At 38.7% G+C, this 71406-nt stretch overlaps 3 protein-coding genes, 1 long non-coding RNA gene and 1 pseudogene across 4 annotated transcripts; all 5 read right to left on the bottom strand.

The window, feature by feature from the left end:
* Positions 1-1516: 1516 nt before the first annotated feature.
* On the bottom strand, positions 1517-3322 carry LOC140923940 (MTOR-associated protein MEAK7-like). Its single transcript, XM_073373957.1, has 2 exons — positions 2980-3322; positions 1517-2035 (listed from the first exon to the last, which is right to left on the bottom strand). The coding sequence occupies exons 1-2, from the start codon at positions 3320-3322 to the stop codon at positions 1695-1697; spliced, it is 684 nt and encodes a 227-aa protein (XP_073230058.1). The 3' UTR covers positions 1517-1694.
* On the bottom strand, positions 3074-9806 carry LOC140925244 (E-selectin-like). The gene is made up of 4 exons (XM_073375236.1): positions 9310-9806; positions 6073-6195; positions 3689-3892; positions 3074-3213 (listed from the first exon to the last, which is right to left on the bottom strand). The coding sequence occupies exons 1-3, from the start codon at positions 9584-9586 to the stop codon at positions 3729-3731; spliced, it is 564 nt and encodes a 187-aa protein (XP_073231337.1). The 5' UTR covers positions 9587-9806; the 3' UTR covers positions 3074-3213; positions 3689-3728.
* A 2396-nt stretch (positions 9807-12202) lies between these two features.
* On the bottom strand, positions 12203-14666 carry LOC140925248 (uncharacterized). Its single transcript, XR_012164382.1, has 3 exons — positions 14556-14666; positions 14338-14454; positions 12203-12724 (listed from the first exon to the last, which is right to left on the bottom strand). It is a non-coding gene; the product is annotated as an uncharacterized lncRNA (long non-coding RNA).
* Positions 14667-17878: 3212 nt separating this feature from the next.
* LOC140923939 (uncharacterized) lies at positions 17879-34253 on the bottom strand. The gene is made up of 7 exons (XM_073373956.1): positions 34172-34253; positions 33532-33887; positions 33007-33171; positions 21549-21650; positions 21032-21151; positions 19923-20022; positions 17879-18102 (listed from the first exon to the last, which is right to left on the bottom strand). Exons 1-7 carry the CDS (start codon positions 34251-34253, stop codon positions 17879-17881), a joined length of 1149 nt encoding a protein of 382 aa, XP_073230057.1.
* Positions 34254-51191: 16938 nt separating this feature from the next.
* LOC140925246 (discoidin domain-containing receptor 2-like) lies at positions 51192-52031 on the bottom strand (annotated as a pseudogene).
* Positions 52032-71406: the final 19375 nt, after the last annotated feature.

Raw genomic sequence — 71406 nt, 5'->3', positions numbered from 1 at the left:
AAACGGTGATGAATTCACCCGTCCTGCGGACAGTGACCAAAAACGTGACCAAACAAAAGAGTAAAGCCTTAGAAATGTATTTCCGAAAAGCCGAACATAAGAAACTTCTATCTAGATTTTTACTCTTAGCAACTCCTAAATGGTTCATTTGCCGCAAAACGAAACGCAACGTTAATGTCTGTGACTCACTTCCATACCCTACTGAGTTTTTAACCTCAAACTCAAACAAAAAAAAATGGCGGACGGGCGTAGGCTGACGTCACAACTAAAATTTCTGACATTGATAAATCTTCATTTTCATTTTTTGCATGGGACTCCGCTGCGCGCGCTTAAATTGTAGTAGTAGCTTCTTCGCAAAAAGATATCAAAAGGACAATTTTGGCCTTAAGTGATCATTTTGCACCAAGAGACTTTGGTGAGTTTCAAAACTAGCCCCTTATTAGCCGGGAAGAGTTATAATAATGGCTATCAGAAGCAGTTAGACTGCAAAAAAGCCTTTTAATGTATAACTCTCTCCAGGAGACCAGTGAAAATTAGCGCCACCTTTTATGTCCCAGTATTATCCGCAATAGGTGATGCGCAGTGTAACAAGGGAATTACCTTAAGACTTGTGTCTTTTCAGTCTATTTGTTTTCAGCTATTAATATGTGATATGAAAGAAGTGTTTTCTACTGTTTTCAGGTCCTCAAATGTGATAAAACCTTTCCCTGACGGTTGAATGGATGAAAAAGGGGGGGGGGGGGGAGGGGCGGTTAGAAAGTTAGAAGATGTTTGTAGCCCTCTCCTCGCGTACGTCATTCTATCTCACGAGGGTCGGTATTCGTTGTTTCCCATATGTTTTAACTCGGTAAATTTCATAAATTAGGTTGCTGTAAATGGTATATTTTTTCATGTAAACGCCCTAAGCGTTAATTTATGGCATGCAGGACGAAGTGGGTGTTTTCGTGACAACTTTCTTCCCTGTGCCCTTTCTATTACACTTGTCCTTTCGATTCCCTTGACTCGAAAAAAAAAACCTTCCCCCACCCAATTAAAAACGACCACAGTGCGCCCTATTTATCCCGATACTTGCCCTTTTCATTGTTAGTTTCGTTCTATTCTAATTATTCATCTCACTCCTTTTTCTATCCTTTTCCTCCTTCGTGTCTGTCACTTCCACACATTGTCATGATAATAACCGTTTTTAGTCACAAAAGAATGATATTGTTAGGGAAAAGAAACCGAAATTGTTATGGCTAAAATACAAAGCAAACCATTCGATTAGAGGAAAGTTTCATGTTAGGGAAAGTATGGTTTACTCAGAAAAATTTTGTAAGCAGCATCATGGGACTGTACGTGTTTAGCAGAAATCAGGGCAAAGCATGAAGGAGTTGGAATTGTCCTGGCTTAAGAAAGTGGAAAGTTCAGTGATGGCTGATATCCTGAATAGGAGCAACTTTTACTTTACTTTCTCTCCGCAAAGTGGCATAACGGTCAGGAAATGTGTACTGTCTTATATTAAAAGCAAGGGGAGGAAATTCCTTACAAACCATCTTTGAGTTATTTATATATCATGAGGCAAATTTTTCTTACCTTACTTTTCCTGACCTAATTGTTTCAGACAACAACCAACTTTATTTTATAGGCTAATTTCAGGAAATTATTATTATATATTTACTGAAACGGTAGAGCCGATCTATTTATTATCTGGATATTTAGATTGTTTCGTAAAATGTTTCTATTTCGTCTGGTTGGAAGTGGTATGTTCCTGCCATGAATGTTTGGGCGAAAGTGCTGCCGTAGCTGTATCCTCTCGGTGGGCTGTAAGTATAGCCAAGGTTGCTGTAAGAATTGGTATTGGATGAGGCGTAGTTGGACAAGCGAATGTCATATCCTCCTCCGAATGTAGGGCCATATAAGGAGTAAAAATATAAGGAACGTACTCTGCTTAAACTGCGTTTCCCTGTCTGAGGCAGTTTAACAGGTGCCCATCCTGGCTTGTTTACCAGTGAAAATAAAAAGGCTTTGGAGTCGTTCTGATACCTATCGCCGGAAGCTAGTAAAGAGAAAGGAACTGAAAACTGTTGTCATTTGCGACTTTCAGAATTCTGATATACCACATATACTACATTAGTTAATCCTCTTTACGCCGCAACGGCTACAGCATGCGATGAGGTAAAAACAAAACAAAAAAACAGAGGGTCATGTAGGATTATGAACTTCTGACTACATGTACTCTATAGAGCAATCGAAGACATTTAGAAATCCCATGTAAAAAGTTTCCATCAAAAGTTATAGCGCAGACTAAGATAAAAATTAATTTTCGGAACACTTAGTTTGTCGTATATCTCTTTCTTCTTTCCTGTGTGGTTCCCGAGGCGATTTATGTTTTTTTTATCCTTGAGATGGTTTGTTCTCTCACAGAGATCGGAAAGGAAGAGATCGGAAAGAATTAACTTTAAAAGCGAATGGTATCTTGCCAAATCGAAGTAATTAGCCCACTCGGCAGACGATCAATTTTTTTTTGTTTTTGGGACAAATGTCGTTTGAAGCATTTTTGAGGCAAACGCGTGGAGAGGGGTCACTGCTTCTAACTACCCAGTTTACAGTGATGAGTTAAAAAGACTTATAAGAGCAGTTGTTATGTTACCATTGTTCTTTATTTCGAAGCCTCGATACAATTACCATTGCATTTGCTCCATTTAACTTGTACACTCTGAAATTTGGGAAAAATGTTCTCTAAAAATGCCTATTCAGCATTTATCTCTCCATATTAAAGTGTATTTAACACTGAAAAATGCGCGGTTACCCCTACTTTTCTTTTTGGATTTCAATAGCCCTTGGTATGACATCTTCCCATTGTTGGGCACCGTCCTAAAGGCAGATTGATTCACTCCATTGCTCACTATCCGGCTGAACCTAAAGCCTCCTGTCAAGTGGAATGCTTTCGACGGCAGGGCTGTTACTAAAATCGCCAATTGAATTACATTGTTTACTTACCCCACGAAACACTAGCGTATCCTCCAAAAATATATCTTCCGACCCTTATTATTGTTACACTCGGTCCCTTGCCGTCACATCGCGAGTGAAACGTACTTGCAGCCCAGCCGTCCACTGATGAACGCCAGCAGCGCCTCCAGCGAAAATAAACGCTTCTTATCACCGGTGAAAGCCAGTTGTTTAACGAGGTTAAGTGGTTTCGGTTGTTTCCCACAATAACGCAGCCTTGCAAACCTAGAAAAATAGTCGACTTCCATAATCTGACAAAAGAACTATGGTCGGGCAAAACTGTTTCAAATTCGGCGCCAATTGAGCTGATTGTTTTTCGGACAGTTAATAACATTGCAACTGACCGTCAGCCAAGATCGATAACACTTATTTTTATTTTTATACCATTTTAAATTAATACTGTAACCGTTTATTCTATTTTCACTTGACTTCTCTAACCCCTAATGAATACTAGTTTTGTCTCTCTTGGTCGCTAATAAATTGAACAACATGACGCCACAATGACAGCAGATAACGTCATTATGCCAGTTTTTAATTTTGGAAAAAAATTAAATTTCTGGAAATGATTATTCTGTGTTATTTTTGCATATATTTTTTTTTTCATGAGCGGTTTCGAAGTTTTAAAGAGGGGGCCTCTGAAGCCGCCCCCCGGTAGCAAGAAGCAAAAATAACCCAGGTCTGAATAGGGTTAACTGCTCACCTCAAATCACCCGGCACTCAGACATAGTGATAGTTCATATTTAACATCTAGGATCTTGTAAGACATGACCTTTACCATTAGGACTACAGGTTCGTCCATCTCCTTTATATCCAGGTTTGCAGGTACATGTGTAGGACCCAACGGTATTGCGACATATTGCATTGATATGACAGATATCAGAGTTACTTGAACACTCGTTCAGATCTAAAGAGAATTGAAACACAACAGACTGAAAATGATTAATAAAAGTAGATACGGGAAAGGCTCAGAAATGCAAGGATGGTAGTGTCTTCACTATTTTTTCCCTTCAAGACCCTCTACAAAAAAAAAAGCAATGAAAAGATCTGAATTTGATATCACTGTATTTTATCTGCTTTTTGACACTTTTTGATGTGATCGGTATATACAAATTACGCATTTTGCTAATCGTTTCGAAGCCTTGCGAATTGTGAGACCATCTCTTTGCTTTTTGACAATGGCGTATTGTCATGAGGCACGGTATACAGTGCGTTTCTTAATGACGTTCAGTGTTAGAATAGATGTCTAGCTCTTCTTATCATCACAGGTTCGTCCGTTTCCGGTATATCCAGCTTTGCACGTGCATGTGTATGAGCCAACAGTATTTTAGCAAACGGCATTGACGTTGCAGTCATCAGAATCAGAAGTAAATTCGTCCTCGTCTAAACATATTAAAACACTTTCTAATTCTCAAATGGTTGATTAGAATTTAATTCATTACTATCATAGCAATTGTAAAATCATCTTCTTCTTCATCTTAAAATATGGAATTTTTGTCGTTAGCATCAGCACATCGGTAAAATCCCGACAAGCAGATGCCTCTAAAGGCGAGAGAAGAAATACAGGAAGAAGAGAGACTCTCTTCTCCCTCTCATAGTTCACTAGGCATTTTCTCTCACTTTTTCTTCCCTCTGCTAGTAGAGAGTCTCAATGGGGTGGTGGCTTTTACGGTTTTTGGCTAAAATTTTGGTTCTTTTACGGTTACAGGTTAAGTTTTTTCAGTTACGGTTAACAAAACGTTAAAAATTATTTTCTTTTGTTTGAAAGAGTTAAATATTAATAAACCTGTATTTTTTGTAGCTTCAAAGCAAAGTAAAGGTCTTAGGATCATCTCGGGATAAAATGAAGTTATTCTTTTGAAAAATTTTAACATTTGCTAGATCATACTATTTATAAAGTATTCCATTTCTACTATTATTTTACGCATAGACACGTCAATAGTCAATTTAAAAATAACTTTTGTGAAAAAGCAAAGGCAGACACGCGAACGCCCAACTCAAGGCAGGGGGGACATTCATTTATAACAGCATAAATGGCCGTTTTCACACTAGAGACGGATTATTTAAAGTGAGATGGGTTAATTTGGAATGAACAATCCGCCTGACTTTATCCATCAGTTTTGACGGACAGTTTGAATATGAATTATCCGTTTCAGATAGCCTGTGTACATCCGCCCCCTCCCCTCGGAAAAAATTCGAAGAAGCGGTGTCTGTGGGGGAGGGGGCCACTGTGCACAGACGGATAATCCATTTATAGATCTAGTTTTAAAACGGCCAATGTTTTTAATGATAGCGAAGGACTGTACAGAAAGACTGTCTGCCGTTGCCTTGTCCATAGGCCTCATTATTCCGCGCGGCTAATACGTTTCGGGTCACGTGGTCAGAGCAGGTGCGAGTTTTGTTCTCAGATACGCTCCCGAAATGCCTTTACCGAGATTGCGTGGGTGGACGCCGAACAGGGACTAGGCATGACAATGTCTACCTTAGCGTCAGAGAAAAACAGGGCATTATTACAGAGAATTGTTGTTTATCGGCAACGTGTTTTACAAACAGTGACATCACTAGTATTTCGAGGGCACGACCTCCTGTGCAGTCCTGAAAATCGCAAATTTTAATCTCCAGCAAGAAGCCAGATTTTCGCTATGGAAAAAATTGATTCCCCGAGAGAGCGGTGGAAATGGTGTCTAGGTCTAGGTCACAACTAAAAGGCGCTTGGCCTAACGTGCGTACGGAGTCAAAGTAGCCGGAAAATAAATAACCAGAATTAAATAACGCAACCATAAGTGAGTCTAGCACCTTCCTAAAATCAACAAATCTAGGGAACAATTTCCTCTCCGGTTAACTCTTTTTTACCCTATTTACGGCTAATGGTTAAAATTTTTCAATTTTTACGGCTATTGACTAAATTTTTGGCCGTTTTACGCCTTTCAATTAACCCCATTAAGACCCTCCCAGTAGAGAAATTAGGCGTTGATGAAAAACTACGTCAGATTGAACGTATTCTAAAACAACAGTTAGTGGAATCGAATAATGGTTAAGGCGTTTAGTGGTAGAATATTAGAGGTTTCAATCTATGTCTCCTCTTACCAACACAGGTTCGTCCGTCTCCTGTATATCCAGCTTTGCACGTGCAGGTATATGAGGACGCGGTATTTTGACAAACAGCATTGATACCGCAGTCATAGGAATCAGAATCACATTCATCCAAGTCTAAATATTCAAAAAAACCATCGAATTCATTAAAGGTAGATTAAAATATGATTGACTACTATTAGAGATTGCAAAATCAGTCTCCGTTAACAAATTTCTTTCTTTGAATGGGCGGAAGCTATAAAATATGAGCAACTGCAAATCATTAAATCAACTACTGTAACAGTAAACGGATCGAGTTAAATTTTGTTAATTACACTTAAGAATAAACATGAGCGAAAAAAAGTTTAACACAACGTTTGCCATGACATCATTATCAAGTGACAAAGATAAAAACTAACAACTGACATAATATATGCGGTTTAAAGTTCCAAAATAAAGAACATAAGTGACAAGTTTGCACGTACAAATGAAAAAATGCGAAAATATGTTAATTAAGGATGTTTTCACGCTTAGCGTGCGTATATCGAGTTATGGATGCACTTGGGAAGTTTGGAGAGCACGAAAGATGCTTAAAAGTTGCTCGAGGCGTAGCCTTCTAGCTTCTTGTGTGCTCTCCAAACTTCCCAAATGCATCCATCGAAATACGCACAGCTAAAAGCATGAGGAAATTCTTTTACAACATAAATGACGACAATGCTTGCTTTTTGATCAACTGCAAAATTCTCCATAACGCGCAACACAAAAACAAACGCTTCTATTGGCTGGTTACAAACACGCCACAATCATGTAGTTTGAATGAAAATTCTTTCTGTAAAACTGAGAAGGAAAATTTGCTTATTTATTCTTTAACGATCACTGGAAACTAAGCAGAATTAAAGATAAAAAAGTCAAAGTCCACCTAAAGTTAATACTCATGGTCACATGTTCGTATGTTATAAGAAGTCGTGGAGTATGGTTTGGATTTGCTGAAAAGATGTATATGTTTTGCGCGGCGAGATCCAAAAAACTTGTTTTTTCAGCGAAGACGACTGTCATCCCATACTTTAAACTTATATTCATTTACGAACAATGGCTAGTCAATACAGCTTCTTGAGAAGACCTGGCAGCAGTTGTGTTTGTGAGTAATAAATGTATGTCTTCTTGTGTAATTTGTCTTGTTGTTGCAAGAGAAATTTTCCTGCTTCAGTCAGATTGTTCGGCTATAACAAAAGTGCATAATTTTTCCCTATTGAGCTTAGTTTATAACTAACTTGTTTTGTAAAGAATTAAAAAACGTTAAAAACGGAGGACACTATACAAATTGGATATTTTCCGACAAAGACGAATTTGTGGTATCTTTCCAGCTGAATGTCAGCCCTTACGGCAGACTTTTCAACGACTCAGGCTCGACCAATTTGCCGGAAACATCTTCACCTCTTTTGCTGGTGGTTTGAGTGGCTAGAAGCTAAATTTCAAAAAAATCTAGAACGTTTTTTACTATTGCCGTCGATGTTTGAACACAACTTATTAAGAGGCTACCTCATATCTCCTTAATCGTGTTGGGAAAACTATTTCTCCAGTTTCAGTTGCTAAGGATCTCGGAGTATACATTGATCAATATCTTACCTAATGATGTACATGTTACTAAAACAGTCTCTAGTTGCATGAACCAGTTGGTACAGATAGGTAGAATTAAACATCTTTTAGATAAGGAAACCCTCCTATTACTTATAAGTAGCTTTTTTTTCAGTAATAAAACGTTTCTATTGTTCCTCAGTATGGGGGAACACATCTAAACGCAACCTACACAAACTTCAGTTGGAACAAAATTTTGCTGCCAGAGTTGTATTCGGTTGAAAGAAGTTTGACCACATCTGCCAGGGACGAAGATCTCTTAAATGGTTAGATGTTTCGGAGAAGGTTCCATTTAATGACTTAGTTTTAGTAGTCTCAATAAAGTATGTACTATGTATGTATGTTATAAATATGTTTTGCCTGATTTACGAAAACCTTTTTATTAAAGAGAAGAAACCAAGCCTAAACACACAATCAGACACCGTCAGGGCAAAACTGTTTGTTTAACATATTTTGTAATTCTTGTATTCAAGTAGTGTTCTATTACGATTTTCACGCGATTACAAGTACTGGTAATATAATAGCCAGTCACATTGGAGACATTTGTTATAGACTAGATGACTATGAGTTGGAAAGGGCTTGTTTAAGCATATACTGCATATAACATCTTTCATCTAATGGTTGTTACTTCAGTGACTCCAATTTGCAATTAATTAGAAAAGATGAGTGATAGAGTGAGTAATGTGCATCAAAGAAACCTATTTTAAAGGGGAAACGGTCAATTTATTGCACTCTTTAAACACGGAGTGTTCTCCAGATTATTAATCGAACGAACAAATAGCAAACTGTGGTAATAAACATAAGGAAATATAAACGCATTTCAGGAAAGAAATAAAACTTTAACTTGACGTTTCGTATGTTCCTACATATATCTTCAGAAGCAATTAACCGTTCAATAACACCAGAAATTGAAATGTAGAATAAGTAACTAAGTCAAAGAAACAATAGAGACATATTGTAGGAAAATAAGCTTAATGTTTAATAAAAGAGCAGCAGTGTTTAATCAGGTATAAAATTACGAGCCGAAAGCCCTTGTATTTTCGAGATGTAAATGATAAGAATAATGAAAGCGAAAAGTGAGCGTACGGATAAGGTTTATCTTGTATTTTCGACGTGTCAAAGAGTCCCATTGAGCAAAAAAAATTGACGTTGACAAAAATGGGTTGCTATGTTTAATGAGTATGTCTAAGAAAGAGATCATGTTGTTATCCTCAAATTCAACAGTGGATTTGATATGCGCAAGGCAAATATTGAGATATCGCAGAAGCTGATTTGCTGCAACAAAGTGAAAGTAATCATAAATTACTTCGGAAGATGTATGTTGGAGCATACGCAACGTCAAGTTAAAGTTTTATTTCTTTTCAGCAATGCGTTTATATCCCCTTATGTTTATCACCTCAGTTTGCTTTTTGTTGCTTCTTAATCGAACGACTTGAAAATAGTCACCGCTACTCTTAACCCACTCGTTCACAAAACAAAATTGATGTTTTCTTCCCAATTTTGATCGGATAAACCCAAGACTCCAACAATTAGGAAAGATATCAGTCAGCAGGGCAACATCATTGAGTGTATATGCATGTATACCAGCAGGTTCCTTAAAGGTTTCATGAATATTACCCGTAAAGCGAGTGAAGTTGTAGCAGTTATCGCACGGTACATCGTTCCAGGTATATCCACCCCAGGAATCAAGAGTGTGTACACAATCTTCATTTTTCCAGTTATTTGGTTGGTTTCTAGCCCAGAACCTAAAACTGCTTAATTCTTTGTTGGTCCAGACGAATGATCCTTCCACGCTCCGATCATTGAGTCCAATCCTGGATTTATCACCGTTATGACGGCGCTGGATGTAAACATTCTCTTTTTGGTTGTGGACCGTCACGAGACTGGAGCCCATGGTAGAACAGTTTGATACAGCGGTCAGCCATGTAGCGCATGCCTGACTTGTGATGTAGCAATAACCCCCAAAGTAGCTCCACCCTAGCTTGCATATATCTGCAAAAGATTTATATCAGGTTTTAGTACATAGACACTCAGTGATCTTGGCATTTCCAGCAATATAATTGGCCACTTCGCATTATTGTGATTTTTGAATAAGCGTAAAGAATAAGTGAACATAGTCGGCACAGGCAAACTAGTCTGCAAAGTGAGATGCACGGGCCGAAAGTTCTCTTGCGTCGTTCTCTTGTTACTAGACCTATCAGCGGCTAGACCTATCCATGCGTCGTTCTCTTGCTGCTAGACCTATCAGCAGCCTTCGAAGATCTTGTTACACAGACTGCGATCCAGGTTTGGTATAAAAGGAAAAGCGCTTTCGTGGCCTCAGACTTATCTTACGGATCGCTCCCAGTCAGTTAACATTGATGGATTTACTTCTTCAGATCGTCCGCTCAGATTTGGTGTACCCCAGGGGTCCGTGTTGGGTCCTTTGCTATATCTGTTATACACGGCCCCACTAGGTGACCTAATACGATGGCATGATATGGACTTCCATCTTTATGTTGATGATACTCAACTGTACACCACCTTCAGTTGCGATGATAAGGATGATCTTACCACTACAATTTCCCGGATTGAAAGCTGTCTTGTCGATATCACCAACTGGATGACTACTAATAAATTGAAACTAAATACTGACAAAACGGAACTTCTCATACTCTACTCTAGGTTCAGACTGCCCCCACGGCTACCTTCTATTAGGAACTGAAATCATCAAGCCTACAAATAAGGCGCGTAATATCGGCGTCATTTTCGATAGCACCGTAAAAATGTCTTTTCATATTAACAACATACTTAGTTAAAATGGCATTCTACCACCTTAGAAATATAGCTAAGATTCGTAAGTATATCAGTGTCACAACGGCTGAAGTTCTTGTGCACGCATTCATAAATTCGAAGCTGGATTTCTGCAACTCGCTTTTACATGGTCTTCCCAAGTATGAAATTAATTAACAAATTGAAAAGTGTCCAAAACGCTGCAGCACGTGTGATTGCCTGCTTACGTAAGTTTGATCACATAAGTGATACTCTAAAGGAGTTGCACTGGGTACCAGTGGAGAAAAGAATAATCTTAAAGATTAATTTGTTTTAAGATACTCAACAATTTAGCTCCTGATTATTTGGTTGACCTAATCCATTTTTATGAACCTGCGCGGTACTTTCGCTCATCTTCAGACAAGTGGAGTCTTGTTGTTAAACCCTATAACTTAAAGACATACGGTTTAAGGGCTTTTTCAGTCATTGCCCCTATACTCTGAAACGATTTGCCTATATATTGACATTAGATCGATCGATGATGTAAATAAATTTAAATCTAAATTGAAGACCTTTCTTTTTAAGCGAGTTTACGAACTATCTTAGGTTTTTTTGTTTTGTAATTTTGTGACTATGTATATATATGTAAATGATTCTAGGCTTTCTATTTTTTATCCAGACCTTTTTGAAGCATTGTAAAGCACTTAGCACTGAAAAGTATAGGCGCTATATAAATATTTATTATTATTATTATTATTATTATTATTATTATTAATGTTCTTTTATCTTGGTGATTCGTTTTTCGTGTAATGGACAAATTGCTTTAATGTTCTCTGTATAACACCTACACCTTCGAAATTCATCGCGAAAAGCATTTGTTGGATTTCTTGGTCACCAAGACGTCTGCAAAAACAAGTACAGGGTGTCCCAAAAGTTCGTTGCTCTTCAGTTCGTGCGCTATAACTTTTGATCAAACCTTTATTTTTACCTAAAGACGCTCGTCTCTACAATTCCCGGATGATCCATTTTGAGCTCATCTGGATGGTAAGTGGGGGCACTGCGACCCCCAAACAATATCATTTTTTCGATTATGCAGCTGAAAAAAAAATCATTTAAGGCATTTATCAAAAAAAAAAAAAAAAGGTACAAACATCTCGGCCCTCTTTCCTCAGTAAGGGTTTTCTCCGGTTCCGGTTACTTCTTTCCATACAATTTGACTTGTGCTGAACGTCGCTTGGCAGAATGAGCAGACATTTAATTGTTTTACCATCTCAGGGGCCTCCAACCTTCTTTTTCATGAATCTTCTCCAGACTTAGCTTGCTAACTATTATATTGTGAGAGCTAACTCGTCGAATTTCCTCTTTTGTACCTAGCCCTCTTTAAAGCTATTTTAGCTGCTTCATTCGGGACTTCAGTCTTCTCCTTTGTTTCTTGTTTTCAAAACCTTCATTTTTCGATGACCATTTTATCACCCAAAATTCGGATTTTTCCAGATTTTTAGCAATTTCTGTAGCTGATAAGCCAGTAGATCGATGTATATAGTACTTATGCTCTCATGTAGGTGAACATTTTTGAGCTCTGAGGGTTTATATTCACAGAAAACAATCATCAGGAGTTCCAAAAATTTGGGCTACAAAATAAAAAAAGAAACCAAATGTGGCGGGGAAAAATACTCGTGCAATTTGTGCACTTGACGTAAAGTACACAAATAGAATGTTCGAGTCAGAAGATGGCACAACAAGTATGAAATATTAATTAGATTGAAAGAGGCATGAACTTCTGGGACAGCCTGTAGTGTTTTTGCTTCGCTGTGCGATCCACGCTCGTTCCATACGTGATGCGATTTTCGACAAAAATATAAACTTTGGCGACGCGAGGGTTTTCGGTCCACGCTTTAGGCAGTATCGCCTCACCAAGAAAAAACACTGAAGCCTTCAGTAGCTCTGAGGTCTTAAATTATCAAAAAAACCTGTAAGGAAGAATTAGGTTTACATGATAATCTGGTCTATTGGCGACGTGCCCTATGCTATTACAAACCAATAATAAAAATTAAAAAATTAAAAAAAAAAGGAACCAGACTTTTCCCAGCAACTCATGACAAAGTACAATGTAACGTATTTGTTATAAGTTACCACCACGCCCTCAGTGTGTTCTTATTACCATATGTTTTTCCAGATAAAACCTTCTCAGCTGATAAGACCATGTATTGTATCGAGAGGGGATCATATTTAGACTCATATAATCCTTTAAACAAACTCTTGCACCCGTCGTGTTGATATACTGTGGAATAAAAAATAGACGCGTGGTTATAGCTTCAAAAACTTGCCAGCACACCCCTCCAATGGAAAAAAAAATTAGTAATGGTTCGGCCATCGTTAGAAGCAGTTTAAATTATGAGTGGGTACAGATTTAAGAGACAGGAATTCTAGTGGGTTGAGTTGGTGCACGTCTTATATGTTGCTCTTGCTCTTGTGTCAACAGTTCAGTTTAGCCTCAAGTTTGCAAGATTAAAATTAGGTAGAAGAACAGTTCGAAGCTTGGTTCTGTTTATAATGAACAATTGAGTTCACTGGTTTTCAAATAGTAATAATAGAGAGATTAAGATTCACGTTTACGCCAAACGGCAAACGTGAATTTGTACCACGTGACCAGGTTTTCCCCGTAATTTTCGTTTACTTTTTATTACTTTTACTAAAAAATAAGTAGCTTCACGCCAGTTTTTTCCATAAGAATTGTTCTGGACAGTTTTTAATTAGCTGCTTATTTTTTCTATTCTGAGACAATCTCAACATGAATCTGACGTTTGCTGTTTGGTGTAAACGTGAATCTTAATCTCTCTATTATCCGCTCCACGCTCTCTGAGAGGATTTACGCGCCGACTACTTCATTATATGCTGATAGCCAGTTTGCTTATGTTTAGTCTGTAATGACAGAATTAAGAATAGAGACGATTCATGCTATTTTGACGTTTCCCTCTCGGCCCTATCTCTTTTTGCCAAATAAAAAAAGAGGTTTTGCGCTCCATGGAAGGGTTCTGATAAAAGAGGTTACTCTCCGAGGACGGCATCCGGAGAAAAGAAAAATCGATCTCTTGTTCTAGTCTATTTCCTGTCCCAGTCTAAGGTCTTCCCTTGCGCTTTTTCCCTCTCTCCACGGCATCTCTGGCAAGATTTATCGCGACCGATTCTTAAATTTCAGAAAGCCCATAACACACCTTGTTTATCCAAAAAATGTTGAAGAAAGTGGCGAATTGCTTCAATCTGCTGGTGCTTTTCTTGCTTTGAGTTTTTAGGCTGTAAAGCCGCTAAAAGAATGGGGGCGGGTCAAAATACTTGGATTTCTCTCCACGGGCCTCGTCGCTCAAAAAAATCGCTCACTGCTTCCGTCTTATTAACGCCTAATACAGTGGTACAAAAGAGACTCTACTTGAGGTCTTCCTGCAATTGCCTTGGAGATTCTAATGGTGCATTCAGTTAGTTGCATATCTGACTGGATTAGATACAAGGCGCCAGCACTCAGCCCTTAGACAGCCAAGTCCAAAACTAGTCATTGAAAAACACTGTCCCAATCTTTTCAATTACCGTATTGATCATCCGTCAGAGCAAAGATTTGGCCGGGCTAGCCCGCAGGGAAAATTCCTTGACTTTAGACTGCCTTCTTCCAGCCACCCACCGACTGCTAGGTCTGGGCTGGACTATCTGATGACACCTACACACGCAGCAAGACAGCAAGTGTCCAGGATGTGTTCCGCTACTCTGGCCTCAACACCGGTGATGCCTGTGTTCAAGCGAAAACCTACCGGGTACCTCATGCCCGGTGTTCACACAGATACATAGCTCTGTGAATTGAAATTCAGCGAAAAGTATGTTACAAAGACATATTAGGTTTCTTACCTCAACCCAAGCAGTTATAGAATTGTGAATCGGATCCAGATTTTTACCAGTCGAGGAATGATTTGCCGATACAAAAACGTTTGGAGTGTTTTGATAAACCTTACTGAAGTGGATATCCTGAAAACAAAAAAAAAGCTGATTAAAGAGTGTTAATAAGAGATGCAAAAACCCAGATAAATTATAATTATCCCATTAGAAAATTAGGAAAATACCCTGACCTTACAGAACGCATTATTAGAATCCGCAGGAGGATTGTTGGAGTTTGCAAAGTAAACCGAATTCTGTTCCGAGAAGAATGGCTTTTGGGAAGACGAAAATGCCAACCAGTTCTACAAGGAAAAATTTTAAATAACTACCCATAATGCTTAAAAAAAAATCATGATTATCTTTTCTTATTTTTCCTTGTAGTTATTTAAAGCGTTATGTGTTCTGTCATTTGTGCAGCTTTTAAAATAAGCTGTAAGTAATATTTTTAAAACCACCTCTAAGGCGTTTGAATTAAACAGTGAGACAAGAATTAAGCGCATGAACGTCATTCAGTCTATTAACAGGATCAAATAAACCTTTTTTTTGCGCAGGATTCTTATAAACTTGAGCAGGAACACAGTCATGAACTCCCCCATTTAAAATGCGGAGAACCTTATTAAGATGTTGTCATGAGCTTAATTGTGTGGCTTAATCATTATCACAGGTTCCCCGGCGAGAAGATCATGGATAGACCATGGTCGGCCGTGGTTCTACCATGGTTGAACACGGTTTCCAACCATGGTAGTGATATACCATGGCAGTGATATAACCATGGTTTGACCTTGGTCAACCATGAACGTTAAATTACAGTAATGCTGACCATGGTCACCCATGGTCAATCTACTGTGAAGGAAGTACGGATTAGCCATGGTTGACCAAGGTAAAGGAGCTTGTTAGACCATAGTTGACCTCGGCAACAAAATCATGTTTAAACATGGTCAAACGTGGTCATAAATTGGAAGCAGGAATGAAAAAAAAAGAACAACAATTAACATGGTTAATCATGGTTTGGGAACATGTCAAAACACGGTCAAACATGGTCATAAATAAAAGAAAGAAATTTGAAGAAAAAATGTAACAACATGGTTAAACATGGTCACAGATTTGAGAACGATGAATGTCTTCCTTTTTTGAAAAAAGTTTTCAAAAGTTTTCTTTAATTGATTCAATTCATGTTGTCGAAGAAATAAGCACACTTGCTTTTGATTCAAAATCACTAAAATTATATTCGCTAATAACGCTTTCATTGTCCATTATTGACAAGATATTGTTCTATTCCAAGTTCACTGATTCCTGGCGTGCAAGGCATACATATGAATGTGTCTGAAAGCAAGCGTTTTATTTTCCCTCCACAACCACCGCCAATTTTCCACGATTTTCCTCGACCACCAATACCACCACATTTCTTTTGTTTTCACTCACCGTCACCACTTTCATCATCACCTCTCCCACATTTCTATTGTTTTTTTTTCTCCACCACCACATTTATTTTGTTTTTCCATCATTGTCACCACCACCACCTCATTTCTATTGTTTTTCCTCGCTACCACTACCACCACCACTACATTTATTTTGTTTTCTCCACACTGCCGCCACCACTACCACATTTTATTATTACCCCTCCTCCTCCTCTTTTTATTGTAGGTTGATGTTGGGTCGTATGAGCGGTCGATGTGTGGTCGACAATTTGTAATGGACAAGGAGAGAAAACAATAAAAATGTTTTTATGGTGGTGATAAGAAAACGATAGAAATGTGGATGTGTTGGTGGAGGACGGAAACCAAAAATTGAGCAAATAAAATAAATGAATTAAGGAGGAAAATAAAGGGGAGTGGGGTAAGTTAAAAACTACCGTGAGTACTATAATTAGCTGTTTTAGTTTGTCCTCAAACTCATTACATGAAATTATGTAATATGCAAGATTTTTGCGCCAAGAATCAGTGGACCGGAACTAAAGAAACTAATTGCCTTAATTTAATTGCCTTATGTCTCAGTGATCTTGATTCACCCGTGAGTTGGTGCTTTTTTCTTGGACAACATGAATCAGCCAATTAATATGATGATTAGTTTTTAGTGAACCAGTCAAGACGCAACACTTCCATCGATCTAAAACGTGTCAAACTGGTTTTACCACCTGAAAATAGCACATTACCCTATCTTTATTAAAAGTACACCTCATTTCATTTATGAGATCGACACAATAGGCTATAAGGTCATTGGCGTAAATGTATTCCTTAGCATGCAAAAAAAGATTCAACTTCATCCCTATTATACTACTATGTGCCCGCAATATACAGGTTTCAAGTGATTCATTTATCCGCTTGCATTGCTCGCTTAAGGTAATTTTCCTCCACAAAAAATTATTTACTTACTACATATATATCCTCGTGAGAACCTTCGTAATTTTGAAGTTCCCTTAAACATATTTTACAGGAAGCTGTTGTGATATCCTCCAACCAGACACTAGCGGCGTCCCTCTTCAGTCCAGCATCATGATGTGCTACCGTCACAAAAACAAAGGGCTTCTTGGAGAACTTTCCCTGTAATAAAAAAAACGAGTATTCGCCACTTAATCTTTACTAATCTGTGCGCTTCGATTCTGTTTGGACTTCTTCTATACTTACCAGTATACAAATCATGAAACCAACAGAGTAAATAATTAAACATAGCAAACCGAAGGAAAATTGACAGTCTCGCAGGTCGTCCCAGTCCACCACTGTGATATGCGTTGCACTACCGCTACCCCACCCACGGGAGCACCTGGGTAAGCCAGCCAGTCTACCGTCACGTTAGAATAAGACATTCGCTCGTTAAATCCTGCTGTCATTACGCACGCGGTAAATTTATCGGAATTGACATTCTCAATCCACGATACAGAGGCATCATGGACGTAAGACTTATCACTGGTATCCAGATGATTGACAGTTATTTGAGCTTCAATGGGTTTGTCAGGATAGAATACAAAGGGCTCCAAACGAATAACTTGACAAAATGAATACCCCAGGGAGGGAATGTGCGGCATGCTGCGACGGCCACGCTGTAAAGGAAATCCTAAAGAAAAAAAATAAAACAAGTAAATTAGGGATGTCTTGAAAACCGGGAAAAAACAGAAGGAGAAAATCTCCTTCTCTTGTTAGCCACATGGCCTCCCATATATAACACGCTCATTTATTGTAGAAGTAAATAAGAAATAAGAATTCAAATAAGGCGCCACCCTAAAAAAATGCATTATGCCCTCTGATTGTTTACTTTAAATCTTTTTTAACATGTCCGAGTGATAACCTATAACTGCCGATTATATCGACATATATATTGAGACGGTTATATAAGCTTAACTTAACAGGATTGGTTGTTGCAGCTAAATTATAAAAAAAATCGATAGAAGGCTTCACGTCAAGAAGTAACTCTAGAGAGTTAATATATGGTGGCGCTAGTTCGTGAACTGTCTTAAAAGCTAAACCTAATATGTTAAAATAAATACGAGCGCGACTCCACAAATGTAACCTAAGTTGATCTAACCTTCACAGCCACCGGGATGCTGTATCGTAAAGTTCAGCTGAAGAGAGCACATTTCTTGTTCAAATAGGCATTTATTATCATAAGTGGTGCCATTTGAAGAACAAACTGGTTCTTGATAGGAGGGACAGCTGTTTACGCAGACGCAGCGAGCATCATGGGGCCCCACTGCCTTACAATGACCATAGTGGTAACATGTCACTTCAATGCAAGGATCCAAGTCTAGCATCATAATAAAAAAAATAGTCAAAGTCAGTCTTCAGTGAATGATAACAAAAATTTCAGGCGAGCGTGCCACTGCGATCTTTTTCACATTTTAAAGCCCTTGTGTTGTAACATGCACTAACGCAAGTTAAAATGTTTTTTCTCTCGTAAGCTTACGCATGCAGATTCCGAAACCGGTACTACAAAATGTCATTACAGCGTGTTTCTGTGAGATAAACCCTCTTATCGCCACCTGCAATGTGAGAACCGTTGTGAATCACTTAGCACATGAGCAATATACCACCTGAAAAGTTATGGTCTCAGAGCCTTTTCAGTTGTAACCTGCGATCATGCCGTGTCCCTTTATCTCTATAATCTGTTTTCGGGAGGAGAGCATGATACAATCCTTTCACAGATCACATGCATAAAAGCCAGAATCTGAACTTCTTTCTGATTGGATAGGAAACAATACGGATGATTTCGCTGTTGCGATTGGCCAAAATGTCGCCATCCATTAGTTGTTGTTGATTTCAGTCTGCATTTTTGCTTACGCAATGAGCAACGAATACACTCTCGAGTTCGTTATCAAATTTCTACCGGCTCAGTTTTCTTGAATTTGAAGAATGTCTAAATAGAAATTTTCACCCATGAAATATCTCATCGTGTGATCTTGTATCAAGATCAGCAGGGCTTGCCAAGATAATCTTACAAGGAACAGTGCAAAGAGGGAAAAGCAGAGGAAGGCAAAAGAACGGCTGGGAAAATAACATCTTTGATTGACAGGGTTGAGGTTTTGCAACACCCTAAAAGAATCTGAAAACATTGTCAATTGGAGGGAAACGGTTGCTTAGCCTGTGGCGCCCTAATGGTCATTATGACTACGGTAGGCCTTTCCAGATTCTGCTCCGAAAAAGCTAAAAAGTTGCTAAGAAATATGCCAAAAAGTTGCTCAAAAGTTGCTCAAAATTGAAAAAGTTGCTCAAAAATGTTGTTAAGTCTAATTTTAATAACAATTGCTTTGTAATCAACATTAAGGTACAACTAAGTAACTAGTTACAACAAATTAGGCAACCTTTAGTTGAATCTAAGTGGCTAGTTACAAAAAGTTAGACAGTTTCGACAGTTTTTTCTTGGGAGGGGAGGGAGGTTTTCGATTTGTTCGTCTTCAGAAGACAACGTGGCGTCCGCCATTTTGTTTACACAAGGCTTTTCAGTTCTCGTGGGGGGCGTCCCCCACGAGAAGGGAAAAACCCTGGGAACGAGGCTGAGGCTGCCCAAACCTTAAACCCAAACCCAATTCTTGTAATTAATTACCACGTCCACATGATACCCATTCAAAGGGTAAAAATATGAGTTTTACTAGAAAGATGTTTAGAATTTTAACCAAGAGAATTTTAACTTGTTTATGTTAAAAAAGGTGGGTTATTCAGCATTTTGGTTCAAAATAGCCCAAAAGTTCCCCAAAAAAGTGCTAGTTTTCCAAAAAGTTGCTAGAAGTTGCTCTCTGACAAAAAGGTTGCTCAAAATCCTAAAAGTTGCTAAAAAGTTGCCGAGCAGAATCTGGAAAGGCCTAGACTACGGGATAGGTGTTAGGTGCAAAATTTCGATAATAAATCGATTTCATTTCGACACATTTGAAGGAGGGGCTATATCCGAGAGGGGTAGGGGCTTATTATCGGATGTATTTTCTGTTCATCGGTAGATAGGCCTTTACCTGGGGAGACTTACAAGTAGCAGTTTGAGCTACCCCTGGAATAGATGCCGGCTCATCCTTGTGCTGCCGGTACCTATAGAAATACATCTTGGTGGAAAGAGAGTGTGGAATGAACTTTACCTACCTCCAATCACCAAATAATCGACTGAAAGGAGGATACTCTTTATGTTTTCGTCACTTTTGTAGTTTTTCATACAAATTTCCATGTCATTTCTGGAGGTATACTAAGAGTGAAATTTATCAAAAATAAAGCAATAGTGTCAATGGCGAATATTTTTAGTTACGTTTAGTTACCTTAAAGATGACGTAAATTAGCTAAACCACCCCAATTACCCGATACGTATACTCGAACGTCATAATAATCAGAACATTCAGATCATGATCAGAACTCCATTTATGGAAATTTTTCGACATTTTTTTTAGATTCCCATGCAAACACTCTAACTTCGCACACGATTGCCTACTCGTCACGATGGCGTCGAAAACGGTGATAAGGCCTATTGATCTCAGTTTTACTGACAGTAACGTAGTGAATTCAAAGCAGTCGGTTCGACTGCGGCACCCTATCAAAAACAGTGAAAGTCACCGCAACTGAGTGGAATGGTCACTTACAAGAAAGTCCATTAGTGAAAACAGAATTGACCGAGAAACAAAAAGGTTATTACTGAAAGGTGGTAGCTTACTCAAAGTGGTCGTTAACGAGAATGTTAGGCTAAGGAATCAAATACTATCATGGCAAAGAAACAAAACGATTATTCACCTAAATTACGAGAACGGTCTTAGAGCAATGTTTGAAAGAATAAAAGCAAGGTAATTGTTGTCGTCGTTTCGCTGTTCTTGAAGATTCATTTGATACTCAGTTTCTCAGTATTTTCTAACAATTCAAGTTTATTCATCATTTACGCGTCGAAATCGGGCTCGCCTCTTTTCACGTCAACATTACGAGCATTAACAGAATGATTAACAGAATGATTCGTTGAAAAAGGAAAAAGGCCAAATATCCTGATGAGAAATTCGCTAAAGAATGAAAACCTCTTGGAAAAAAAACGACTTACACTAGCATGAATTGTCTCCGGGTATTCGGTTTCTATATCTCAATTCTTCTCTTCATGTCATCTACTAGCTCAAAACTGAATTTTAAAACATCGCGCTCGAATGCAAAAGTACCCTTCAGGGAATTTAGGGGACGCGTTGCTATCGACAACGGGTTTAATTTATAAGAGTAATGTTTACCTCGACCCAGGCTGTCATTGCATCGCATTCAGATCCCTGTGAGGTAACATTTCTGTAAATGCGTTTTGGTGTCAAAACCACCACTGGAGGAGCAAAGAATGGACTTGTGAAGTTTACTTTCTGAAATAAGAAAGACATGGTCTGTAAGAATCACTTTTTTATGGGTGAACTGTTTAAATCATTGTGTAAGACCGTATCTATAATCATCCCATACTAAAGAGGATACAGCGGAATAACGCGAATGCGTAATTTTGGCTTTCCAAAAAAATTCAACTAAAAAAATGAATTTTTTTTTTTTTTTTTTTTGCTTTATCTTTCCATCTTACCAGGTCTTATAGCTGCGTATATCGCCAACCGAGTTCTAGAGGTATACTTGCCCCACTTTGGCCTCAATTTCGTCGATAAAAATTTAAAAAATTGGTTTAGTGTGAACCTGAACTTAGAGACTCCTAACTATTTTTTTTTTTTACTGATTTTTCTTGGATAAGAATTTTTGTGTGGCTAAAAATCCGCTTACCTGACAAAAAGCATAATTGTCTTGTTTAGTGTTGTTTGTAAATACAAGGCTCTCTGTCAAAGTGAAGTTGTCAAAACTCGCCTCGGTGTAAGCCATCCAGTTCTGCAAGAACAGGAAAATACTTACCCTAAGTACTTAGTTCAGCGTGAGACGTATACTAAGCAAATAAGTATTAATTTAAAAACAGAACATAGGTTTAGCCAAAACCAAAGGTGAAGCTCCCATAAACAAGTTTGTAATTCACTTCGTCAGCAGGGTTTCGTTCCGACGGCACATAGCAGGTGTGGATGCTGAAGTTGCAGTCACGACTGTGGCACAAAATCCGTCGTCATCGTCTAACGTAGACTTAAGGACCTGATTGTCAGTCAGGAACATCAAACCGATGACATCAGAACATCAAAGCTGCGATTTCCCGATGCCAATAAAATAACCGGCCTCTATAAATAGGTAGCATATGATATACGCAGCCGCTTCAGCCAGCAATCTGTTAGGAGGTAGACTGGATTCGGCGAGGGAACCGAACAACTGACCAACATGACGGTCATCTATATATTGGGACACAGGAACCCCCTTGTGAGCGAGCTGCACTTGTGACGGCGAGACCTAATTTGTGATAAATGTAAGCGTTCGTCATGAAAGAGGCGGGGTTTTGAAGGTTGCATAGTGAGGGGAAGGATTTTAAAAATGGGGGAACGTACTTCTCCAACTCTCCCCCAGACCGCAAGCACACTAGTGGAGACCCAGTCGACTATGGTGTCAGAGATAAAGGTTTGAAACTGCTCACAAATCGGAGCGTTACCAAGGTGAATGGGAGGTGGACGAGGCCCGTTATACGGTGAGCCCCGAAAATTCCCGTTGAAAGGCTTGAAGAAATGTTTAACATGGACACCATCCCGGATAATGGCCATGTGAATTTCCCCAGCGTTGAAATACCGAGGATTGCGGAAACGGAGTTGGCGCAAAAATACTAGGAGTGGGCGAGCCGCAACCATACCAGGAGAAGGGTGGAGGCCAACAAAGGGGCAGGTTCCCTGGTTCATATCACAAAAAGGAACATACGTGGAAAATGAGCGCGCAGCCACGTTAACAACCCCAGAGAAAAACGAACTGGGATCCTAAAACGGAAAAGGAGAAGGAACGCCAAAATAATAACTTAAAAGCGAGACGAACGAGGCATGTGACCCAGAGCTCCGAAGAGAGTCCGAAATTTGGGGCATAGAGCAGCCCCCCCCCCCCCCCCCCCTCACAAAATGAACGAAGAAGAGGAAGTAGTAAGGAGGAACTACAAAAGAAAACAAAACTACAAAATGTGACAATAACGGTTTATTATACGAACCCACAAGAAAAACAAAGTGCCTAAAGAAAGGATCGGCAGCTAAGAATTTCTGGCACGACCCCGACCAAACTGACAGCTGACTGGAAGGCAGCGGCAAGTACGGGCGCTATGACCCTTGAAGCACTGCAGCCCCCTACGACGGCGCAGCAGCACGCAGCACGGCCATAGCCATGGGGGGCGGAGAAGAATCTTTACTTACGCCCTTCAAGACGGTGGAAGTCTCCTTGGCGATCTTAACTCAAAAACTATCACCTAACAACCCGAGGAAAAGGCACTGTGGCTGTGGGGCATCCAGAGAATCCATACTTGCTTCAGTCTCGTCTTGCCCAGCCGCTTACTCTTCAGCCTTTTGGTGCCTTTCACTTCTGGCAAGCCGCGCGAGGGAGCTTAACAGGTCGATAACCTCAAACTTATCAAACATTGCTGCCGGGCGACTTATCTGCCTACGTAAAGCTGCAGTTACTGACTCCGAGCATTCTTATGATTTAAATCTCTCCAGTCCCAAATAACACGGCATGACAACATAAACGTATGATACACATGAAAAAGCTACATCCCAGGCTCTTTGCGAATACACGAGTAAACCTGTGTAACATCATCCTGTAAATCACCCCAGTGACCGGGGGATGTAAAATAGATCAAACGCAGCAGTTATGCTATACCTAGGACGCTAACTGAAAACCTGAAACCGGGTCGCCCGAGTTAGGTAAACAAAGGGACAAAACTACGCTTGTAAACGTTTCAAACCGGACCACGCGAACGACGAAAAAGCGTGCTCCATAAATGATATCCGATCCACTGACAGCATTCCGCAATAATTTCCACAATGGCAAGTTGCCTTGGTAATGACTAAAAATAAAACAAAAAACGAAAAACACTAGACGGATCCACCTCGCGTAACGAAATCAATCCCTGAGCTACGCGAACGAAAATAAATATATTTTTTATTATATCACTCCTTTGAAGGAATTGCACAAACTAAAGCATCAGCAAGTGGTATTGACAAGTGGCACGGCAACTAACAGTTAAACAAAAACACTCGAAAAGGATCCTCTCCTTTCAAGATCAAACTACACACGCTGGTGGCATGCCATAATTGTTCTACGAAACAGCAAGTTGCCTTCACCAGCGGAGCAGAACATTCAACTACGAAATAAGATTGGAAATATTCGCCCATGTAGAAAAGATGTCTAGTTACGCAAACAAGGAGAAAAAAACCCAAATTACTTCATTTTCCTCACTGGTGGCATCCCAGAACTGCTATACCAGAAACAAACTACCCTCACCAGCGGTACGCTCAAAATGGGTCCGTATTTCTGATATTGAAAGCGGAATCACACAAACAAATAAACGTAATTTGTCGCAATTCATTGGCATATTTTACAATCGTAACGGGCAACAAACGGCGTTACCAGATACACATTGAAAATGTAGAAAACCAATCCGGGCCTGACCCGCCTTTACTGAATAAAACTCTTTCACCAGTGGCATCCCTAAACTTATTGCACGCAACAATAAATCACCTTCACTGATAACAGACAACAGCCCAGCACGAAACTAACAGTTACGTGATAGAAAAGCATGATAATAGAAGCATAATGGGTGACAAAAGCGGGTGACAAACAAAAAGCCAGCGCAAAAGAAAAACGCAACTTGGCAAAAAGGCATGACAATGCGATAAGCCTAGAAGTAAAAGAAACTAAGCACCGTGAAACAAATAAACTCGAACATGCAAAGCGAAGAGGTGTGAGCATGCCAACGACTACTACAAACTTAAGAAACGAAACGCAAAACATGCAGAGAACTGAAAATAGACTAACCCCAAAACAGAAGAAACAATTAGTGAACGCAAAACCGAAAACCGGTCTAGAGAACCTTACGGAACATAGAAAGTGGCATAATAAAAACCGGCAAAGGGAAGACAAATATAGAATTTCCTCTCCTAGAGTGTCAGGAGGCGGAGCTTGCTATGGTCCCACATTCGCTTCTGGTGGAGTAGGCTGGATACTGCGTTTTCCGGGGCTGGTGGTAAAGCAGCTGGAACTGGCGCTGGATCGGGCGGAGGAGGAAGAACTTGGTCAGCCATGGGAAGCTGGTGGCAGTGGAATATCGAGAGTCGCAAAAGGCGAAAGAGTTCCCCGAGAACCGACAGTTAAAATAGCCACGACTTGAATGAAACCGCCGAATTTATACAAGCGGAGCGCAAAGCATCATGGTCACTACAAGCGTGAACTACCACGGAGAATGCGAACGGAATACACCAAATTTAGCTCAGAGCTAATTTATTATGCATTGAGAATGGATCCCTGATAGAATTGAATTATGAACGTGCCAAATTTTTTCCTATTTAGCTTTGTTCAATTAACCTGTTTTCATTTTTCTATGTCAACTTTATTGTAATTGGATGTACTTTCTTAACGACCATTAAATAATCTTGAGAATGTGCACCCCGGGATGATGGGGTTGCATGTAGGTTACCGCACCTACGTGGGGCCCCTACATCCATCTAAACAGGCCCTTTAAAGTGAAAACTGGCAGTGTTTTTTCCACTTTTTGTGTGTCACACCACTTTCCATCATGATTTGGTGACCTGCATATGTATGCAAATTTTTGAGTAGACAAAAGGAAAATTCCCTTGAGAACATCACGTACGTGGTCTTAATTGGGAAAACAACTTGGTTTCATGATCGGGACACATTTATATTTAGTCAAGGTAACGTAACCAAGAATCCACCTATTGTAGTCCCTGTTTAGATGAGTGAAAGTCTAGGAAAATAACAATTTAATATATCATTTTTTTTTGCATCGTCTAAGAAACACCAAAGGCTATGTAGGTGAAGATATAAGACAGGAAATATGTCTTCTATTTGGAATTAACTGACTTTCAAAGGTCATCTATCGAGTTTGTAGGTCTCATGGTAGCGGAAACTATAAAATCTTTATTTCTCATTAAAACTTGCAGTGGAAAGATAATATTCCATTTGAGACCATTTTGCTGGCAGATTAAGGGTATATGAAACCAATATAGATCATTTCTCATTAACCAAGTCTTATATCCCTATATGGAAAATCGTACTCTTTTCCAATATATCCTTCCTCTCGTTATCAGGAAACGTATTTTAAAGTCTATGCTGGCGCTGAGAGCTTATAAGATACGCAACGTCAAATTACCCAGCTGTTTTTGTGGATATTGAGGTATGAATTGGTAGCTGATAAGAAAATGAATTTGCAACGCGCCAACAATACAAGCATCAGGAATATTGCCTTTCATGGGACATGGCAAACAATAAAATGGAAAATAAATGTCCCGTTATCCCCTCCATCTCAACCTCTCTCCAGAAATAAGTGGGTTGATAGTGTTGAGAAACAAAACATTAATTAATTTCGGAACCACTACGAGCCTCAGCGCTCCGGAAGTTAAAAAATTCGTACCGTCTGGTTGCTATGAAGTGACGTAATCATCCAGTTGAGTATCCATCACTGTAACACTTTTGCGGTCAACTACCGCAGCGCTCGTAAAGTACTTTAATTAAAACCGTGTTCAAAACCCTGTAGGAAGTCTGTTTATTTTTGAGTCGATTAATGCACTGCTGACTTTCACGAAGTCAACTTTTGCATAAATTATCAAACATTATGTTAAGCGGGAAATCTACCTATGGTTCGCGGGAGAAGAAACTTCTATAGCGGCGCAAGACAAATGTTTCGAGAGTCGAGGATGTGCTCACAAACTATTCACTATGTGACGAAAGGAGAAATCACTGGCATGATAGCTGCATGTAATAGTAATTTTATCAATCCAGGTCGCGCCGTGTTCGCTCGAGAACGCTGTGACAACCTCGTTTGGCGCGCTTCTCAATACTTCCAAAACATGTTGTAATCGGTAAGTAGACTTAAGCACTTACTATTGCCAAGCCATTGGAATCAGTGTATACCCAATTCTTTGTCTGAAGATTCTTGCAAACACATATACCAAGTAAATCTGGATGGAAGAGGAAATTGTCTCCTGAAACGCAGCCAGATTATATTTTGAAGGATGGCGGCACAATTCAACGCGTCTTCCAGGTCAGCCCTAATTTATAGTTCGTAAGAGTATAAATTGCGATCTCCCTATTAAGCTTTCTTTGATAAAACTTCAGTAGAAACAAAACAACGCAGACATGACATTCTCCTGCATGAGACGCAATCGGCTGAAGGAAATATCTGTTTACAAAGTCGGGTAAATTATCCATTCTTGCGCACCGCAAAATCAGCTAAAATCAGTCGCTGGAAACCTGGCATATTATTAAGCCTGAGCGCTTCTAAGAATAACACGTTTAGAACTTCGACGCGTAGAAAAAAAGGCAGTTGTTCTATATCCTCTCTGGTTCATCCAGGTAGAAGTCCTGGCATATTATTATGCCTGAGCGCTTCTAGGATATATAACACGTTTAGCATTTCAACCCGTAGCCGTAAAAAAAAATTTAGGTAGTTGTTCTATATCCTTTCTGGTTCACCCAGGTAGAAGTCCTGGCATGTTATTATTATGCCTGAGCGCTTCTAGGATATATAACACGTTTAGCATTTCGATCCGTAGCCGAAAAAAAGAAATTAGGCTGTTGTTCTACAATCATCGTCAAAAGTGTTGGGAAGGTTGCCTTTTTTACCTCTTCTTTTTCTTCCTCCCCCCACCCCTGGCCCAATGTTGATCAAAACGTTAATGTTTGTGCGCGCAATTGTTCTGTTATATCCCAACATTGAATAGGGGGACGGGGGCTATTTAGCAAAAGAGAAAACTCTGTTTTTTTCAGGATTAAAACTGACTACTGTTAAGTTGTACAACCTTCCCAACTAATTTTGTCTGTGATTGTCTGAAAATTCTGGGTGTGGCAGTAAAAGGTCAAAAATCGACGACTTTTTGTCAGTAGAAACGTCTTCAAAAAACACTCGTAAACAGTACTCTGTTGAAAAAAAATATTTGCCGTACCTTGTTAAGACAATTTTTGGGGCACACGCCTGTTTATATTCGGCATGTTTTGCAACCCGGTAAGCACAACTATTGCTCTTTATGGGGCACAGGAAGAGGGCCAAAATACAAGTGCAAGATTATTTTCGGTGAAAGCTATTGACTATAGCATAGGCTGATATGCTTTAAATGTTAAAGCAAGATATAGTGCGTTCACCAGTTCCCCAAAAAATCATTCGGATCGCTACATATATGCAGCTGACATATTCCTTAGCAGCTCCCCCATTCTTTACAACATTCAGCACATGCCCATTTGCCACGCGAGCAAACTATGAGGCTGAGTGGAAATTTGCTGAATTCTAGAGGCTACTTTCTCTAGCTGAATAACTCTAGTTAAGCCCTCGTGGCACTGCTTTTCGAAACTGGTTTCAGAAAACGAGAACATAGTACGCTCTTGATTTAGATTAAGGCGTCTATTGTCTTCGTTAACCTAATTAAAAAGGATAACACACGCAAAGTCATTACACACCACATTACTCCATTTTCGTAGCCGAAAATAATTCCTTTATAGTAGCGCTAACGACAAGATAGCCTAATGGACTTGTTCGGGGCTTTGCAAGGACTTAACCAAACGAATTTTAATAGACAGTTTAGCTTAATTCTAAGTAAAATACGACATTACTCCATGGATAGCGTTAAAATTAAACTAACTTTGCTAATTGACCTTTATGGGGCACTGTTTAAATGGAGTAATGTTGGGAAACAGTTGTTAAATTTATCCCCGTAGATAAATGCGACAAAAGCTGTCCATATTCTTACATGGTTTACATGTTTTTGCCCTTTTCTTGTTTGAAAGTTGGTTCATTGTGCATATATTTCGCATTTTCTTATGGAGTAATGTGGTGGAGTAATGTGGAAACCCATGTTGTTTACTGTTCTCAAATTATCTGAATGATTGACAGGCGACGCTAGCACAGCAATTTTTATATAAACTCTGAACATGGCTGAATAATTTCTTTTATAGAGGTTCCGTATTACTTTCAGGCCTTACGAAAATAAAGTCTAGAAGATTTTCATTCAGCACTTATCTCACTCCTCCCTCACAACTACAAATTTCATGTTTTTCTAGGATAGTTTAACACCGCCGGAATGAAAAAAAAAAACTTTATTGTGGCAGCCTTTATGCCATTTGTATTTGTAACATCTTTCAAAATATTTGGCTGATAGGAAACAACAAAAGTTAACCAGGAATAATGCCGCTGATGAAAAAGATGCATGTATACATGACAACGACAGCAATCGTACAGTATTTTCTTACTTAAAAATACCCTCATGACTTCTCGCTAAATCTGGTGAAACAGACCAGCTGTGGCCATTCCTTCTACATAGTCCACGCGAAGGAAACGTCCTCTTGCTTCATGAGGAAAATTAAAGGCCTTAAATGTTTTCTTCTGGCGTTCTTAGAAGAAAGCGTTTCCACCCAGTGGATTTTGTGGTCACGCTATGAAATGTCACGCACGTCAGATGCAAAATTCTCCTACATGTATTTATGATTTTACCGAAATATAACCTTTATTATATTTTTTATATAGTTTGGAAAGTGCATTATCAGCACAGTTCCAGGGCGAGATATCTCAACCAAATGTTAAATGCGACAAGTTTTATATGCGTTTAAAGTTGATTTCCTATTCTCCTACAATCATCGTCAAAAGTGTTGGGAAGGTTGCCTTTTTTACCTCTTCTTTTTCTTCCTCCCCCCACCCCTGGCCCAATGTTGATCAAAACGTTAATGTTTGTGCGCGCAATTGTTCTGTTATATCCCAACATTGAATAGGGGGACGGGGGCTATTTAGCAAAAGAGAAAACTCTGTTTTTTTCAGGATTAAAACTGACTACTGTTAAGTTGTACAACCTTCCCAACTAATTTTGTCTGTGATTGTCTGAAAATTCTGGGTGTGGCAGTAAAAGGTCAAAAATCGACGACTTTTTGTCAGTAGAAACGTCTTCAAAAAACACTCGTAAACAGTACTCTGTTGAAAAAAAATATTTGCCGTACCTTGTTAAGACAATTTTTGGGGCACACGCCTGTTTATATTCGGCATGTTTTGCAACCCGGTAAGCACAACTATTGCTCTTTATGGGGCACAGGAAGAGGGCCAAAATACAAGTGCAAGATTATTTTCGGTGAAAGCTATTGACTATAGCATAGGCTGATATGCTTTAAATGTTAAAGCAAGATATAGTGCGTTCACCAGTTCCCCAAAAAATCATTCGGATCGCTACATATATGCAGCTGACATATTCCTTAGCAGCTCCCCCATTCTTTACAACATTCAGCACATGCCCATTTGCCACGCGAGCAAACTATGAGGCTGAGTGGAAATTTGCTGAATTCTAGAGGCTACTTTCTCTAGCTGAATAACTCTAGTTAAGCCCTCGTGGCACTGCTTTTCGAAACTGGTTTCAGAAAACGAGAACATAGTACGCTCTTGATTTAGATTAAGGCGTCTATTGTCTTCGTTAACCTAATTAAAAAGGATAACACACGCAAAGTCATTACACACCACATTACTCCATTTTCGTAGCCGAAAATAATTCCTTTATAGTAGCGCTAACGACAAGATAGCCTAATGGACTTGTTCGGGGCTTTGCAAGGACTTAACCAAACGAATTTTAATAGACAGTTTAGCTTAATTCTAAGTAAAATACGACATTACTCCATGGATAGCGTTAAAATTAAACTAACTTTGCTAATTGACCTTTATGGGGCACTGTTTAAATGGAGTAATGTTGGGAAACAGTTGTTAAATTTATCCCCGTAGATAAATGCGACAAAAGCTGTCCATATTCTTACATGGTTTACATGTTTTTGCCCTTTTCTTGTTTGAAAGTTGGTTCATTGTGCATATATTTCGCATTTTCTTATGGAGTAATGTGGTGGAGTAATGTGGAAACCCATGTTGTTTACTGTTCTCAAATTATCTGAATGATTGACAGGCGACGCTAGCACAGCAATTTTTATATAAACTCTGAACATGGCTGAATAATTTCTTTTATAGAGGTTCCGTATTACTTTCAGGCCTTACGAAAATAAAGTCTAGAAGATTTTCATTCAGCACTTATCTCACTCCTCCCTCACAACTACAAATTTCATGTTTTTCTAGGATAGTTTAACACCGCCGGAATGAAAAAAAAAAACTTTATTGTGGCAGCCTTTATGCCATTTGTATTTGTAACATCTTTCAAAATATTTGGCTGATAGGAAACAACAAAAGTTAACCAGGAATAATGCCGCTGATGAAAAAGATGCATGTATACATGACAACGACAGCAATCGTACAGTATTTTCTTACTTAAAAATACCCTCATGACTTCTCGCTAAATCTGGTGAAACAGACCAGCTGTGGCCATTCCTTCTACATAGTCCACGCGAAGGAAACGTCCTCTTGCTTCATGAGGAAAATTAAAGGCCTTAAATGTTTTCTTCTGGCGTTCTTAGAAGAAAGCGTTTCCACCCAGTGGATTTTGTGGTCACGCTATGAAATGTCACGCACGTCAGATGCAAAATTCTCCTACATGTATTTATGATTTTACCGAAATATAACCTTTATTATATTTTTTATATAGTTTGGAAAGTGCATTATCAGCACAGTTCCAGGGCGAGATATCTCAACCAAATGTTAAATGCGACAAGTTTTATATGCGTTTAAAGTTGATTTCCTATTCTCCTACAATCATCGTCAAAAGTGTTGGGAAGGTTGCCTTTTTTACCTCTTCTTTTTCTTCCTCCCCCCACCCCTGGCCCAATGTTGATCAAAACGTTAATGTTTGTGCGCGCAATTGTTCTGTTATATCCCAACATTGAATAGGGGGACGGGGGCTATTTAGCAAAAGAGAAAACTCTGTTTTTTTCAGGATTAAAACTGACTACTGTTAAGTTGTACAACCTTCCCAACTAATTTTGTCTGTGATTGTATATCCTTTCTGGTTCACCCAGGTAGAAGTCCTGGCATGATGTTATTATGCCTGAGCGCTTCTAGGATATATAACACGTTTAGCATTTCGACCCGTAGCCGAAAAAAAATTAGGCTGTTGTTGTATATCCTTTCTGGTTCACCCAGGTAGAAGTCCTGGCATGATGTTATTATGCCTGAGCGCTTCTGGGATATATAACACGTTTAGCGTTTCGACCCGTAGCCGAAAAAAAAAATTAGGCTGTTGTTCTATATCCTTTCTGGTTCACCCAGGTAGAAGTCCTGGCATAATGTTATTATGCCTGAGCGCTTCTGGGATATATAACACGTTTAGCGTTTCGATCCGTAGCCGAAAAAAAAATTAGGCTGTTGCTGTATATCCTTTCTGGTTCACCCAGGTAGAAGTCCTGGCATGATGTTCTTATGCCTGAGCGCTTCTAGGATATATAACACGTTTAGCATTTCAACCCGTAGCCGAAAAAAAGAAATTAGGCTGTTGTTCTATATCCTTTCTGGTTCACCCAGGTAGAAGTCCTGGCATGATGTTATTATGCCTGAGCGCTTCTAGGATATATAACACGTTGGCAATGAAATTGACCGCAGACTTTAAAATGTTCTTTTTAGAAGGCACTGAATTATTTTTTTTCCGGACATTTTGTTCGATATCGCATTTTTAATTAATTTTATTTGTCGCCCCAGGATGATGACATGATTGCGTGTAAATTGACGCCTCTATCATATTAGATGCGAAATACGATCAGAGATTAAGGGAATAGGGAATGTTGCAAGCTACTGGGTATCCAGCTGAGATAGCTGACTTTTACTCAGCTATCTCAGCTGGATACTGAGGGGTTTTTTTGGTTGCTAAGACCGTGCAGCTCGTTATGGGCGAGAGGATAAAGCTTAAAATGGCTTCAGTGAGGCCAACTTGACCTTAAAATTGATGTCAAATTGAGATATAATTATATTGTACTGCAAAAGTGTTAGTTCATTATCTTAACAAAATATCAAATCCTAATTTGCAAAGAGATCTTGCCTTCTTGGCTTTATTTATGCTTTCTGTCTTTTCTTTTTGTATGACAAGGTTAATTGCACTTAGCCGGCGTATATAAAATAAAACAAAAATTATCATTTTTAGGAGGGATGCATTATTTTAACCCTTTTAATTTGAGACGGCTGCCGTGTTGTAACTACTATTTTACTTACAATTTCAATATTTTTGTGAACTCCGTCGAAAATTTTAGATTCCTTGAGACAAATCTTGAAACTGTCCTTGCGCGAGTCCTCCATCCACACGGCCATTGCATCCTGAGGTCTCTCTAGAGTCTGGTGACTAGGGGTTACAAGTATGACTGGGGGTGACAGGAAAGGCTGAAAACAACCAAAAAGAGAACGACATACATTTCATATATTCTTTTAAGGTTTTAAATTACATATTTAATATGTTATTGTCAATTTGCACTTCTTCTTGCATCTCAAGAGAAAAGTAAGGCTTGCCATGAAAGCAGAAACGCATATGATAAAAAAAAAATAGAAAGAAAGAAAAATTATGAATGAACCAATGAATCAATGAAATGTTCACAACCGTCTTAAGGTATCTATACCGTTGATATATTGATGCCAATTGTCCTCTTATAAAATGGAAATATTGCACTCTTTGTTGAGATCACTCTTAATTTTAAAAAAAATACAAATTTAATTTGAAAAAAAAATACAAATTAAAATACTTACCTGCTGAAAATTAATTATTTTGCACTGTGTTCCTGTTGTCCAATCACCAAAAGATATAGATCCCCTTTTGCCTCCAGATGGAGCAGATTGTGTTGCAATCCAGTTCACCTCTGCTGTGTTATTGGACCCATCACTGTATTCTAGAACACAAGCCTTGAAACCACTTTGATCTACTGACTCCACCCAGATGGCGCCCCCGTTACCACGAGTACGGCTTTTGATAGAACGACTCAGTGAAGCAAGAACAGTAACTTCGTGTCCACCATGGAAAGGTGTCGCAAACGAGACCTGTTGGCAAGCGAATAGCCCAGGAGAAACTGTAATCACGTTGGCTTTACCAGCTTTAAAGATGCCTGCTATTTTAAAGAAATTAATAAATTAAAATATTTGCAATGTCGATTATAAGAACACAAACAATACGATTTTTTTAATAACTAGTTATTTATAATTATTTCAATGTTAACCCATTAGCTGAACCCACAACTGATTTTCGACGCAATTTAATTTCTTCTTTGAGAACGTGCCACACCCTAAAACTTCATCTGCTCTTGCTATTTTCAAACGCTAAGAAATCACCTTTAGCAACAAACAGCAATTATAATGAGTAAGAAAATTGATGAGAATTTTCAAGTTTATGTACCTTTACTGCCTTGGACGAGAGGCCAAAGAACGAACAAAACGCAGCACAGACGTAACTGGACACGGTGAATGTTCGGCGTCATTGCTTTTAATGAAGAAGCCTTTCTCAGGTGTTATTATATACGCTCTTGATGAATAGGAGGGTGATAGGTTAAGTGCCTGAACGTGCAACTGTACTGAAATTGAGTTTATTTTTTAACCTAAAGGATATTTAGGCCATGATACTCATTGGCTGCAATGAAAGGAATTTTCTTTTAAATGCTTAGGTAAACACACAACGTAGGAATCATTGTAAGAAATTCTTGAATACATGCGAAAGACGAGAAACGAAATACTGAAAATAATAGGGAGGTGCGAGATATCTTTGGCGTATCTCAAATAATTGATTTAGAATGAAGGGCCTTACACTTTCTTTTATAACTTAAAGAAATATTTCGTTTTCAGTTGTCTCATCTCTTAGTCAGAGGGCTAATAGATCATTATTTATATTTGTTTTCTGTAGTCTTTCTGTCGTCGTTTTATTTAAGAGTACTCGAGCTTGGTATTTCCTGATGAGACATTTGTCTAAAGACAATCGTATTTGATTCAACGTGATGTAAAGCACACTTCATCATTTATTAAAACGTATTAATAGACTATCAATTTTAAGGTTTAGGAAGCTTAACTGGGGACTGGGGACAAGCTAGCCTGAACGTTCCCTGGAAAAACTGCAACCGCTTTGTTGAAAGGCTTGCATGTTATAGAGAAGATCGGAATATTTGCAAAATAGACTTGAACCAAGATATTAACATACTTTTTAAACCACGTTTAAAAGCACACGTTAAGACATTGATGAATTAACTCCACAATTGTTTTTTTAGACGCATGCTAATTTCTTCTTTGCGAGCTAGTTCCATCACAAATTCTTCTGCTCCTTCCGACTTAGGACGCCAAAAAATTACCATTATCACAAAATCATATTATAGCGTGCAAATAAAAAGATGAAGAATTTGTTTTTATGTACCCTGACTGCTCTCGACGAGCAGGGAAAGTGCAAAAAGGACCCGACAGAGACACAAGGGGATAAGGTTGTTGTTTAATATCTTTGCGGCTTTCTGGTATGATATTAAATACACCACACTTACCCTTGGTCAAGTGCATTAAAAACCTGAACGTGCAAAGGTATAAGTAGAGTGAAATGAAGAAATGATAATATTATTATCAGAGGAAAAAGGTGAAAGGTCTCTTCTATCTCACGATCGGTTCTATCAGAGAGAAGTGTTCAGTATCGCAACTATTTTCTGTTCAATATTTGGTCCAAATTTCAAGCACTGTTGTTTTAAAACTCCAAAACTATCCCTTTCTAGATTAATTACGCTGTCATGTTCTCCGTCTACTTTTTTCGTGTTTCCTTTTTATTAAGGAACACAATCCTACTTTCCGATACAATTTCTTCCCCACTCGGTAAGCGTTGGAGTTGTGCAGGTGCCAATAAATGTATTTGAAAAGCCCTGGCATCCTATCAACTACTGTTGTCGATATTTGCTTAAGGCAACCCCTTTCTGTATTGATTCACAATTTAAGTTTTGAAGTTATGAATATATGGAAATCATATATGTGGCAACTATGTTATTTAACGTTTACGTTCTGGTTCTGATCAGCAAAGGTGTAGTAATCAATTAAGATTATGGAGTGCGTCCGAGGTCGAATTATAAAAATCGGATGTGCAAGGAAATGCCACAAAGTTTATTTGATGATATCTTCGCCCCACGTAAGGGAATCCAGGACAGTCTTGGATTCTCGATTCCGGATTCAAGAAACTGGATTCCAGTATTTGTCATTAGAACTTGGATTTTGGATTCCAATCGTTAGTGAGATTCCAGATTCCACAACCAAGGATTCCGAATTCCATAAACAAAATTTTCCCATATTCCGGAATCTGCGATTCCCTTACATAGGGCGAATATCTCCAAAAATAAAAATATATATTCGGTGGGCAAAGGGGTTCTGTGTTCTGATATCAAGATATATTGAGAACCAAATACGAATTGAAGTGTCTCACGTAAACATCAGAATTGGAAAACAAGTTGTACCATTCTTGCATGAAATAGATTGTTTACAAAGCCGGCTGAGTTGTAAAACATCAACAAATAAAATAGTCCAGAACCCTGTTCTTAATTGTTTCCACACCGGATCGATTATCCATTCGTTAAAAAACCTATGCAATATCTGTGGTGTCATAGTTGTTATTTTGTTGAAAGAAAGATAAGCTTGCCGCATGCACGTGAGCCTTTTTTCGTTGCCTAGCACGTGACCATGGTCCGCCATGACGTAATTCAAACTGCCATCGAATAGACAAGAAGAATAACGAAAAAGTTAAACTTGTTAAATCTCATCCCTTAACACCTCATAATACCCAAAACCACAGAATGTCAAAGATTAGGAGTTGCGCTCTCCTAACGTCGAACGCAATAAAAGGAAAACATTTTAATAGGGAACTGTCTCATTTAGTTAATAGATCGACTGACGTTGGGAGAGGCAATGATTGATAGAGTGCTTCACATGAACCTTAATGCCATTTACTCAAGTGGTTTAAGGAGTCTTTAAGGCCTAGGTCAAAGGCGTGTTCAGGACATATGGTTGATTGGCAATATCTCTTGCTAGGACACCTAAAGCAATATTACTTTTTCTCCAAAAGTAAATCTTGAGGTCGTCTTGTGCCTTAACGTTTAATTATGCTCAAGTGACGTGTTACTTGACCATTAACCTAAAATAAACGAAATTGGCAGATTGGTGGTGAATTGTTTTGTTTGGCGTTTCTGAAAGAGAATACATAGCGTTTCTACGGTTGAAATGAAGCATTTTCGGCTTACATGAGCAAAAACATCTTATAAGTATGAATAGCAAAATATGTGATCGCATAGAGCGATGACTTGCCAATTTCCATTATTGAAACAACTGAACCGCACCTTAATCTAGGTATTAAAATTTGGAAGGTACCGGCTCTGTAAGTCATCATTTGTGATGATTAAAAAAGAAAAGTGAAAAATACATTTTGGGGGATGCACAATTTTTAGAACTTTATATTTCAGAAAGGCTATCATAGATTTTTTTTTCAATTCTTATAAAGGAAATAAAGGGAGATGTAAAGAATCAACCATAAGAGGACACAGAAAAAATCTGAGCCCCAGATGGGATTCGAACCCACGACCCTCCGTGTTCTAGATCGGATGCTCTAACCTCTGAGCTACTGAGGACTCGTTGGCGTGCATGGGTCATTTTTGTGGGTTGGACTTGCGAACCGCATCTCGCAGCCACACAGTCCATCACAAGCAATACATTAAGGCTTAACTGTATCACACAGTCACATTAATAGTAATTGATATTATTATTTCCTTTATAGTAGTCAGTGACATAGGTTGGTTGGTTGGAGGCTCCTTCATGGGTGAGACATTTCTTACTATTAATGTGATTGTCTGATACAGTTAAGCCTTGATGTGTTGCTTGTGATGGACTGTGTGTCTGCAAGATGCGGTTCGCAAGTCCAACCCACAAAAATGACCCTTGCTCGCCAACGTGTCCTCAGTAGCTCAGAGGTTAGAGCATCCGATCTAGAACACGGAGGGTCGTGGGTTAGAATCCGATCTGGGGCTCAGATTTTTTCTGTGTCCTCTTATGGTTGATTCTTTACATCTCCCTTTATTTCCTATATAATATTAATATCAGTGACATAGGTTTTCAAATCTTGCTAAGGTAAAGACAAATTGTATTAGAACAATTAAAACACTGGAGGATTTTAACAGATTATTGCTATCTTTCAAGAAAATTTATAGATTTCATGTCATCGTTATTCTGTTGCTATGGAAGCGGCGATGTTAACAAAACATCCAGTCAAACTTCTATTAAGCTGTTACCCTAAATTAAACGGTCACCTATCAATTCCCAAAATTTGCTTCTCTTATTTACTGTAAATTTGACCGCTATTGAACGGTCACCTTTATTAAGCGAACGCGGTCACAGTTTGGATTTCCCCAATGGCTAATTTTATGATAATTTACCTCTGCTAAACGGTCACCTTGTTACATAGCAATCAATAAAAGACATATTTTTGACACAAGATAAGCGAAGCATGTCTAGCTAGTTTCTTTCAAAGCTCAACAAACGAAAACATAACATTGCCATCTGGCTACTAAATAAACGTCTCTCTGAATAAGGTTTTGGAATTGCTGATGATTTGCTTGATTATAAAGACGCCTGCCTAATTTTCATTGTATTTTGTAGCGCCTTGTCACCTAGTGCACGCTTTTTACAATAGGTCGACGCCTTTTCGTTTGTCTTTGTTGGCTGCAATTTGTAAAATTAACTTGTGGAAGTTTTATGATTTAAAGCTCAAGGGTAATGGTGGCTACTAAGGGAACTAAAAAGTAGGAGTAATCGCTTTGCATCTTAAAGAGTGTTTTTATGGCGGAGCTCCGACCAAATAGTCGTCCGGATCGTACCAACAATTAGGAGCACTACCTAAAGGTCTTAGTTCGCACCAGCTCAAGTTTCCATTCCTAGTGAAAGAGCCTGTGTATGCTAGTAGTGTATTGTTTTATGCTCTCTCTGTAGTAGTATAATGTCCGTTTGTAGAAGTCGCAGCAATAGGTTTTTTCTTTTTTTTTTGTTTTATCGTGTGTGCCGTCTGTATAGTTTTCGTTAGTTACATCCTTGCTTGGCTTTATAGATATTTGTTACGGTGGATGGTTTTTCAATGCAGAATAATAATAATTGGTTTTCACCATAATAATTCTTAAATATATGTTCATTGAATGTTAGAGGCTTATCAGGGCAAGCTAAACGAAGAGAAATGTTTAATTGGCTAAGGGAGAAAAATTTCCATGTTTTTTTTTCTACAGGAGGTGCACTGTACGAAGGAAACCTGTGATTTATGGCAAAATGAATGGGGTTATAAAGCTTTTTTTAGCTGTGAAAATAGTCGAAGGGCGGGTGTGGCCATTCTGTTTAAAAATAAGTTCGATTTCGTTTTAAACAAGGATTTCGCAGACCCAGATGGTCGTTTTATCATTTTAGACATTAAGACGGCCGACTTATGTTTTACGCTTGTTAATCTTTACGCTCCAAATAAGGATGACCCCCTTTTCTTCCAAAATGTTAAAAACCGAATACTCGAATTTGATTGCGATAACATCATCTTGGGTGGAGATTTTTTTTAAAACTTGATTAAAATGCAGAATTGGACAAGGAAGGTGGCATTCTCGGCATCTCGCACCCGAAAGCGCTCACCGAAGTAGCAAAATTCAAATTAACCTTGACCTAGGCGATATCTGGCGTGACCAAAATCCCCTTGACAAGAGATTTACATGGAGAAGGCGTAATCCATCTATATCCTGCCGACTTGACTTTTTTCTTTTAAGTCGTCATCTCTATGGTAAAGTGGCTAAGTCTGATATCGTAGCTGGGTACAAAACCAACCACCCTATGATAAGCCTCAGCTTGGGTCTTACCGAAAACATCAGAGGCCCTGGGCTATGGAAACTTAACACCTCTTTCCTGATAGACGACGGATATTTAAACGCATCAAGAAGGTCATCCTTAAAACATGTGATGACTACAAAGACGACAAGGATGTGGATGATGCCTTGTTGTGGGAGATGATTAAACTTAAGGTTAGAGAGTAATCAATTTTTTACGGAAAAGAAAAAGCTAAATCCAGGCGAACGGGCGAAACCAAACAATACGATACGATCACCTACCTAGAGAAAAAAAAATAGATGGCACGATGTCCTCCATTTTAAAAGGGGAATTGGAGCAAAAACTGATTGAGGCAAAAAAGAACTTGGAAAAAATGTACGAATATAAAACCCAGGGAACTATCTTACGGTCCAAAACCCGCTGGTATAACGAAGGTGAAAAAAATTCAAAATACTTTTTCAACTTAGAAAAACGTCACTTCAAGCGCAAAGTTATAAGTCAACTTTGTCGAGCTGACAACACAACTTTAACATCCGATAATGATATTCTCCAAGAATGTGTTGACTTTTATAGTAAACTATACAGCAGCAGACCAATACACAATGAAAGCGATAATCTCCGGTTTTTCCCAGATGACAATTTTGTGCGGCTCGACGAGGATTCCAAAGCATCCTGTGAAGGTCTTTTAAATGTGAATGAATGTCTAAATGCTCTCAAGACGATGCAGGCAAACAAGTCGCCAGGCTCAGATGGGTTTCCAGGAGAATTTTATGAGGTATTATGGAGTGACATTGCCCCCTTTTTAGTGAATGCTATTAACTGCTCTTTTCAAAAAGGGCTACTATCGGTGACGCAGCGACAAGGTATTATTTCTCTTTTACCAAAGAAAGACAAAAACCCTCTTTATCTAAAAAATTGGAGGCCCATTTTTCTTCTAAACTGCGATGATAAAATCGCGTCTAAAGCGATAGGTAATCGAATAAAGCGGGTTCTTCCTAAAATTATCAATGGTGATCAAAGTGGCTTCTTGAAGGGACGCTCTATTGCAGAAAATATTTTTCTAATTGACAGTATTATAAATTACGCAGGTAATATGAATAAACCTGGTTTATTGATGTTCATTGACTTTGAGAAGGCATTTGACTGGATAGAGTGGGCTTTTATAGAAAGAGCCCTTAACTATTTCAATTTTGGGCCCTCTCTAGTAAACTGGTTCAGATTTTATAATCAGGTCTCCAGTGCTATCCAGAACAATGGATGGGTCTCGGAGAGCTTTTCTTTAGGTAGAGGGGTCAGGCAAGGTTGCTCGATGTCGCCATATCTATTTATAATATCGGCCGAGATATTAGCCAACTTCATTAGGAGAGATAAAGACGTAAAAGGTCTTATGATGGGTGAAGTCGAACACAAGCTAAGCCAATTTGCTGATGACACGACGTTGATACTCGATGGCTCAGAGGGCTCTTTTCGTAGAGCAATCGAGGTTCTAGATGGGTTTCAAGTGACTTCTGGCCTTAAGGTAAATTATGAGAAAACCAAAGTGCTCGGGGTGGGTTCGGCAAAAAACAGAGGCCCTATACAGTGCAACAAGCCTGATATCTCCTGGGTGGAGGGGGGAGCCTTTGCATTAGGTGTGTGGTTCGCAACGGACAGAAACGTAATGCTCCGTTCTAACTACGATGAGAGGATGGGGAAAATAAAAAACGTTATTGAAACATGGCATTTTAGGAGACTCACCTTATTGGGAAAAATTACTCTTATGAAAAGTCTTCTTGTCTCCCAACTCATTTATATTTTGACTCCGCTCCCTACTTATACAAACGCACTGCAAACGGTCAACAAACTTCTTTTTGAGTTCCTTTGGGACGGTTAAGGCGACAAGAGTAAAAGAGAGCATATTATAAGGGATTATGAGCAGGGTGGTTTGAGGATGATTGATATACATACGTTCAATAAGTCTCTCAAAGCATCCTGGATCAAGAAGTACCTTGACCCGACAAATAATGGAGGATGGAAGTTTTTCTTTGATGACAATCTTAAAATGTATGGTGGGAGCTTTATTTTCTCTTGTAATGTTCACAAGGATGACATTCCACTGTTAAAAATACGTAATCCTTTTGTATGTGAGGTCATGTCAATCTGGGCGGAATTGCATTTCTCTGATGCTGTAGCCATCTCCATTGCAAATGTGGGCGATCAGATTATTTGGCTTAATTCATTGACAAGAATTGACAATCAGCCTGTATTCCGTAAACACTGGATGGATCATGGTGTCTGCAAAATTTCCCATCCATTAGATGAGGGTGGGAACCTCCTCGCATATGATGCCATGAAATCAAATTTTCAGGAGTTAAATTGGTTAGAATATTGTTGTATAGCTTCAGCTGCCAAATCACTTATAAATAAAGTGCAAAATGAACCGACGTACGAGGTTGTTTCCACCGAGGGAACATCTATAACTGAATTAACATCTAAAAGTAAAGTTAACAACTTTATTTATAAGTCGCTACTGAGAAAAAGAATCTCTACACGCATTAGAAGCCAAGAGAAGTGGCTCAGTGACCTTCAAGTCGAAAATGTAAGTGATATTGATTGGAAAGATGCATACACAATCGCTTTCCACTGTACGGCTTCTACAAAATTAAGAACTTTTCATTACAAGTTTTTGCATCGGAGGATTGCTACCAATGATTTTTTTAAAGAAAATTAATTAAAAGCAATCGGACAAATGCTCTTTTTGCCAAAGGGAAATAGAGTCTATATCTCATCTATTTCTGAGATGTTCGGCAACAATTGTTTTTTGGAACGATGTTAAACAATTTTTAATTCAAAAGGGCCTCAAGAGTACTGCACTAACCGATTTGCATCTGACGGGACTCTCTAAATTTGCACCCTCTACCGCCATTGATCTCGTTCTTCTTATTGGGAGACATCATATATACTCGAGCAAACTTGCAGGTACGTCTCCCTCCATGACTCTTTTTAAAAGCAAACTAAATTCCGTCATTGAGATAGAAAAACAAGAAGCACTCCGCTGTAACTCGTTCACCGTCTTTTCAAACAAATGGAAATTTTTTCTCATTTAAAATTTGTTGCTTGCACTTGTTACCCTCTAGTTAATCGCTTTGACTTAGCCATGTGTCCTGCAAAGTTGAGCCATCCACCGTCCACCGTCCTTTCCTTTTATTGTAAGTAGCTAAGCGAATTCAAACATAAATGTAACCTCAGCTATTTTTATGTTTGTTTCGTCAAGTTGTAATATGTATACGTTTTGTGTGATGTAAATTTAGCTTAAATAATGAATTTAATTAAAAAAAAAAAAAGACGCCTGCCTACGCACGACATTACTGTAAAATTTGTTCTTTAAGCGTAAAGTCCTCCGACCATCAAACACTTTTATTATATTCCGGGTTACAGATTTTTTGAGCAATAAATTGTAAAGAAAGTGATAAAGCTTGCGCTCTACATCAACTTCTGCCGCATTATGGGTTTAATTTTAGAAAACCTCTATTAAGCGGCCACCCTCGGAAATTAGCAAAGTGACTGCTTAATAAAGGTTTGACTGTAAGCTAAAATTAAGTTCAATGTCAGATATATATGTTATATTGTTTCAATTCAGTGTTACTTTTCCGTACATGCACTACAGCTGCCGTACCTCCCAGCTTAGCTCCGACACTTGTAAATGTGAGAGTCACAGAAATGTTCGATTTGTCAATGTATTTGCTCGTCTTTTTCAGTTTGTGTTGTACATTCTGCTCTTCAGTGGGTTAAAGACCCTGTCGTGGGGATAAAGAGAAGAGAGTGCTAGGCCGAAAAAGAAACAGGAACAACGAATCAGTAGTACCAAAGAAGAGGGAAATCACGCCTGAAGATGCAAAAGAAGACAAACAGCTTGATCTTTTTTTTTTTGTAGTTTCTATGCCTATAATAAAAGAAGTGAAATCAGTACAGTCGAACCTTCCGTAAGCAACCACCCAAAATGCAAAGACTTAGTCATCGCTTACGGGAGGTGGTCGCTCCCAATTAAGAATCAATCCACAGGGGGCCTCTTCCAAGAAGATGTCCAAGCACATCTCTGCTTTGTGGAAGATAATTTATTGCAGGCAATTTCTAAGTTACTCCATGTGTAGTTCCATGTTGTTACTATAAAGTTCTTTGTGTAATCTAAGTAGGGTCTCAATGGGGTGATGGCTTTTACGGTTATTGGCTAAAGTTTTGTCTCTTTTACCGCTATCGGTTAATTTTGTTCAGTTACGGTTAACAAAAAAGTTAAAAATTAATTTCTATAGTTTCAAAGAGTTTAATATCAATAAGCCTGTATTGTAGACTCTCTCTCGTAAGCGACCACCTCCCATAAGCGATTGCCTTAATCCAAAACACGAAAACTTTCCTTGTTAAGGTGGCTCCCTAGAGTAAATTGGCCGTGCGCACCCTGAGCACTAGTATGGCGAGAGCTTTAAAATCCGCGCGACGTCCACGCAAAAATTAAAACAAACTTCGAAATATTCCACCCAAAAAACTTTATTAACTTTCTGTTGAAGCTCATTGTGCAAAAAGTTTGAGTAGTGTAGGTCAAACACTTATGAGAGGAGATGATGCTACACCGGTTACAAGTCACTATCGATCTCCATATGAGTAAATTGTATGTAGAAGCAAAGCAGAAATTTTCCAAAGCCATCAATTCTTTCGCTTCAAAAGTAGACAAACGTTAAATAGTCGAAGTAAATGGTGAGTGGAAACTTTGCTTATAATACAAAGAAGTAAGTACACTAACCCAGAAGGAAGCAATGTTACTGTTTCTGGCCTTTGGTTCACGGTCAGTGGAAGGATCTGAAAGATCGAGCCAATTCTCCAACAAACACTGAAGATTGTCTTCACTGGCGGAGCTCCTCGGTCACTTTGTTTCTCTTACATTTGATTTGATTTAAGTAATTCTAGAAGTGGCTTTAAGGCAAGATAACAGGGAGTGTAAATTTTTTTTTGTTTTGCCGACTATATCACATTGTTTAAAAAACTTATCAGAAAAAAGGTTTCCCACTTAGCTTGCATCCTAATCGAAGGAACCTTTCCATCGACGAACCAACATCCTTGTATTTTTTTCTTGATTCAAACGTCCTTCAACGCACATGCAAGATGCACTAGAAAATGTTTTTGCACAACGAGAAATTTTTACTCACAGATTGGCCCTTAACGAAAGTAATAGTTGTCCGTCGAGACCTACGGTCTTGTACGTGTAGCTGAGGACATGATGTACGATTTATAGATCGGCGCCATCTTTTACAGCAGACTTTTAAAGAAAAACTTCGCTGTCGAAATTATCCCTACAGAAGAGCAAGGTTGAAAACGTATCCGGAAGTGGGCTGACATTTGAAGATCTGCAAACAGTGTACAGCAGATTAGGAAATGAAGGGCTTATTGCGATCCTTGCACAATCACCGTCTTCATCTCCGACGATTGCTATCCTCACGAGTGACCACCACGGTTCGAATTTTAACTACAATAGTCAAGTACTTCGAAAAAAACATCCTGTGTTAGGTATAAAATTAAATCCGCTATCTCTCCTTTTTCAACTGGCGAGATATCACCGTAATAATACTAATAAACGGCTTCAAAACAATGGCTTTCGTACTCTTCAAAGAAACCACATGTTTTCAGTAGCTTTGTGCATTATGCGCATGCGGGCGTGATGGCTCGCGCGCGTATTTTGCTCACACGACCCCGAACCACGCGTGTTTTTCGGATTTTTGTGACGTCAGCGCAGTAAATTAACCGTGAATTTCTCGCGTTTCCTTCGGTAAATTTTTTTAAAAAACGCCTCATTTCGTAACAGTCGCAGTACCTTTGTACGGTCATTTTTTTGTCAAAATCTGTAAGAGCTAAACTCCTCTATTAAGAAAAATTACAAATTTAAAAATATTGGCAAAACCGTCTTAACGACCCCATGTTTTTTCCACTTTAAAATGTTAAGCAATATCGTTAATATAAAGTGGCAGAGTTTAAAGACATTTCACCGCGGGAAATTAGAAATATTAAGGAAAACTGGGCAAAAATGACAAAATTACTGCCTGTTTAAGGATGCGATGTTTCCATGGCAACGACCTTAATCCAGAAAATGAAACTTGATAAAGGAGCCTTCTTATGTGGGTAACCTTAGCGGTGAATCTCGTGAACAAAATCGCAAAGACAAAGTAACTAGATTTCCTTCTGTAACGTATTCTTGATAGCTCGGATTATTAGTAAATACTCTAGGGAGCCACCTTAAAGCCTTACAGTTGGAACCTCCAGTAAACGACCACCTCCTGTAAGCGACCGCGACCACTTTTTGGGCCTGAAAGTTTAAAATGATGTTCCATTGCCTTTAACCTCTTGTCAGCGAGCACTTGACACATTCTCTGATCTCTTTAATTATGTTAGCTGTGTGCACTACGCTGTTTGTGATAGCTTGAATTCTTTTCTTAACCCCGTCACCAATTTGTGAATTATTTGATAACTTTAGTACCAACACGATTATATTTATGGTTCAAAACGTTAACGACGATGAGTTCTTTATGTGCGCCATTCAGTTCTATCTCCTGTGCCGAAGGTACATCCAATAATAATAAAAACTGGTTTAAGGCATTTTGTCACCAAAGAATAACTATGTAAGTACTGGTTTTGTAGCGCAATGACGACCTTGCTCAGATTCCCCACTTTCCTTCTTGTTCTTTAAAGAATAAGTCGATAAATTTGAATCAACGTTAAAAAAAAAATCAGTTGAGTTAACCTCTACCTACTTTTTAGCTTATAAACACTGAAATTACATGTTTTTGATATTTGAAAAATATATTAACGACCTTAGGTGCCACTTTCTAGCAAGAGATTTCTTGAATCCGCCTATTTAGATCCGCTATTTGATTGAACAACCTAAAAGACCAAAGCATTTTCGTATTATCGTTTTTTGTGTGCTAAGTGAATGTTCTAATAGAAAAAAATGTATTGATGCCAAAGATGAAAAATAGTGACATAACATAACGTGGACTGTAATGTGGTAATTCAATCAGAAAAACTAGAAATAAAGCGATTATTAAAGGTTTCAAAAAAGGTAAGACGCCTGTCAACCTTGAGAACTTGGATGTTGACTTTGGCCTTCAACGTTTTAAACTGTGTTTATTTGTGAACGAAGGCGGTGAAGAAACTAACTCGAAATCTTATCGAAGAAGACACAGTTAAGAAGACGAAAATCGACTGGCAGAGATTCGAGATGTTTTGCCTAACATAAATGAGTAATTCCTTCGACAAATATGATAACAAACATACCTGCACCCGATCATCTTGACAAGCTTCTTTGCCATTTGCAGTGTTTTTTCAAAGACCAACGAAAGAAAGATAGAAGCGAGTTCGAGCCAGACACAATAATGTCCAGTTTTCAAAAGTCTCCAACGTCACATTAACGAGTGAATACTTACAGTGCTCTTAGTTTTGACCGAATAAACTTTAAAATATGTATGTAAACCCTGAGGACTAGGATGTTGACTTTGCTCTTCCAAATTTTAACCTAGCTTTGTTTTAATGAGGACGAAGCTGTTGTAGAAACTGAATCATAACCTTACCGAGGAAGAGAATTCTAGTCAGTGTTTGAAAATTTTAACACAGATTACAATTGAAGACGAGAATGAACTGGCAGAGAGAGAGGTTTTCCCAAACGCAATTAACGAGCGAATCCTACAATGACAACAAACTTACCTTGAAAAGCTTCATTGCCTTTTGCAATGTCTTTTCACGAGAACAAACGGAGGAAAGATGGAAACGACTTCTAGACATACGCAGTGTCCGGTTTCTAAAATACTCCAGCGTTACATTAAAGAGCTAAAACTTACAGTGCTCTTAGTTTTGACCGAATAAACTTTTTTTAACATGGCGAATTTGTTTTTACTTTCTCGGAAAGCCATTGTTATGTGCTATTGTTTTCGTGCGCCAATAAAAACTTTATTTTTTGACACCTGTCAAATGACTGTCAAATCGTGCGTCCTGCACTTGTTTCCGGTCCCCAAACAGGAAGAAGCCATATAATAAACATCTTATTAGCCTCGTTTTTTCGTTCCGTACTGTAAATTACGGATAATTTACAGTACGGACCGAAAACTCGGCTAATAAGGGGTATTTATTTTACATAAAGCAAAAATTGGAAATTCTGCGAAATCTGTCAAAAATCGGTTGCCATTAATGCACGTCAACGTTAACGTAAACATTAAAATAGTGTTGACATATAAGTTGTGGTTCAACTGGTGCCATTTTTACTAGTTGGATAGGAAGCAGGTGATTTTATTGGACTGTGAGTCATGCGTAGCACGTCAAGCGCGAGTTGAAGTCCCTCGAGGCAGTATTTTGGGACCACTGTTCTTTATTATATTCACCAGTGATTTAACGCTGCTTGTTAACTGTCAGGTGACCACTATATACCTGATATAGTCACGACACAATAGTTACAGCCTCTGTGGACGTCAGCAATGTAGCGAGAGATAGATAAATAGCCCCTTTTATATCTGTCTGTATTCGTTTAGCCACGGGAACTAGGTTTTTTCATGGCGCCAGGCTAGATTAAACTTTGATAAAACAATGCTAAATTAAGTATAATATAATAATTCATGTAAGAGTAGAAATAATTTAAAAGCTTTTTAAAAACTCAAATTTTGTAAAACATGGCTGGCTAACTCTGTTGTCATGGTAACATCGGTGTTGACGTACACGTCACGGCGACGAAATGTTTCCTGATAAATTTTAGGAAAGGACGCTAAGTTTAGCGGTCATAGCTTGAACTTGAAGGGGGACCTCAAAGGACCCCGTCGGTTTCTTCACATCATACTCTGCTTAATTCAATAACTGTTAAATGTAGAATAAATTCCCATATCACTAGCTCCTGGGAATATTTAAAATAAAGCTAGATTCAGTTATTTACCTCTTAAACAGGTTTTTAATTTGAGTTAGTACATGTTGCATAGCTGTGACTGAAAGTCTCTTGTGACCAGTTCTTACTTTCAAAATGATCAACTGCAGTCTTACTCTTCGCGGTTTAACTTGTTCCAGTCTAAGTTCACACTTACGGCGTGAGGCTCTTAGTTACATCAGAAACGTCTGAACCAGATTAGGTGTCTCGAACCCGCATTTTTGGTGGTGTAATTATCTTCTTTCTCTGGACTATTTATACGAAAGCAGCTTGGTCTTCAATGAAAATCCATGGATCACATATATACTGAACTTTATTATGACAATATTTTTTCGCGATTCTGAATGAGTACCATGTGACAAAGACGTCACATTTGTTTTAGCTCCTAATCGAATTTCGTTCCTGCGCAAGGAACAGTACCTTAAAACTACCTTCGACAGTAGCCTTCCATTTCAGAATAGGGCGATTGCGCGTAGTCTTCTTAATCGTTTTGTGAATATCTGGATTGCAGCTCCCAATTATTTGCGTCACGCGGGAGCCTATAGCCCAGAGCGAGCAGTTTCTATATAGTCGTGTCACGGCGTTTTAACTAACAAGTTTACTTTTAGAACAACTTTGGAGCGAATTTTGAATACCTTGTAAGTCCCACAAACCAGACCGCAAAACCTACAGACCTGAAAAAGGGCTCCTGCGCAAAAAAAAAAATGAAACGAGGTAAATTGATTCCCAGTAAGCCATAAGGTGAATGTTATCCACATTCACGGGATAACTCAAAATGAAGAGCGGATGAAGTACGTCGAGTTAATAACCCATTAACCTGCGATCAGGAGTTCTTATTTTTCTTTTTCGCCTCCCAAACAGAAAGAGAAGTCCCAGGTTAATAGCCCATTATATTCTCCACTTCATTCACTCCGCAAAAAATGACAACCCAGAAGTGAACGAACCAAATGTAGTAAACGGAGAAGTAATATTGGAGCAAGTAACTGATAAGGGTTTGTTTGTGATTTGTATAAGAAGTGTGAATTTATTTACTGAGTCGTTTGTTTCTGTCTTTTACCTTATTATTCGTCGTCTTGTCAACTACTAGTGCCAGTCTCTCCCGAGTACTGAACTTTCAAGATGGCGTCGCTTTGTTATTTTCTAGTTTTATCCCATGGTTTAGCACTTTTTGCCGTTCCAAGATGTTACAGTGACAGTATTTCGAACTTTTTGATATTTCCTCTACCTGCTGACCATAGCTGACAGCGAAATAGGGAACAAAAATCATGAAGAGGACGTAATTAAAACAAACAAGAAGGGATCGGACTGTTTTCAAGAAAAAATGTTGGTACCTATGACAAATGTGGGTTTTCTAATTTCTTCCTTTTCCAACGAGCAAAAATGATTATTAGTGTTTTGGTAACAGGGATGATTGTAGACTGCAATTTGGTTGTCAGAGTTTTATTATCCTTTTAGTTGTGCGTTACAGATCAATTCAAAAACGACCAATTTTTGATTCGCTTAAAGACACTGGGTTTAGGTCAGGAAAAATAAGAAAGTTTTAGTCTTGCCCGTAGGTACTTAACAATGTTTATGGTTTTCGAAGATAGTCCTGTGTTGTGTTGTATCGCATAGAAAAAATGAACTTCGCTCTTTTAATTTTGAGGAGTTTGTGAGCTTCAGAAAATAGTCAATCCGCTTACAAAAATGGCGTCCGAATGGGTCAAATAAAGTGATGCTCGTATCTCTAATACAAGAGCAGTGAAGAACCTATGTTTATTATATTTGTCCATTACTCCACCTAACCTATCTATGATGTTAGTATGAGCTTATTCTGTTGACCCCCTTCCGTTGAAATTTTTAACATTTTGCCCGGTTTCCTCTGACAACCACTCTTCAATATGATTCGGCATTTGATGGCGTAACCACGTTTACGCTGACAGGAGGAATAATACGTACGAAACACGCTGCGCATGATGATATATAATAAAACGTCACAAGCAGAGTTTACACCAACAACCTCTTTTCTCGAACGCGCAGAGACTGCCCACGAAGTCACAGACCACCCAACTACTCCATTAGGGAGCGTCTCCTTCTTAGACGCGCTTAAACTGAAGTCTGGACCTTATGCAAATTAATTGCTACTTCTTGTGTGATTACGGAAAGTTTTACCACTTATTTTTTTAATCTTTTCAAATGTCCTTTACACATTCCCCAGACCACTTTGCCTGATTTCAAAAAAAGGAAAGTATATGCATCAGGGCGACTAGCGTGCTATGAGCGATAAAATCAGCATCCGTAAATAGATTTCCTTTAAGAATTTTCAGAGCCGCAATTAGTCTGTGTAAAACACATCCTTCGTATTGGCTCGAACTTAGGACGTTTAACATCGAATTCCTTTGCAGGACCCTTGAATTTACCGCACTTGGCTGTTCCCCGAAACCTTTCGAAATATGGTAATGTTCTAGAACTACGGACAATTTCGCTCCCCATTTTTACTTCAGTGTATCGGCTTTTATTTCTTTGTCATTATATTGTCTTTGCATGTTGAACCGTCATCAGACAGACTGGAGACCTCAAGTTACAAAAGCTGATACAAAGGCAATTTTTCTCCATTTTTGTTGTTGTTGTTGTTTTGTTTGTTGTTTTGTTTGTTTTTTGGTTCATCAATAAAGACCAAACTGTTCCCATATAAAAGGTCCACAGATGCCTTCAAAAATACTGGGTACGGTCGAGCCACCTTAACGTAGATAATAAAACATATCTGAGTAAACACTAACTCATTGCGGCAATACATTCAGTATTAATTACTCTAACAGCTTGATAGTGAATATTCTAAACATATATTTCAACTCTTATTGCAGGCCAGCTGCGGTTATTGACGTAATAAAAACCTAACAAATCTGGCTTTCACGGCAGTAGAAAGAGCGTGCTTGACAATCGTATTTCGATCTGAGTTTCCTTGGAACACCTGCACATTGAAAATAGAAAATTATATAGTTCAGATGATTCAGAAAAACGTCACTGAGAATTTATTCATACTTTGTGATCAGCATTTATAGAATTATGCATCGTCCATTGATTGGTGGGACGGCGTTTACCCCTACCTTTATGACGGCCTGACCTCTTTATATCCTAAGTTGATCGTTGTAGAGAGAGTCGCCGACTACATAGACAGTTTAACCATTATCTCACCTTCTCGGCATTGTTCTCTTTGTATGTATTCCAAGTGACTCCATCTTTAGACATCCGCAAAACGTAGCTTGTGGTGCGTTCGTCAATGTTGCCTGCTCCTTGTGTTGCTACCACACATACAGAATGTACAGTACTCAGGTCAACTTGAAGATAATCTGTTCTGGGACCTTTTCGGGTCTTTGGACACCATCATCCATTACCTCGGGCCTCATTAAGTGGACCGTAGTATGGGTAATAACTTGAACTATAGTAGCTGCTAGCCGTCATTTTAGCATTTGGAATCCTGTTTGGGTCTGCCACGCCCAGGGGCTGACATCGTGAAAGAGGAGTTTGCGGATATCATTTTAAACACCTCTTAGTTGCTGAATTAGAGGTCAGTACAAGTTTTACGCCAAGGGAAAAACGAAGCTCGTAAGTTATTTAATATTTCTCTGTGTTGAGTAGCAACAAATTATCGTTGAGTTTGTGACTTCAGTTATCTTCAGTGCTTGCCTTTCTCTGAATACAGGTGCAACGCCTCTACCTGAAACCTTTAAGACAATCATTAAGTTGTTTAAAGTTTGGAATATCTAGTTCTTTGTTTTGTTTTGTTTTTGTTTCTTTTTTTAATTCTGTTTGCGAACTAATCTTCAGTCTAGTTTGAAATTGTTCAAAGTTATCTCTTGTTTAAAACGGAATTACTTGACTAAGTTTTCCGGGCTTTACTTGTCACTCCTGTTTATTTTAATAAACTACTTATTTTTTGTACATTTAAAATTCTACACACAGTAAGTAGTTTTTTTTTTTCTGGTTAACCCATACAAATTAGGTTAGACAGTTTTCATATGTTCATTTCCTGATTTTAGAAAAAATCAATTAGAATATCATCTGATTGCTCTACCATGCCATGTTCATTATTATCTGGACTAGTCAGTATGTTTAAATAATACGTACATTTAGCTAGGGCTAAAAGCGACGCTCTCGTTAATATACTAACTTATAATTTACTAATACGAAAACTAATAAAATCGTGTAATGGCGACGGTAACGAGAACGGAAAAAAAATCAATAGGTCTAATTAGCGAAAAAAAACCTTAAATTTGCACCTGCAGTACACTCTTTTGTTCATTTCTTTGCAGTTGTTTTGCACGACTAATGTTAATCCATGTAATACTAACCATATAGATGGAATATCCACCATCAGTTTAATAAAAATCAACCATAAATGTAATAAATTACTGACTAACCATGAATGAAATAAAATTTTAAACATAAAAGTAATAATCTGGCCCACCATAAATGTAATAAGTTTTAAAACTCGCATGAAAGCAAGTTCGTTACGTTGTTTATGGGAACAAAAAAAAAATCAAGAATCATTTTGTATGATTAACAAAGTTTCTTTTCCCGCTGTCCGCCTCTATACCCCTTTAAACCCTGCGATCACTCAAGCATTACGCTTTCCATAGAGTGAAAGTTTGCGTCAATTATAACCAAGTAGATTTGCAAACAAATTTTATAAAATGCACTACATTGTACGGGTAACGAGCGCACGTATGGAGGTAAGGTTACGAGATAGGGGAAGACACTGTCTTTATAACATAATTCTGTTATTTTTTACTTATGACGCGCCTTCTGAACAAGACGAGTAAGGGGTAATCTTTTCCTGTATCATTACTTAATTTCAGTGAAGATTCGCCACGCGCAAATACATAGCGAATTTACCAATAGATTTTTAAATAGCTGAACATGTCTTACATATATAGGCTCAATCATAAGTTGTTTGGTCAGTGTCCTTTACTAACAAGAGATGAACACCTTAACGTGACATCCCCCTCATCTATGTCTCTTTTTACCTGCAATTGCATGGAAACTCATTTGGAATACGAATGTCTGAAAAGAACAACTAAAGACAACTAAATCCCATGCAACGATACTTTATCCTTTGGAAGTAGTTTTAACCAGTTCAAAGAGTATAAAATCGTTTCTCGCAAGAGCCTCGCGATCTTTGAGGGAATAAAGCCCCCTAAGCGGGATGGACCATTAGAAAAAGTGATGGGGGGGGGGGGGGGAGGGGGTGGAGCAAAAGCAAAAAAAATAATAAAAAAATTTGCCAGGAAATTATTAACAAAAAAACATATTCCTAGGGATTATGGCCAAAAGTTTCCACCTTTTTTTTTTACATGCCCCGAAAAAAAGATCTTGCATCTCTTGTAAATGTAAACATATGTAAATATCATATTATCCACTCCCCTCAGGGCTTTTCAGGGATAATTTACAACACTGGTTGGGGAACTTTGCCAGACTGCTTACGGTGCAGTTTACAAGTAATGAAGGAATGAGTAATGATGCCCCATACATTAGTGTGGAAGTGAGATAGACCACTTAACGAGTGTGTGGGTTCTTTAACGTCCCACAGATTTATTATATACATACATACTTTATTAGTATTCGCCAGGGGGCTGCTCAATACTAAACAGCACAGAACATTATGATAAAAAATGAATAAAATTATAAAAAGCGGTCATTAATTAAAATAATTCTCTAGCATGTGCGTTCTCAACTTTTTTTTTAAATGATGGTAAAGATAACTGTTTAAAGTCTTTGTCTAAATTGTTCCAAATGTTGACTGCTGTATGGAGAAAACGTCGCTGTCCTGACTTTGTCTTGCTTGGAGGAATATCAAGGGATTCTCTGTTTCTAGTATCATGATAGTGAATAGACTTGCGTCTTCGGAGAGACTCACAAAAATATGTGGGGGCTAGGCCATTCATGCACCTAAACGTCACTACAGTGTCTCTTTAGTGGAGATGCTCATTTACTGGTAACCATTTGATCTCGCGTAACGCAGGTGTTGTGTGCTCAAATTTCTTTGTTTTTGTGATGATTCTGCACGCAAAATTCTGAACAGCTTGAAGCTTCTTGATGTTTGTGGCAGTTGTGTGTGACCAAATTAAACTGTAGAGCAATAGAACTAGGACTAGAGCGGAGATGATTGTGCACAGAGTGTCCCTATCAAAACTGTTCTTTACCCTGTTTATTTGACAAAGTTTGGTCATGCACGATGAAGTAAGTTGATGGATGTGTTGGTCATAGGTTAAGTTGTTGTCAAGAATTATTCCGAGATCCTTGGCACTGGAGACAGGTGTGATCTCTTTCCCCAAGAAAGAGATCGAGATTTTGCTCGGAAGCCTGCGCCGTAGTTGTCGCAGATTTTGGTCATAAATAGGGTAAGGGTTTTGGGAAGCGGGCCGCACACCCCTACCCAATTTTTCTGCGAGTACCCCCCCCCCCTCCCCCCGGGCGTAGTTGTTGTGTTCTGACCATAAGGAACTTGGTCTTTTCAGGGTTAATTAGTAGTTGATTTTTACAGCACCAGGCCGCCACTCGTCTTAAATCTTCTTCAAGAACACGTTCTGCAGACGCGGCATCCTTGACTGGAAAGGATAAGAAGATCTTAGAGTTGTCTACGAAGGACTCGAGATTGCATACTTGTGGAGCAAGAGGAAGATCACTGATATAAATACAAAACAAAAGTGGTGACAGTATGGCGCCCTGTGGTACGCCATGGGTGATAGGGAGGGGTGTAGATGTAGATGTGCCAATACGGACCACCTGAGTTTTATCAGTCAGGTAACTCTAAAAAACCATTTCGTGGTTTTGTCGGCGGCAACAAGGCTCAGCTTCTGTAATAATATAGAACGGCTAATTAATACTGTCAAAAGCTTTTGATAGATCTAATAGTATCAAGGCTGACAGTCTCTTATTGTCCATAGCATCGTAATAAGAAGTCGCTGATCATAATATTAAGAGTCTCTGTAGAGTGGTATTTACGATTACCACTTTGATGTTTACTAAGGAGGCCGTTACGTTGTAAATAATTGCTGAACTGTTGGAGTGCTACCTTCTCGCAGATCTTTGAAGCAATGGCAAGCATCGAAAGGGTTCGATTATTTGATGGCTCCTCGTGATCTCCGTCTTTCAGTAGTGGTATGACCTCAGACGCTTTCCAGGAGTTTGGAAAGGTAGAAGTTGCGAAAGAACAGTTGATGATGTCCGTCAAAGGGCCAAGGATAACAGGAAAGCAGTCTTTGATGATGCGCGTGCTGACTTTGTCGGGGCCAGGAGACTTATTAGAAGGCACAGATGATACAACACGTTCAACCTGCGTACAGGTAACAGGTGTGAAGTTGAATAGTTCCTCGGATGAGTTTCTGGTCATTGGTGTTGAAATTAGGCTTGTATCTGAAATATTGATGTTGTTGTCTATGGCCAACTGTGCAGCAGTTTGAGCAGTGTTTCTCCCAGCAGAGGATAAAAATTGGTTGAAATCGCCAGCAACTAGCTCAATGTCTCTGCTATAAACCGGAGTTTCTTTTTCTTTGGATGGAATACAAGTATTGATTATTTTCCATAGAGATCCAGGGTTATCTTTGTGTGATCGGACCTTTGTTCGGATGTGGTCACACTCGGCATTCTTAAGAAGTTGTTTTACAGATGTCCGGGCTTCCTTGTAGGCCTTCCAGGCGTCTGCATTTCGGCTTTGTGGGTAACGACGAAAGAGCTAATCTCTAAAGGTCATCTGATCTTTAATTTCAGGTGTTACGTAACGGCAGGGACGACTGCGGATTCTGATCGACTTAATTGGTGCATGAGCGTCCAACGTGGAAAGAAAAGTGTCATTAAACGTTGCGAGTTTGTAATTTATATCTTCCTCTGAGAAAATCGAAAGAAATGTGTCTGACTTGGTTGCGAGGGCTGCGGTAAACAGATCGGGGTTATAATGCTTGTAACTCCTTGTTGAGATATAACATGGTGGAGGTTTAGAGAGTTTCAGCTTTAACTCCACGTATACAGGCAAGTGATCACTAATCGGAGTGTTAATAACGCCACGTGCGTGGACGAGGTTAGGAGATGAGACTTAAATGACATCAATCAGAGATACGCAGGTGTCTGTTATCCTTGTTGGTGTTGTAATTATCTGCTTCAGGTTAGTCCCAGACAAAAAATTAGACAAGGTTTTGCTCTCTGGGCTCTCCTTTAAGACGTTACAGTTAAGGTCTTCTAAGACCAAAATGGGCTTGTTCATGGTAACTGCTTGAATGTAACTCGGTTTCAGCAACTCTTCAAACAGGACAACGGACAATTAGGCGGTCTGTAGGATATGCAAATCACGACTGATCGCAATTTCCTGTATTGCAGTTTTAGCCAGAACTGATGGGAATAATTATCAGACAAATGGGAAATGTCCTTCAGTACAGTGACTGTAATGTCTTTGCGAACATAAGCACAGACTCCCCCGCCGCGTTTACGTAACCGATCCTGTCTGTAGAGCTTATAGCCGTCGATGCTAACCTCAGAGTTAGTCACGGTTGTATTCAGCCAAGTTTCAGAGATGGTAATCACATCGGTTTTATTCGCTGCAGCCCAATCCCTGAGCTCAATTAAAAGCGATGGACTACGGATGGAACGAATGTTCAAGTGGACATGGGTAGAACTACTAGAAGGTTGACCTCGAGGCCTAGAAGCAACGTTTATGGCTGTAGACTCAAACGTCGACCTGCCGCTTGATGAGGTAGATATAGAAGGATAAGGCGAAACAGCATTAGGAATTGTTTCCGTGATGGTATCATAGGTGTGATCTTGAATATTTGATGAAACAGAAGAGGTTTTATGCAAATCGACTACATTTGCTGAAACTTTAAATTTCGATGAAAAAAACGATGTAGAAAAACGAGAAGTACTTCTTATTTGTCCGCCTCGTTGTCCACGGACTCGACGTAGTATTCCGACGGTTTTAATGCTTCGAAGACCGACGAAGAAAGCGGTTTTAAAGTTCCCTCCCTGTTACACGTGAGATGACTTCCACATCGCACGGGAACTTTCCACCAAAACACAGGCGGCCCAGACGTAGTATGTGTCACTGAATGAATATATTAATATATAGATTTAGCCAGGGCTAAAAGCGAAGCTCCAATTTTAATAAATTTATAATTTAAATCAAACAATAAACTTTTAATCCACAAATCATTTAACTTAAGGGCACATTCATGTGACTTTTGAGGGAAAGGCTAAGTTGTTTTAGAGTGAAACATCTTACATCCAATTGATAACCTTATATGTACACCCAAAAAATAGCAAACATCTTCGATCACATTCAAGATCACAGTAGATTAGGCCTCGAAAACAAATTCTTGGAAAACAAATCACGCCAAATTTTTTTGCGTTCGACAGGTTTACTTTACAAATTCTTGCCAACAAATCTGGGGATGTTTAAACCAACCTTTTATAATTTTTATACACCACATTTGAGGTGAAACAGTACTATTTATCATACAGAGCTCGGACAGAATGCGGTATTTCACAATTTTTCAAGACAAATTGCAACTCAGTTAATATTCAGGACGAGCCAAACCGTTAAAAAATTTCAGAAAATTTCCAAAATCACCCATACGGCCAGCTGGTTCTCGTTTCTATAGTGCGAGCTGTCAGTGTAGTCGAGTGTTTGAATGAACTTTAACAGAGTTATTTGTTTTGTTACTTAATGGTTTCAGTTATAACGATGTGTAATCTTATAAAGCGTTTGATACGCGCGATATTTTTGAGTACTCCTGCAAGCGATGGTCATGAACCATGAAAACAAACGGCACGGACAAGCGATTAAAATTGCAAGAGAGACTACTAACAATCAAAAAAAGAGATATAATCCGTGAAACATTTACAGAGACAACAATTTTCATTCACGAAGACAAGTATTAAAGTGTCTCTAAAAATCCTGAGTCTTTAAGCGTAAAGCTTAAGTTTATGTTTTAGCCGGTTTCCCGGCGCGGTGTTTACTGTTTTCGAAGGTGAACTCCTCGAAGTAAGAAAATCGCTCAAAGTTTTCTTTCTACAGCCAAATTTATAACTAAATATTCTTCGGAACGTTTTCTTTTTATTTGTGGTGAGCAAATATATCTGAAGGCTTTTTAAAGTTCTGTAAGCCTATATCAAACCTGATACTAGGTCAGATCATTGACTCAAATCCTACAAACGTGCATAAACTTGCCGCATAAACTGTCAGCGTGAACTGTGCAAGACTTCATGAAATACAAACATCAAATACAATAATTACTTAGGCTTACCATTCGAGATTCAGTTCCTGAAAGCTATCAAGGGAGGCCACAGTTGCATTAGACTTTTAAACCCTCTTCCGCATTAGGCAAGGTGAAAAACGAAAACGATGCCATCCGAAATTGAATTACCGAATTTTGACAAGCGACGCATTTCTCAACCAAAACCCAGTAAACAAACCAGCCATGAATAACAGAAGACTCTTGATAGCAGCTGTATTTCATTTTGTACATCCAGAGGAAAAAGACAGTTAAAAACATCACAAGTTGACACAAAATTCTGTCAGCTTCAGCTGTCAAAGTAAACTTCTTTCAAAGATGCTGCATAATTTTTCCGCATGAACTCACCTGTCAAATTTTGACCAATCAGAGTATAAAAATTGGACGTAGAGCGTGACCAACGCGTGACCATGGTAAGATAAGGTCTTCCCCGCCTGTACTTGTAAAAAAACTGGATGAATTTTCACTTCCGAGGTCAGTTTGAAATCAAAATCCTAATAGTGCGGGGCCATAGTGACATAAAGACAACATATTTGATATGAATCCTTGGAAAAAATTAACTTGAGCCTGCGATCATTTGAAACTGGTAATTTCTCAGCGGATAACTTTAAAAAAATACTCGACCTCGATGGGTCGACACTTGAGCCCGCGGTACGGTCAGGTGATACTGGTCAGCGGATGCCCTGTTTTGATAGCTGTCAATTGATCACAACATTGATGTGCAGCCTGTGCAATTACTTTTCTCTTGGGCTCCCAAACTAGCTAAAAGTGTGAGAGTAAACATTGGTTGTCCTGTGGTGCGGACGGACGGGCGGTCGGTGTACGGTCACGTGATTACCAAATTTCTGGGATGGGTAGATTTACTTAGCAATGGGGCTCCGCCCACGCTCGCGCGAAGCGCGCGCGTGGAGCTCCGCTAATATCCACATGGACAAATTAATGCGATGAGTCGTCGAAACTCCCATGGACTAAAATAGTCTAAAAGTCAAAATATGACAAAACAAAGCTAAGGTACCTTCAACTGAACATATCCTTGTCTTTCCTGGCCGGTTTAAGTGGCATTTTGTTGAGTTTTGAAATTGTAGGTACTATCCACTAAAGAAGAATTAAAGGCTGGCTACAAAACAAACAGACCATCGCCACGCGCCTTCACACGAAGCGCTATAAATTCGAGAATAATCGACGAATCCGCTCCAAATAACCATCGGCTAATCTGCAGGTAACGTGTGCTCCTGCTTCTGGCTCGCTTGTTCCACAAAACCCATCGCAACTGCACAATAATTGCTTGCTCATCAACAACCACTGTTGACCTTTACGCTTCGATATGACCGCAAACGACCAGGTTTAATACGCGACGTGAATATTCAAGCTTAGCGACCGCGTTCGCGCAACAATGCAGCACTTGCTATGGGAGGGATGGTACTATTGCTTCCAGGTCAATCAATCGGGAAAATAATATTGAAGCCCTTGTAATTTTTAAAAAGATCCAATTTGCCCAAGGAGCACCGAACAGATACGAATCTTATAGCGGAGCTAAAAAAAATGAGCGGCAGTGGAAAAAGTGAACAAGAACATGTACCACATTTTCTCCATAAAAAGTTAAAACCAGGAAGTTTTCTGGACGTTTCACGTTGCAGTCATGCAAATCCATGTCAAGGAAATGTACAAGAAAGTGTGCTGCTTTTAGACCTATTGTTGTTTTTCACAGTTCTGGTCAAGGGCATTCAACTTTTAATTTTTCACATTTCACTCACCGGGTTAGGCTATTTTTCGTAGAGAGTAAAATGGACTCCTAAAATTTTCGGATTCAAAAATGCGATGAAAGAAGGTATCTGAAAAATTATCTCCTTCGTAATACGTTAAATTGCATCTAAAATTTTCGGGAAAATAATTCTGAATTCCTCGTAATTTCGAAAAGACTCAAGTTCCTCTAGAATGGCCGAACACTGAGATGCAAATTTTATAGCGCCACTTAGAATGCATTTCTATAGAGCTAAAAGTACTTTATGAATAGCTACAGAAGTGTTTTCAATTAAAAGTATTTGAGGAAACAGTCGTTGGGTGGTCCTGTCTCGTTGCCTTCTCCGCTTAGCATTACACGATATATTTTATATTTAGTATGAGCAAACTATAAATCATTAGCTTCGCTTTTAGCCCTCCTGACTAACTTTATGTAAGCGCTGTTTAGAATGCATTTTTCGATCAAAAGTACTCTGGACAGCCTTAAATGTGTTTTCAATGCATTTAGGGGGAAATCATCGTTGGGTGCCCCTGAGTTTTGAGAATAATAATAATGATAAAAAAAGGATATCGCGCACATAAATTTTACTTTACGATATCTTCAGCTGTATCTTCCATTCAGCTCCATAGCGGGGGCCAGATTTTGCCTTTTTCCTGGGCGGAAAATTCTCGTCCTTTTTCACCAGTTTGGACAACATATTATGGAGTAAGACGTTGTTAATCTAAGCAAATAAGTCAAGAACCTGTGCAAGCGGCTGGACGAACAATGTGACAGCAGCTGAGACAGCGAACGTTAGAAGAATTCGAACTTGAAAACCAGGGCTGCCCTGTTGAAAACTTACGGACGGTCCCGCGATCGCCTTTTGTTTTCTGGTCAAAACTAACGCAGCGAACCTTCGGTCAGTCGATTGACCTAGAAGCAATAGTACCATCCCTCCCATAGCAAGTGCTGCATTGTTGCGCGAACGCGGTCGCTAAGCTTGAATATTCACGTCGCGTATTAAACCTGGTCGTTTGCGGTCATATCGAAGCGTAAAGGTCAACAGTGGTTGTTGATGAGCGAGCAATTATTGTGCAGTTGTGATGGGTTTTGTGGAACAAGCGAGCCAGAAGCAGGAGCACACGTCACCTGCAGATTAGCCGATGGTTTTTTGGAGCGGATTCGTCGATTATTCTCGTATTTATAGCGCTTCGTGTGAAGGCGCGTGGAGATGGTCTGTTTGTTTTGTAGCCAGCCTTTAATACTTCTTTAGTGGATAGTACCTACAATTTCAAAACTCAACAAAATGCCACTTAAACCGGCCAGGAAAGACAAGGATATGTTCAATTGAAGGTATCTTAGCTTTGTTTTGTTATATTTTGACTTTTAGACTATTTTAGTCCATGGGAGTTTCGACGACTCATCGCATTAATTTGTCCATGTGGATATTAATATATTCATTCAGTGACACATACTACGTCTGGGCCGCCTGTGGAAAATTTACATGCGCAAGGGCTTGTGAGACGGGGCCTACGGTTTATCGTCCTTATCCGAGAAGACTAGAAACCCAAACCGTTTGCAGATATTATTACAAAGGCAGCACTTTCTCTTCAGTTATTTAAAGACCCTGAGTGCTGGTCCGGCCGGGGTTTGAACCTACGGCATGCCGCTCAGCAAACCTGCGCTTATCCCATTGAGCTAACCGGGCGGTTAGGCCGTGTTGGGCGTGGGAAAATCATTCCCATGCCTCTCCTTTTGCGTGTGTCAGGGTATATAAATTCACACAGACTAAGCGGTTCCTATTACGCATCGTTCTTTGCGATAAAAAAAATTGAATCAATCTGTGTATTAACTTCGCATGTTACTTTGCTGTTTACTCAAATAACGCAGTGCTCAAACAAGTACCAAACTTTAACGTTAAAAAAATTAATATCTCCCCAACATCCAAGCAACAAGATTGGCCCCAGGGGTATGCTCTTAAAATCAAGCATGAAACATACCTCGCTCCACAGTTTGACTGGAAGCTCCCCTCGCTTCACCGCCCATAATCAGGTTCCATCAAGAATTAGAAAACAAAGTCAAGAAACCCTCTGGCACCCAGAGGATTAAACAAGGGAATAAAGTGAAAATACGTCATACCGTATTACTTTCAAAGGGGATAATTTATATAAGGGCCGCCCCTGGGTGAGCGTCGTTTGCAAATAAGCGCAGTGTTAGTTGCATATACAAGTGAATACAGTAAAAAACCCCGCAGAAAAGAACATAAAAATTTAGGCTGAAATTTGGCATTTTAATACTTAAGTTTATAAGAATCTGTTCAGCCTGGCGAGGAAAAGAGGTTCTTATTTATGCAAAAGATAACCCCAATTTCAAAATTCTGGATGTTTAAGTCTGTGTGAAATCTCTAACAATATCTTCTTGTGTATATGCTTTGTGCACAATAATATAAATAGTATTTAGCTGGCGGTGTTTATCTTGGATGACAGCTTTATTCCATAGGTGGTTTTGTCAGTGTCTTTGTTTGTAGCGTTAAGAACCGTAGAGAAAAGAGGACAAGCGAGAGGCGTTGACGAAGGTAGATTACAAGCAGTCTCTCTCTTTTCTTGGTCCGTCAAGCAAAACGCGCGAGACACCCAAATTATCACACGCGCGACTGAAGGCGCTAAGCGAGACAGGCACGACGTCGTTTCTCGCGCCTTGCGGCTTCGTCGTTTGACGCTTACAGGCTCATGCACTTCCCTCACTAAATCTGAAGAAAAAGAGAGACTGCTTGCAGTCTATGACCAAGTTTCAGCGTAAATTAAGAGTATCACTCTGGACTGAGACACCAAAGAAAAGATAACTAAATAGTGGCAAGATGTATTGCACAAATTGATATTACATCATAATGTAAGATGCACGGTGCATGGTGCATCACTTACTTAAGCTGCTCAGAATCCCCGCTCGTTAAATCGAATATTTGCAGCGCAGATCAAAGAATGGTTAGAAACTCTGTCACGAGCTACCTTCTGGGCACACTGTGTAATACATTAGTTAAAAGTTATAAATTATGCGTTTTGCTTGGTCGTAATTATCTGGAAATTTTAGAAACGTTCAGATTTTTTAAAGTTGAGAACGCTTGGATCGCGAAATTCCCTCACTGAGTTGAAACAAGAAAGGATAAAGCTCCCTCTCTTGGTTGAAAATGAGATCCCTGCAAATTAAAATACTGTCTGACCTAACTCGCGAAGTTAAGTAAATAGCAATACATGACCTAAGGAATAGCAATACACGAAAAGCGGATTGTTTTATGACACAGGTAGCCCAAGCTCACTAGAAGAGCCCTGAACAACATTATCCATAAACTAATTAATTATTCATGCGGCAACAATTATAAGGCGTTGTATGAGAATTATCCTATTTCTCCATAAATGAGCGAAGCGTCCTTTAAATTTTTCCTTTCAAGCTTGCATTTAGTATTTTATTATGTTTATTTGTGCGTTTACTACGTTTCAGGCCTCTTAGGATGCCAAGAACCCGAGAACAACACTACTTTTCTAGGCTAATTAATTATTCATACAGCAAGAAAATTATAAGACGTTGTATGCTTTGCTCACTAAATTAATAAAATGTGCATTGAATATCGCTTTGAAGCTTACCTTTAGCCTTTTCTTGTTTTTCTTTGCGTTCTGACTGCATCTCAGACCTCCTAGGCATGTTTAATACCTTTTTTTGAGCGACAGTTTTTCACCCAGATGACGATTTAGGACCTTCGAAATGGGAATTTTGATGATGTGAATGATGGAAAATGTGCGTTATTTATCAGGACATCTGTCTCTATCTGTCTCTCAGATGTTGCTGTTGACTTTCGGCCGCCACGTTGGTGCCTCTCCGCAGCGTAACAACATTAAGAAATCTACTTCTCCATACATCTCACATGAAATTATGTGAAGTATATATGAATGATCATCGCAGTAAATTTTCCAATTTAAGCAATTGGAAGCCCTGATTTTTTTTTCAGGCTTCTTCTTTCCAACTGCTTAAATTGGAAAATTTACTGCGATGATCATTCTTCACTTTCATCTACAACCGCAGTTCAAAAATGAATTATTTCATATACACTTTATGCACATAATTTCACTCCTCACGGGAGATATGAACTCAATAAATTGACCTCGCTCCCAATGTGTGGCTTCATAGCTCAGTTGGTAGAGCAACGCACCGGTAACGCGGAGGTCACGGGTTCGAATCCCGTTGAAGGCCTGATTTTTTTAAGGCTTCTTCTTTCCAATTGCTTAAATTGGAAAATTTACTCAATGATCATTCTTCACTTTCATCTACAACCGCAGTTCAAAAATGAATTATTTCAAATACACTTCAAATAATAATAATAATAATGATAATGACTTTATTTTAGTGTCAATGTATTTAGCTTAACAGTTAACTAATTGGGGACACTTTCCTACGTACTGGCAAACTAATCTATTACATGACTTTTAAATTAATGATTTCTTACCTTAAACCTAAAACTATATACAAATGTACACGACTCAGAATTTACAGAGGTCACAGCAGTTACTATTATTTTCTACATGCATAATAATAAGCCAGGACTTCTATGTGGATGAACCAGGAAGGATACAGAACAATTTCCCAAAGTTATATTTCTACGCGTCGAAATGTTAAATCTGTTGTATTTCCTAGAAGAGCTCAGGCATAACACTATGCCAGGCTCCGATTGTTCAAAAGATGGACAGCGCTATCCACCGGATAAATTGCTATCCATCGGATAAGTATTGGGGAAACCAACTGTACTATCTAGTAGAAAGTGATTTATCTAGTGGATAGCGCTACCCGCCTTCCAACAACTGGCGCCAGGTCTTCTACCTGGATGAACCAGAAAGAATGATGAATTCACCTGTCCTGTGGAGAGTGACGAAAAACGTAACCAAAGAAAAGAGTAAAGCCTTCTTTCCGAAAGCTTTGTCTTAAGCCGAACATAAGAAACTTCAATCTAGATTTTTACTCTTAACAACTCCTAAATGGTTCATTGGTTCATGACTCCCTTCACTACCCTACTGAATTCTTTACCCCAAACTCCAAAAAGGGTACGGGCAGACGGGCGTACGCTAACGTCATAACCAGAATTTCTGACATTAATAGGTCTCCATTTTCGTTTTTTGTATGGTGCTCCCCTCACGCACTTAAATTCGCGCGCGGGGGCTCCGCTATTACAAGTTTTTGAAAACTAACTTAAAGTTAATATTCTTAGGCTGTGCAAAGAATTTTCCAAATCCCAGCTACCTATACAAGGGAAAGACTAAAATAAAATTTAAAATACCGCACCAGTCTAGGGCACGGCGAAGATTCAAGGCCCTTAAAAATCTTCTCCCACGCTCCATGTTTCTCCAGTGGGGAGGAATGTAGCGGGTAGTTGTTGTTTTCCAGTGACAAGTGCATAAAAACAGCCCAATTAATATAGTAAATATTTATAGCTATTTTTTTCGGTTACTTAATTCAGTAGGGGATATACCGCATCGCACAACATGCACTTTGGTAAGTTTAAGACTTTAAAGAAAATAATTATAAAATTAGACCTAAATTCTCGGTACGTTATCGTGAAATTCCCAAGTAGAATGAAGTTATGGAATGCAAGTTTTGCAAACCCTAATTGCTTGCGACCTTACTTTTGGGGGGGTTTGCATTACTGTCGCGAATCTAAGCTCCAACCACCCTCTCGTAAATATATCAGGTCATGCAAATACCAAAAAAATATTTAGTTTACTATTGCTTATTTAGACAGGGGTCTTTTTTGCATGAGCATGCGCACTAATACTTGATAAAGAGCACGCGACCAGTGACAGCGACAGTGGTGCAAAGTCATAGGAACCAAATTCTTCACTTTGAAAGCTTGCTTGAAATTCAAATGGTAGCAGAAACTTAGGAATGACCTTCGTCGCAGAAAATAGGTGAATTAATGTGGAGACTGATGCCCTGAACGAGGTGAAAGAGCGAGTTTCTCAAGGATGTCTGACACGAACATGGCGGCTTGTTGTTGTTTGGTGCTCGACTCGTGTCTTGATTCCCCTTTAAGAACCTCAAAATTTGGCATAGAATGGTATTGTAAATGGGTAGCTGTTGAGCAAAATGTTCTTTCTATATTGTTTGTCGATAAATCTGATGTAAAATAGTTTCTCGATGCCGTTGAGGATTTCTGTCAATAATTTGTGGATAGATGATTTAGCCATATTTCGGGAGTGGATTAATAACGATCAGCGGGCGACTACCACGCGCCTTATCAGTTGGAATAGAAAGTTTTTTAGCGATACATAGTTTGTTTATCGGAAAATTGTAGAACTTCTTGTTTGGGGGTGGACTGAAGTTGAAACACATCTTTTACAGGAATTTGCTTTCAGCCAGAACTTGAGTGCTCTAATAGTTTTTAACTACTTACTTCTTGGGAAACCTAACCGTTTGTTTCATCAAAATCGGTCAAAACGTTTGACTTTAGTTTCGGTCCTATTGCATGCAGTTTTGACTGTGTCTCATTGATATTCATTTTTTCCATTGTTCGAGACATACAGAGTGACTACCACCAACATCTCACCAGGTGACTAACCTACGTCTCGTGTGCTCTTAATTTTGTAGCTTTAAAGTGCTGGGAAAATAGAAGAACATATATTAACTCACTGCTGAACTGAACACCGGCTTTTGTGGACTTCGAACCCACTCGCTGAAATTTGCTATGTTTTTTTTTTTTTTAACATTTGTGTTCCTTTCCCATTTCAAAACAAAGAAAATTGAAAGTGTTTAGTTACATTAACGTTATACGCGCGCTGTTGTCCAGGTCAAGTCGGGAGATGAAATTGGATAGTAGCTCGTGTTATATTAAAGCCGGCCTACTTCACTTTTGTTAAGACCATGTTAGAGTTTTTTTTTTTTGCAAACTACAAATTTTTATTAAATCACGAGCACATTCTCCAAGACCAACGAGCAAAATAATCGCGATGATAGCTTTGAGACGCCGACAGACCCTGTGGTGAGCCTCCATGTAGATCGATTGTTCAGCGGTCGCGCATGCTCTGTGTAAAAAAGACCCCTGTTGCTTATTTACTATTTTGACACCTCAACACAAGTCAATAGTATCTGCAAATCGTCATCCTTAGCGATAAGCAATATTGGAAAGATTTGAAATTACTTAGATCAACCCACTGCAGGAAAGCTTGTCCACGCCTTCATAACAAGTAAAATAGACTTTTGCAACAGTCTCCTATTTGGACTCTAGAAAAAGAAGCTTGTTAAATTGCAACGTTTTCTAAATGCCGGTACTATAATTACCAACTAAGACTAAAACATTTCAGCATATTTCTCCGGTATTGCGTAACCTGCATTGGCTCCCTGTTACCAAAAGGATTTAATTCAAGATTCTAACAATAAAATACAGGGCACTGAATGGAATGGCCCCGTCGTACGTCTATGATCTACTGCTGGTTCATCACCCCAACAGAAATGTTCGGTAGCCGTTCTGCATCCAGGGGTTTATCGCTGGTAGTACCTAGTCTTCAGACACAGGCATACGGTGCTCGCTCTTTCCCTGTAGTTGCACCTACTATCTGGAATTCTTTGCCAGTCGACTTTAAAAACGCGCAAACTTTGTTTCTCTTTAAAAGAAAGCTCAAAACATCTTTATTTAATCAATTTTAAGTTAGTTTGTATCTTTCTTATATGTTAATTTTTTTACATTTGTAAAGCGCGCTGAGATTATGTAGCTCCGCTCTATAAGAACTTTACTATTATTATCATCATTATTATTATTATTATTATTATTATTATTATTATTGTTATTACTATTATTATCATTATCATTATAATAATAGTAGTAGTAGTAGTAGTAGTAGTAGTAGTAGTAGTAGTAGTAGTAGTAGTAGTAGTAGTAGTAGTAGTAGTAGTAGTAGTAGTAAAATAGTAATAGTAATAAATTGCTTTATTTGCATGACCGCATCATTTTACAGTATTGCAAAAGCATGCATATGACAATCAAAATATAGAACAAACAGCACTAATAATAATCTAGGAAAATTCAGTTACATTACTAACAATGAATCGCGTATTTTCATACAGGAGGAAACAAACTTCATAACTAACTTATTTACATGATGTTCCTTCGAATTCATTATCAGTTTTATGCTTTCTGGAGATGATTTCTTGTCAAAGTCAGGTATTATTCGATTGATTTGATTAATAAATGCCTGTCTCTGTACTGAGTATTTGTTACATTGAAAGAGGAAATGAATCTCATCTTCTACCTGATTTGAGTTACGTAAGAGAAGTAATCCATTTGCTCTTGGCAAATGATCGATTTGGTATCGACCATGTTCAATCATAAGTTTGTGATTACTTATTTTAAATTTAACAAAATTCTGTCGTTCGTCATAATGTCTAAGCTGGTAGCGATAATCAGATGTAGAATATTCATCTTTAAAAGTTTTATAAAATTCTAGTTTTTTTGAATTTTCAAGGCTGTGCCGCCAAAAAGATAGATATTTCTCTCTCAGTTCTGTGGTATATCGTCTAATTTTATCATTATCTAGAGATTCAGCATCTAAACTGGTTAGATTGTATTGTTCAAACATGTTTATGAAATTGGAAAAATATCCTGAATTATTCATAGAATGTAGATTCTCTGACATAAGGAAAGACTGTTTGACTATAGAGTCATTATCTTTGTTGTTGAGGTAAACAAAATATTTCATAATTTTCTGATTTATCGGGATAAGCAGCGGCAATCTATCAAGTTCAGCTCTGCAAGCTATGTTAGAGGCCTTATTGTTAACCTCTAAGTAACGTTTACAGTTTTTGAGGTGGATTTTTTCTATTGGGGAGCTATCCCATTTTTTAACTTCTTGCTTGGTGTACATTCCCCATACCTCGCTGTTGTAACTCAAGATTGGGAATACCATGGTGTCAAAAATTTGGGATGCAGTATTGGTATAGGATTAACTTTGTTAAGAATTGTCCGCTTCCGAATACTAGAAAACGCGTGAAGGGCCTTTTCTTTTAAGTGTTCGAGTGCAAGTGTAAAGTTTCCCGTTGGAGTTAAACGTGTACCTAAATAAGTGTATTCTTGAACAATTTCAATTGACTCACTGTCTATGTTGAATTTGATGTCAATAGATTTTTTTGGGCGTTTCTGGAATATCATAATTTTTGTTTTGTTCGGATTAATTTTTAGCTTCCATTTGTCACAATACAAGGAAAGCGCATTTAAACAGTTCTGTAATCCAGTTTTCGATTTTGATAGAATAACTAAATCATCTGCGTACAAAAGTGAATTTTTTTTTTCCCATTTGGAAGAACAAATGGGTCAGATAAGGTGTTTTCGAATAAATGTGGTAGATTGTTTAAATAGAGGTTAAATAAAAGAGGGCTTAAAATACAGCCTTGACGTACACCTCTGGAATATGAAAAAGGCTGTGTTTTGTTTTCACCGATTTTGATGGAACATGTCGAGTTGCAATAAAGGCTTTTCATGAGGTCGTACAAGTTTCCTCCTATATTCGTTTTTAGCAGCTTATAAAACAATCCTTCGTGCCAAACAGAGTCAAACGCTTTGCGGAAATCTACGAAACAAGCGTAGACTTTTTCCTTGTGATAATGCACATATTTATCTATTAGGGTCCTTAGAGTGAAAACATGGTCTGCAGTGCGGTTTTCAGGCAAAAAGCCAATTTGGGAATTATGTAATATCTTATTTTCCTCAAAATACAAGTGAAGTCTTCGATTTAAAATAGAACAGAACAGTTTTCCAAGGCAACTAGAAACACTCATGCCTCTGTAATTTGTTGGATCACTCTTGTCACCAGATTTGTAAATTGGGGTTATGAGGCCTTGACACCAAACATCTGGCATTTTTCCGGATTGTAAAATGAGGTTAAAAAGTTTGGCATAGACAGACATTAGTGGTTCGAGGCTTGCTTTGATCATTTCATTTCGTATTTTGTCAACAAATGGTGATTTCTTATTTTTCAATTTCTTCGCCGCTTAACGTATTTCCCTCTCAGTTATCTCATAATCGAGATGGGTAAACTGTTCCTTTTCGTGTTCTAAAGAATATAATTCCCTATGGATTTCATGTTCATGCGTGAAATTCGTCGGGTCAATAGAATGCCGAGATTTGAAATGGTGAAGCCATGATTCTTCCGAGATTGGGGCAGAAACATTTTCGTTGAAATTGTCGCTCATCGAATTTAAACAATTCCAAAATGACGCCTTGTCAGGATTTAAAGCTAGTTCGTCGAGTTTTATTGTTTTTTCTTTGTGAAATCCTCTCTTCTTTGTGTCTAGCAGCTTTTTGTAAATATTGTGATATCGTTTCCGCAATTCGGAGTTGAGGGGGTCACGGTGCGTTTCATTTGAGACTTTTCGTAATTCATGCCTTTTCAAGCGACATTCACAGTCGAACCATTTCTTGTTGGATGATTTCTTAATACGCTTATAAGTTTTCTTAGCTTTAATTTTTAGGCATAGCTTGGAGGTCTCAGTTAGAATTGTCATAGCGTTTTCTAAGGAGATATTCACATCTTCGGTGTTTCTCTCCATATATTGTCTAATTAGAATTTGGATGGGTTCTGTGCGCAGTGCGTTTTTGAATTTTAAATGTGAGTCAACTTCCCAGCAAAATTGCCGTGGTAATTTTGATAATCTATTTCTACCATTTGGAGTGTGCGTTTCGTCTCCAATTAGCCTGGTGTTAAGATTGAGCCATGCCACGATGGCACTATGATCCGATAAATAAGATGGCTGTTTAAACAACAAAATTTGCAACGTTGAGAAATGTGCACTGATCACATATTAGATAATCAATAACGCTCGTCCCGTTTTTTTTTCCATGAAAAGTG

This window comes from Porites lutea, chromosome 14, assembly GCF_958299795.1.
Source record: "Porites lutea chromosome 14, jaPorLute2.1, whole genome shotgun sequence".
NCBI lineage: Eukaryota > Metazoa > Cnidaria > Anthozoa > Scleractinia > Poritidae > Porites > Porites lutea.
Note: the sequence above shows the minus strand (reverse complement) of the source record. Positions and strands in the feature narration are given on the sequence as shown.

Coding starts and splice junctions, on each gene's coding strand:
- LOC140923940 (XM_073373957.1), bottom strand. CDS start 3,322: ATGTTATTAACTGTCCGAAAAACAATCAGCTCAATTGGCGCCGAATTT. Junction 2,036..2,979: donor ATACGCTAGTGTTTCGTGGG/GTAAGTAAACAA, acceptor TCTCTTTACTAG/CTTCCGGCGATAGGTATCAG.
- LOC140923939 (XM_073373956.1), bottom strand. CDS start 34,253: ATGACGCCGAACATTCACCGTGTCCAGTTACGTCTGTGCTGCGTTTTG. Junction 20,023..21,031: donor CAATGACAGCCTGGGTCGAG/GTAAACATTACT, acceptor TTTCACTCTTAG/TATACCTCCAGAAATGACAT. Junction 18,103..19,922: donor CGATTATTTGGTGATTGGAG/GTAGGTAAAGTT, acceptor TTATGATGCTAG/ACTTGGATCCTTGCATTGAA.
- LOC140925244 (XM_073375236.1), bottom strand. CDS start 9,586: ATGGGCTCCAGTCTCGTGACGGTCCACAACCAAAAAGAGAATGTTTAC. Junction 6,196..9,309: donor CAACTTCACTCGCTTTACGG/GTAATATTCATG, acceptor TTGAATATTTAG/ACTTGGATGAATGTGATTCT. Junction 3,893..6,072: donor AGACGGACGAACCTGTGTTG/GTAAGAGGAGAC, acceptor AATTCTCTTTAG/ATCTGAACGAGTGTTCAAGT.